The sequence below is a fragment of the Balaenoptera ricei genome, chromosome 4 (assembly GCF_028023285.1).
Source record: "Balaenoptera ricei isolate mBalRic1 chromosome 4, mBalRic1.hap2, whole genome shotgun sequence".
NCBI lineage: Eukaryota > Metazoa > Chordata > Mammalia > Artiodactyla > Balaenopteridae > Balaenoptera > Balaenoptera ricei.
In genome coordinates this window covers 10,123,898-10,195,986 of record NC_082642.1, presented here as the reverse complement: position 1 = coordinate 10,195,986, position 72,089 = coordinate 10,123,898, and positions in this window count along the sequence as shown.

Here is a 72,089-nt window from a genome sequence, read left to right as displayed (position 1 = left end):
CCCGGAGGCTTCTTCTGTCAGAGGAGATGACAGTGACTCTTCCAATGCAGATTAAGCTGGTGTTTACAGATTTGCCCTGGGTGTGCATTTTTATCCCGCTGTGATCAAGTAACACCGCCTGACGAGTGCCAGACAGATCTCTGGATAAAAAAGGCTCAAATGTGCCCTTGCCTTGCACAGGGCACAGCCTGAATCGGTTACCCATGGCAAGGATCCACTGCTTGTTCCCCGGTGCAATGATACTGTTCAATACACTCTACCTTTACTTGTTCCCTTCCCCTTTGAGTGAAGCATTGAGAATGAACCTACAAAGGATTCAACAGTGAATTCTGTGCTGAAACTCAGACTATTAAATGTAGAATGTCAGGAAAAAAAGAGATCAGTACTTGGATTCAGTTTTTGGAGATGTGATAGGAGGCCTGTGAGACATATAGGAGATATCAAAAAAACATTAGAGTCGTTTGCAGTACTTTGAAACATTTTGTTAATTTTCACATGGCAGAATTTTCACAGACAAAACCAATGAGACAAGAAATCTTATTCTGGGCAAAAGCTAATCGGGCTCCAGATGCCATGAGTGTAAAGCCAGGGACAGTGGAGCTGGAGCTGCCTGTGAGGACACATCCCCAAACCCCCAGTGCCTCCCACCTCCTGCCTTTTCATTCTAAACAAGCATTTTTAATATCCATGAAAGAAAACCGGCTGTTGTCATCAATACTGACACGAGCTCTCTACATTTTGATTTCTTACTTCATTTCAATAAGAACAGTCCATAGAGAAATGTGTTAGGTTTTGAAAGGGATTACATTTTCTTTTTTCATAAGTATACTTCAGTACGCTGAGTTGGAAAATTACAAAGTGGCATGCAAAAAGGGAAACCACGTTAGATTGAAGATTCAAGTTCCCAACTCTGCCACTGTTTAGCTTTGAGATCTTGGCAAAGTCATTTACCCTGAGTGTGACTTGCCTTATCTGTAAAACAGGAGCAATAAAACCTTTCTGTCTCCCATGCCCTGCTCAGGACAGCTGTAACTGAGCAGGACACTATGGGGCCTTGCCGGGACAAACCCCTTCCCCATATCCTCTGCTCCTCTCTGAAGTACCTAGATAACAATATCTGATGCACATTTCCTGAGTTGTTTTACAGATGCCAAAACTCTCACCAAATGGAAGAAGTTAACTACCTGATGACCATGAGCACGTAGCCCCCAGACCTACTGGAGCCTGAGGATGGATAATGTGACACTGTCCTGTCACCTCACCATCAACCAGAGAATTGTGCATGAACTGATCACAACCCTGAGACTCCCCTCCCTCACCTGGCCTTTAAAAATGCTTTGTTGAAAAAGCATTGTTCATTGCAGCACTATTTACAATAGCCAGGTCATGGAAGCAACCTAAATGCCCATTGACAGACGAATGGATAAAGAAGTTGTGGTACATGTATACAATGGAATATTACTCAGCCATAAAAAGGAACGAAATTGAGTCATTTGTTGAGACATGGATGAATCTAGAGACTGTCATACAGAGTGAAGTAAGTCAGAAAGAGAAAAACAAATATCGTATATTAACGCATGTATGTGGAACCTAGAAAAATGGTACAGGTGAACCGGTTTGCAGGGCAGAAGTTGAGACACAGATGTAGAGAACAAACGTATGGGCACGAAGGGGGGAAAACTGCGGTGGGGTGGGGATGGTGGTGTGCTGAATTGGGCAATTGGGATTGACATGTATACACTGATGTGTATAAAATTGATGACTGATTTTAAAAAAAAAAGAAAAAGCACTAGTTGCCCTGGATTCCTTGATTAGCGCCTTGCAATAAATGCTGCACTTTCCTTCACCACAGCCCAGTGTCAGTGTAACTGGCTTTACTGTGCATGTGGGCGAGTGGATCCAAGTTTGGTTTTGTAACACAATCTGTAATCTGCAGAGTACAACACTAGAAACATTTCTGTCGTGCTCCATAGCCTTTAGCACACATCTCTCACTCCTAAGATGCAATCAATCAGTATTTGTGGATTTCATAATAATTTTTAAAAGCATGTGATTTTAGTATGGCTACTTCCTTATCCAGACTTTGGAATAGAGGTCTCATTACAACCAGTTACTAGTAGCCAAAAGCTTTTCCTCTCAGCAAATGGTGCTGGAAAAACCATATATTTGATCATCTACTCTTTCAAATTAGTTTTGGGGCTGCATTTTAAAAATTATTAATTTTGACAATAATGAGTATCACATACATAGAAACTATAAGAAAAGTATAGAAAAAATTCTAAGAAACAATGATGCAATCCTAGTCTCTCTGAGAATATCTTGAGTCAGCTGTCATCTCTGAAGGCCTGATGGTCTAGCCAGCTATCCAGTTTTTGTTTTAGACCCATCAACTTCCAAAAAAGGAATCCAGACCAGAACACAAATATAACAAATTAAGCTCAAGGGAAAGAAACTGATGATTATGACTCTCAGCGCTTACCTTTCTTCACAGTGTCCCCACGTAACAAGTAGAGAGGCTTCAGTCCACACAGCTGGTGAAAGAGGCAGGGGTGGGCTTGATTCTAAAACCAGTGCATTTTCTTCAGTATGCTACATCCCCAAGAGACAGAAGGGCCAAAAGAGTACAGTAATTCTCTCCATATGGGTTAGTTTTGAAAGCAGCCTCTATTTTCAAAATGTTGTCCAGAATGTGTGTATGGATAAGACTTAGGTTATTCATTTTGTAGAGCTGAATTTTCTTCTTAAGTGATTAAGTGACTTAATTTATTCTTTAACTAACTTCCTTCCTCCTCCTTTTTTTTTTTTTTTGTACTTTTTCCTTTTTAAAAAATTTATCTTGTACTGGTTTCCTCCAGATGATGACCTTATGACAAGGATTTGAGTGCATTTTAGTTTATTTGGAATGTGATTCCAGAAAACACCTGTGAGGTTGTAGGGGCATAAGACAGATAAAGGAAGGTGGCCCGTACAGGGTGCATTAATGAATGAACACGGAGCTGCCGGCAGTCTCTGGCAAACTCTGGGAAACAGAACAGAACCTGTTGCAGGGTTGTCCCACCAGAATGGTGAAAAGCTGGGCCATTTATCTACCAGCTCCTAAATCTCATCACTGACTGCTGCTCCCAGGGGCTATTAACCCCCAGGAAGCTCTGCCTGTCCTGTACCCAGCTGCGCATGCTTCTGCCACCAAAGACAACCCCTGCGAGGAGAGTTGCAGGTATTCGCAATAAGAAGCCATTGGGATGCGCAGGAAAGGTGACTGGGGGATCTGGGCAGAATAGCTAAAGGGATCACTACAGACACTGTTTAGATTCCTTTGTGTGATGAGAGGAGGCCATTACCCGCTCAATGTTATTTCAACAAATTTAGTTTAACAATGAACATGAACAACAAACATGGCATAGTCAGGGAACATGTGACCCTTTTTTGCAGGAAAAGAAATGCCAGTAGGCAGACAGAGAATAATGGGTCTGGCCTGACCTAGATTGGGAAGAATTTAGAAATCTGTCCTCTGGGAAGGAAGGTCTTTCTTAACAATGCTCAGAGTAGATAGGATGGGCCGAGAAAGCTTTTCACCCCTTTTATTAAAGAACATTATAAAATGGACTATAGACTTTAAAAAACCCCTGTGAGGCCGGAGTTAGCAAGATTGAAAAAAGAGCCAAGTTATGAAACAAATTATTAGCTAACTAGAGTTTGGAACAGTTAAGCAGTGAGGATAGAACTCAGTTTCTGCTTAGAATTTTATTTTAAATTAAGCTCTTGCTCTGTCTAGGGTTTTAAGCTATACAGAAATCAAAACTTAAGCTTATACATATTGGATATTAGAGAGTTATTTCATTGGTAGAACAGTGAAAAAGCACTGCATGTATTTATGTAATTCATCTTTGAAATAAGCCCAAAACCTGGATTCATATTACTCTGATCCTTCCATCTCTTGAAACTTCACCTCATCAGGAACCTGATCTTCAGAGGAAATTAGTTCACGTCCAAAAGTCACACTTCTTGCACCCTTTCTATCAGTCGTGGAAAAGCCACAATCCATCCACACGCATCCAGTTTTGTAGTATTGTAGGTCAATATTGACTCAAAAAAGCAATGCATAATTAATAATAACAAATCTCTGTGGATGCAACAGTAAGTACTTTACACAAGAGTTCAAACCCAATCTCACAAGCAGTTTTCAAGACTTGACTTCAATCATGCCTACTAATATCCCATTGGTCAAACCAAGAAGCATAACCAAACCCACAATCAAAGGATGGGGAAATACTCCATCCATGAAACTGAGGGAAAGAGAGTGAATATTTTGAACAACAGTCAGTCACACAGAGGAAAGGAGAAGAAATACGTAACTCATTTTGTGTTTCCATTTGGAGAAAGAAATTTTGTCTAGTATGGGAATATATACACCTGTCTGTCCTTACTTTCCTTTAAAATTAAATTATACTGCTATAATTCTTATCCTTTTTCTCTCTAGAATCTACTATGAAAAAAAAAGCTTAAGGAGTGGAGCTGGGGTTCTAGTTGACATGCCATTTGTTATCCCTGCCTTCCAAGAGGTTAAAGAGAGTGGAGAAATATAATAATGACACATAATAATTAGAACATAAGAATCTGAAAATTAATATTAAGGGAGATATAATTATGCCCGTGGTGTTTCATCTTTTGTTAGAATAAAGGCATGACAGGTATGGACGGCTCTCTAAACATTGTATCTGCTCCCCAGTATTTCTTGACCTCTTCACAGTTAAGTGGGCTATGACTTACTCTAGCTAATGAAATGATTGCAAAAGTGATGTCTCTCTTCCACCAGGGAAAGAAAGAGTGTCAGAAGAAGAAAGAGTGTGACCTGTGGCTGCTTTAGAGCAATGTCATATACCTGATGAACTCGTAGCTCTGGGAAAAGAGATGAGAGAACAGAACACCAATAACTAGTGTTGTTGTTTCTCGGCTGTGCTTGTTAACAAGAAAGAGACATGCCTGGGGAAGAGTTGGCTGAATTTCAAATAGAAATGAAATGTTCTAGAGGAAGTCTAGAAATCTAAGGCCTTGTGGGTTTGGAAATAGCCATTGTTTCTTGACTTTGGTAAAAATAAAGATTGAATAAACAGTCTAGTGAAAAGGACTGGACTAATATCCAAACTGCATTGAGGTTTTCAGAGAAGCCCAGAGAGCCTCCAGGAAACCCCCTTAGAATAAAGAGAAAGGAAGAGTTAGGCAGGTGAGGTAAGCAAAGACACATGGAACTGTAAATTATCTCAAAAAGACTGCGTGTGGTTATTGCACAGAAAACTTTCTGGAATCAACAGATAAAAGCCTGCTAAGTTTGAAAGAGCTTGTTTGTCAAGAGCCATGACCCTGACAATTTCTAATTATAGACAGTCCTCAGTGCTTAATCTCAGACCCTCTTCTCTTTCTTTCTCCATATCTGATCTCACTCACTTTCATTGTTTTTCAATATTATCTATTGGCCTAGTCCTATTATACTTAGTCTCCAATGCAGATCTCAACTAAGCTCCAAAATATTAACTCCTACTCCTTACGTCATCTCTCCAGTTAGATGTCTCACAAGTACCTTAAATCACTGCCCCTTGCCTGGTCCTCAACAATAATCACCTAACCTACTTGCCCTTTTACTCCTTTCCAATCTCTTCTTCACACAGCAGCCAGATGATCTTTTAGAAATATGGATTGGATCTTGTCTCCACCCCTGCTTAAATTCCTTTGGGGGAATTCCCATTGAACTTTCAGACCACGATGGCAAAATCCCTAACAGGGACTATGGGCTCTGCAGGACCTGGTCTTTACCTTCTTTCCAATCCACTGGCCCTGCTTGTTTTCCCCCAGCCCACTGGCCTTCATGCAATGTCTTGAAGGCCTCGTATGCTTCTGTGTCTCAGAACCTTCGTACTTACTGTTCTCTCTCCACATTCCTCGTAAAAATGACAAAACCTCACAGAGGTTTTTCAAAATCACTCCTTCTTCCGATCTAAATTAGGTCTGCCAGAGCGTACCCTCCCAAGGCACTCTCTCTTTTACCTTTACAGCTCTTAGTATTATTTGTATATTCTATATTTATATATGCATTTGGATTCTTGGGTAAAATGTAACCTCGCAGGACGGGAGCCCCTTGGCTGTGGGCAACTGGCACTCAACATCCGTACCTGCACCTCTAGCTGCCTCCGTGCATTCCAGGGGTGGAAGGTTAACAGACTTCTTTACCTCTAGCCTTTTGCATGGGAATTATGCTCCACCTGTGAAATATACTCCTGTGAAATTTGGACATGAGATGGAGCCCATCTTTCTGCTCCTTGGGGCAGTTTTTTGCTGTCAAGCAGGAGGCTGAAGACATAGGTTTTTCTGCAGCATTGTCCCAGTGTCCAGTCCCCAGCCTAGTGCTTGTTCAGAAGCAGGTGCAGCAGAGCCGGGGCCAGGATGGCAGTCATCATGAAGAAGCAGTTGTGGCAGATTCACCAGTGGCTTGTTGCGTCAAATCCATCGCGGCACTGATGAATTAGATCTCAATGATTCCAAGGTGGCCTCCTCACTCCCTATCGCTCTGACTGTACTCATCCCTGGTGAGACTATTCTATGGTGTTCTGGGAGATCTCGATTAGACTACTCCTCCAGCCTTTCCCATAATTTTGTAAGCATCAAAGCCATCTGTTAAATCCTTTTCTGCTTTCAACAACAGAGGTTCCTCTTCTCTGCACCGATTCCTTACTAACACAACCTGTGACAATGTTTGCATGGCTCATCCCTCTCTACCCACTGCCAAAGACAAGGTCAGTCAAAACGTAGTTGGGTATTGAATAAATAATTGAAGTAGTTAATGATGTTTAGCAACTCCATTTTTGGAAGTGTAACAATCTTTAAATTACAATGAGTTCCTAGACTCCATCCCTCTCCCCCAGTATAATCTATTCCTCCTCAGTCTTGTGGTAGATATTTAACAAGCTTTCATTTTAAAAAGGTTTTGTGTAACATTTTAAATTTAATGACAAGTATTTGCTTATCACTCTTTTAAAAAGAGATTTTTTTTTAAATTCCTTCAAATAAATGCTAAAAATGTGTCAGTATGTGATATATTTATTTTTCTTTTCTTAGGCCTTTCTCTAAACCAGTGGATAGACCATAAAATAAATCAAATCACTGTGCTTTACAACTTGCCAAGGATATGCTATTTTGCTGAGTGTGTGAATCTTTGTAATTTTATAATATATTAGAGTTCAAGGCCAGATATTTATATATTAAAATTTAGATATGACCTTTGCTTATATTGTTTGTCCAGAAAACCCACAGGTAAAAGTTTTTTAATAAGAAATGCAGTATCCACCAACAACATGGCCTGAATTACAGCATCAGGGGTATAGAATTTTAGTTGGAGAAAAGCCCTGGAGGTTGAGGGGAAGGAATTTTGAGGTGGTTGACACATAACAAAGATCACACCCTTAAACACCATTAAACAAACATGTAACTTGTGCAAACTGCTTGTCCAAATCTGTTTTCTTATCTTTAAGAAAGAGATCATTATATTTCTCATTCAACTGCATTGTTGTGGTACATGTAGCATTAAAAAAATATTAACTACTATTATTTGTTATGATTATTACACTATTTATGTAGCAAGTTTTCATTTATAAATGTTTGCATTTTTATTATCCACTAAACCAAAATCGAAATAATACACTAGAAAATCCACAAAGGATTTTTAAGTCCCTTAATCTTAAAATCAGTTTCTCAAAAACAAGAAACATGTTAAAGTTTCTTAAAGAAAGCTATTAGAGAATTTTGAATAATGACTTTTTCCTCTGAGAGGAACTGTGCCTACTCCTCATAAAAACCCAAAGTCAGGTGTTTGAAGAAAACACTGTCAATAGAATTTAGTTAAAACGTAAGCAATAGAAACTTGAAATTTCAAAAAGCAAACTACATGCTATTGAAGAAGTTGTGTCCAATCCCCAAATAGCAGTGTAATACAGTTTTCTGAGTTTGAATTTTTTTGATCATTTTTTCTGATTACAACAATAATATACCAAAGAATACATGGCATGCCAGTTTATTGCTCATTTAAAAGATTTTAGGCTCATTTAGACATCTTGGGTAAAGAAAAATCTTAGTGAAAGTTTTAAAATTAAAAGGAAATTAGAACAAGAGGGAAAGTTGGTTGGCTTGAATTTTTATGTCTGTCCTGATTATTTTTATGAAACGCATAGAACATAAGAGTAGTTTTAAGGAATTCACGTGCAGGTGTAGGTTTGTGTGTGTTCCGATTATAATAGGAATCCTTTCAAATTGTACACAAGTTGTAAAATGCAGAAAAATAATTACAAACAGTATATGATCCAGTCCCTGTTTACCTCTCCCCTGTGATTTTGTGCTACTCTGCTTCTCATCCACAATATTCCAGCCGTACTGGTCTCCACTGATTTCTAAGAGGGTCTTCACGTGCCATTCTTCTGGCTAGAATGTTCTTCCCACTGGTCTTCCTCCCGTGGCTAACTCTTAGGTTCAGATTAAATGCCCTTGTCTCTAGGAGACTTTCCTGAATTCTGCATGTAAGGTAGTTCCACCATCTACCCTCCATTTGCTTCCTTTACGGCTCTTAACACCATTTGTGATTCAATATTGTCTCATATACTTCTTTACTTCTAGAGTAGAAGCTCCATAAGGGCAAAAATCCCATCTGTTTCATTGACCAACCTCTGTGCTAGGTGTGACCCACCAACACTTCCTTGATTAGTATTTCACTCCTCTTCCCCGGAAACAATGATGAGAAAAACATATCCCTGCAGAGGGGCTTGGACTCCCCATAGTACCCTGGTTATGTGGGGTCACTTTAGGACTCACTCTTCTTTTATACCTTTGGTCCCCTCTTTCTCCCAATGAAGAGAAGTGTCACAGGTCACAAGTGCTGGCAAATCTGTTGGTGTTCTTTAACTGTATGTAACAAAACAATCTAAAATTAAACAACACGGACAGTACCTACCATTATAAGATATCGAGCAATAAAGCAGTTTCAAGTTTGATTTGAACAGTGAACAGCTTTTTATCATGACACATATGGCTCTTTACACTGTGGCCCAGCTCCATCTCCCACGCTCATTCATGTACAGCCCAAGGTGCCACAAACATATTTTATGTGGTTATACATTCTGTTTCCTCTCTTGGGAGCAATACTAATTTTAGCTAATATTTGTAGAATATTTACTATTCCACACCAATCACTACACCAATCACTTTCCCTTCATTATTTAATTTAATCCTCACATGATATGATGAGGTAGAGAGTATTCATCTGGTCTTACTGATGGGTTAAATAACACAACCTGTCACACAGCTAGAAAGTAGAAAGCCCGGAGGTAAACTCAGTTCATCTGATTTAAGCACTTTTACTTTGTAAACTCAGTGCCTGACCCACTCCTTCCAAAATCAGCTTAAAAGACATTTCACCAACAGCTTTCTGTTTCTCTCTCTATATCCTCCCCCATTCTAATGTTTCAAAAAATCACTTTATATTAAACAATATTGGTGTTTAGTTCACTATGATGTAATTATTTTTGCATATATGCCTCTGAGATATTCTGTGTAAGGCAGGGACCACAATTTTTTTTCTGTTTTAATCCCAAGAATACATTAAATTGCCCTGTTTATGAAACATGTTCAATAAAGATTTGTTAATTGAATGAGTGAATTATTATTCTGATTTAAACGCTCATCCAAAATACATCAAAAGGATCCCATTAAGATAGATTTTCAAATATGATCGTGAATCTTGGGCAAAAATTTCTGTTCGTGTGATGAACAGCCAGCATCTGATCAAATAAACTATCACTAGATTCCATTTGAAAACAACTTTTTTTTTTTTTATTAGAAAAAGTCACAGCATGTAGCATTGCTCTTAAGTAAAAGTTAAATAGAGTAGTTAGTTCAGCTGGTTAGAAAATGTGCTTCAAGCTTAAAACCACATATCACTGTTTATACAGATGATTATTTGGGACGAACTTCAATAGAATTATACTTCTCTAGAAAAGAAGGCGGCTTTGGCAATAGCACACAGTGATCAACAAGAGTGACTCATATTTTCCAACTGAGATCAATGAATCCTAATCCATTAACACAGACCTAACTATCACCTGATAGGAAAAGATGACAATGGAAATGTGAGTAAGAAAGGTATGGAGTATTCAGATTTAGGAGATTTTTTTTTTTCATGTTTTAATTCCTTTTCATACTCTACAAGAAAGCAGTATAATTTTAGATTTTCAATTAGCTTACCCTAGGTATTAAATGAAAAATATCTTTTTGAGTAACGTAAACTAGTTTCATTCACCTACTTCGAGCTTCCCTTTACAGAATTTGATTTTTAAAAGTGCTTGGCAGTATCATAAGCAATAAGCCAATTTAAAATGTCAACAAATAGTTTCATTTGGGGGTGGATTATAATCTTGCCAATAAATCAGATGCCTCCCAGATATTTAAATTGTTAAAGGGCAAGCCAGTGAATTAATCACAAAGCTATCCACAAAAAACTATATTGAACTAAAAACAATTCAAATACAAAAAAAAAAAAAAAAAAGAATTGGTTCTTCAGTTTATCACAGTATTTTTAAGTATGCACTTGCCAATAGAATTATTTTATTTACATATTTAAATTTATTGTGCAGGCCTTAATAAGTTATATATTACATTGCACTGATGTAGATTGAGAAAGGAATCTGGGAGTTACGTTTGGGCCCATAATATGCAGTCTGTGGTCTCCTTTTCTTTTATCCTCTTTCTTTCCTTCCTTGGGTATCTTTTTCTTATATTTTCTTACTTAATTTTTGGATCTATTGATTTGTTCTTTTCCCCCTTACTCTAAGATTTATAAGCCTCTTGAGGGTAGAGACGACAGTTTATTTTCCTTTACCCCAGAACTCAGTCAAAGTGTGAATTATGTCCCAAATATTTCTTGAATGATTGAATGAATGACAAGACCAATAGTTATAAAGATAACTCCATAGTGTACCTAAGTGAAAAAACTGGATGAACCCTATTTTTCTAATTATTAGTCAAAGTGACGTAGTAAACTAGATTGCCATGTCACACTTCTAACTACTAACAGTTTTTACATCTAATACTTTTCTGGATAGCACAATAATGATATGAAAGCAATTATATAACTTTGCTGAGGACGTTGCAGTGGACACAAACACAAATGTATAATCTTCCTGAATAGAAAGACTCAGTGTTGTAGAAAATGTCAACTCTCCACAAATTAATCTATAAATTTAATGTGTTTTTCAAGTTTTATAACAAGATGCTTAATTTTTGGAACTTGAAGGGCAATTTTAGAGTTGAAAGGGAAAGTGTGATTTCTAAGAATATTGTGAAAGAAAAAAATAGAACACAGAGGAACACTTTACCTCTTGAATAGCATAACATATTGTATAGAATCAGTAAAGGAGTCAAGAGTGGAAGCAGGAAAAGCAGTGGAGGGATTATTACAGTAAGCCCTGTTGGCAAGCCCCTCTCTGAGTCCCCACATCCTTACTAATTTTCTTGATCTACCAGTTTCTGCTAAGTGTGTTACAATAATCCACCATGAGTGTAGATTAGTTCCTTTCTCTTTGTACTTCTGTCAGTTACTGCTTTTATATTTTGAAGCTATGTTATTAAATGCATATAAGTTTGTGATGATTGTTCTTTATTAATATTAAAAAATTTTTGTTTCTCTTAATGTTCTTTTATTCCAATTCTATTTGACTAATATTAATATTGCTATAATACTTTGTGGAATAATTTGCAAGGCATATCTTTTTCTATCACTTTATACTCAGTCTTTACATGTGGTTTTGTTTTAGGAGTATTTTTTATAAGCAGAAGATAGTGGATTTTACTTTCTTTTTTCAAAAAAATTGATAATCTCCATAATATAACAGTTTTACCTATTTAACTTTAATGTGATTACTGACAGATTTAGAGTTATTTCTGCCATTTTATTTTGTCATCTTATCATCCTTTCTTTTTCATATATTAAAGAATATATTATATATAATGCTGTATATTTTATATATTTTTTCTATACTAATTGGGAAACTATAGGTTTTTATTTATGTTCTTTTAGAGGTTACTTTTAGATTTTAAGATACATACTATATATATTCAATAGATTTCTGTCTTTCCAAACACCATAAAATTTTAGCATGTCTTACATTCCCATTTAACAGTCTCTACCCCCATGATATTAATGTTGTTTAGAGCTGTAGTTTTGCCTTCTTATAATCAAATAAAGAACAGTTTAAGGTTAGTTTCAATAGTTAATATTTAATAAGTTACAGACATGTTTTGTCAATGTTAGCACACACTGTCATTTCACATATCTAGTATCTTTTGTCTGTTTTTACTTTTATTTTACCAGAAGCCCATAATAATTATTTGAGTGACAGCCTTTATTTGTTTCTATATGTTTGCAAGTATCATATTTTCCTTACTCTTAAAAGCAAATTTGGCTAGGAATAAAGTTCTGTGTAGACAGATACATTCCCTCTATGACAGAAAATAGAACTCTACTGACTTCTGGCGTGAATTGATGCCAAATAATTCTGATGAAGAAGTGTTGCTGTTAGTTTAAATGTCATTCCTTAGTAAGAAAAATATTTTTCCCCTCAGTGAGATTTTAGATCATCTGTTGGTAATGATGATCTGAGGTATAATTATAAGGTATCTAGGTATAGATTTATTTTTCTTTATTCTGCTTGTATTTGGAGTATAATTTTAATTCTGGAAAGTTGTCAGTAATTACCTCTCCAAATATTGATCTTTCTGCCATGTCTTCCAATCTGTTCTTTTAGAACTCTTGATGTTTCTCCATTGCTCACCACATCTTTTTATCTTTAACTCTTTATGGTACCATAATCTAGGTTACTAATTTTTTTCTGACCATATCCATTCTTAAATTTATCCCAACATTATTTTTAAATTTAATAATTATGTTTTTTATTTTAAAATATTTAAACTTATTCTTTCTTATCTTTTATTATTCTTTTGACTATTTTGTTTCATAAATTGTCATTGATTTTAAAAGAAGCAATGTATAGTTTCATTTCTTTGGAAATCCATAGCATATTTTATTTTAAAGTTTTTGTCAGATTGTTCTATAGCTCTAAACTTGTCTGGAATGAATTCCCCTTCCAGTTGTTTCTTCCATTGTGACACTTTTTTTTTTTTTTTTTTTTTTTTTGTGACACTTTTATCATTAAGTTTTTTTTTTTATTCATGGTTTAGAATTTGCATTTGTGGGTTAATTTTAATTGGAATGGATTCATATATTTGTTTCTCTCCATCGGTTCCCTTCTTTGCCTACCCTTCCCTGCACTTGCAGGTTTTGCACTCGCCTCTATTCAGCTCGCTGGACCCCCAATATAAGACAAAGGTTTTTAAAGGCCTTTCAGAGCACACAGTAACATTATGGGTTTGCAGATCCAGCTTCTGATTCAGCAAGCAGTCTGCCTCATCCCCATAGGCTATGCCTGTTCCCTCTGATCCTTAGGTCTACAGCTCCCCGAAACTAAGACCTCAGAGAGTATAAATTGGTGGGAGACATTTTCAGCCTCTTTTAAAACTAGGAGAGTTGTACTAAGTCCTTGGCCACAAGCAGTGAGCCTGATTCCAGACCCTGCTTATGGTGGGCACTTGTTTCTTTTAACCCATAGGAGCCAATTCCTGAGCACCACTTCCTGCTTCAGGACTCTGAGCCCAACAAGGTCAGCTAGAGTCCCAATTATCATATTGCACCTATGACCCATTTCTGGTCTGAAAACATGTTTGAACCTTTATCTGAGCCAACTATATCTTTTTTATTTATTTTTCCTCTCTCTTTTTTAAGAATTTCATCCATCACTCCTCTTTGGAAAAGAAGATTTTTGACCTAGAATTCGTCACTCTTTCTTTAAAACAAACTTGTTAGGTAAATAAGCAGGGCTGGAAAGTCAGAGATTATTAGGTGCCCTATTTTATTAATTTTACAGGTAAGATATTGTAGAAATATAAGTAATTTTCTAATATTTTAGAGTAAGTTGAATGAAGCACGGCTAGATCTCAGGGCTTTACATTTCCATTCCAAACGCTGTTTTTCTACAGCATCTTTTTTTCCCTTAGTCTTATTCTCTTTTATTTATAAAAAAAAAATTGAGGTAGACCTTTATTTGAAAATAATTCTAATACTTATACTTTGAGAATACTTTGGATATCTACATAACCAAGACAGCCTATACTACTGTCTGATAGCTTAATGATTGCAGATACTTTTTCCCTAGTCCAAAGGTCAGGTATGAAGAGCTGAAACCCATCACCTCATAACTTCTGTCCATTGGATTGTCATAGGAAACAACCCAGAATAACTTCTTCATCTTTGTTCGTGGCATAACTGAGAATAAACCTATGATGGGCATATATTCTTGTTCATATATTCATTCATTTAATGAATAATTAATGAATACCTATTGTGTGACTATCTCCAGTTTGCCAGGGAGGACTCAGTGCTCTGTCCAGTTTAGCATTTGTCTCAGACAAAAGCGACCCAGTTTGGTTGATAAATTGTATGTTTCCCTTAAATAAGTACCAGCCCTGATCTGGGTGCTGTGGCTACTTGAGTGACTCAAACAAACAAAACTTCCTGCCTGTCTTTTCAGTCTCCAGCCACTTTTACTCTACCTTGAAAGCATGCTCACTATAAATGGAGAGGTCAGTGGATTCTTAGATAAGAGATGGTTACTGCTGTCTGAAGTCAAACAGTGTAATGGGCACTCAGAGACTAATAAATTGTGTACACAAGCAGAAACTATATCCCCTCTAAGAAAATAAAGGGATCAAGAGTGTTGAGTGGTGGGGCCCGTTATCATTGGTGATGTTGACTCTTCACCACTCCCTCCAACTCCTTTCCTGCTTCTCCAATTGGTCTTTCACCTCTTGTTATTAGGCTCATTTAGGAGAAAACTTAAAAAACAAACACGGCAGTCATTTCTATAGTGGGTTTGTGAACTCTGGAAGAGATATAATTTCTGAGTCAAAGTGTAGAAAATCAAGCATGCATGCATGTTTAAAATACAATAAATATGCCCATAATTAGAACCTTTCAAAGTTTGGTAAGTACCAAGGCTCAATATATGTTCCAAGGCCCCCATAGGGTAAAATTAAGGAAATGCCTAGATAGGGTTCAAATCGTTACCTATTAAATATAAAAATTACAGGGTGAACATCTCTCCCCAAATTTTCTAGTGTGTGTCTCGAATCCTATATGTTTCTATTTCTTTGAATATTTTGATTATATCAAAAGTCTAAATGCAAGGCCCCTCTGGGGCCTAGGCTTTCTCTACACACACACACACACACACACACACACACACAAGGACTCTGCCTATAATGGCACATTTTAGGGTAGCAGCAATAAAGTAGTTTTTTTTTTTTTTTTTCATTCTCTCCTTTTTTCAGAGCAAATACCTTTTATAGCAATTCTTTATTCAGGCATTCAGACAGACTGAAAGCACAAAAAATATCTATACATAAATACTCATATATAAAGAAAGGTGTGTTGTTTTATATATGAAGTTGCCCATTAACCATTGGATTTTGATATTCAAAGTTCTAACCAAAGAGGGAGAAAAGTGTATATCATTTTGACCAAGGAGGACACGAGTATCTTAGGAAAATGAGAAGCTAGACAAGGCTAGTTGCGAAGGTTCTCTGTCAGGGAACAATGCTCCCTTGGATGGGTACAGACAGAGGCAGAACGGGTTTTCTCCCACTATGCACCCCAACTCTTCATTAAAGGACAAAACAAAGTCACTGGCATGGGAAGTCATATCCAGTTACAAGTGGATCAGTACCATCTCTGCCACTTACTTTCCCAGCACAATCTTTGTGAGAAGGCATTGCCTTAAAAAGGTTTACATATGCGTCTACTGACTTTGTAATCTTAAACAGATTAACAGACATTGGAAATGATTCAGAATTGCCTCTGGTAACAGTCATGACTCATATTGTTAGTTTATTTTCTCTCTTACTTTTTTGTTTATGATCCATACCCAAAATATGGCAGAAAATCTTGACCAGACATGCAACTGTCAAGCTGGTTTAATTTTTCTTTAGATTTTACAAACTACTTGGGTTGATTCTAATGAAATGGATGGAGGAGAAAGAATCCAGGAAATATTGCATCTGTATTTACCTCCTGAGGATAAACTGTTAAACAACTGAAATAACTTAAGATGACATGGCTGTCTTTATTTATGAGGCAACTGAGCCTACACCTGATTTTCATCAAGAACGTCTAGGCATTTAGAGGCTGGGCATTCACTACTTTAAAAGGATATTACCAAGATTCAGTTGCACTTTTTTATTTTAAATCAAGCTTCAAAGCAGTCAGCTGCATTAGTTAATCAAGACCTATAGAATGCAATTATCTTGGGGTAGTATTAAAGGCAAAACATTCATTAAAATGTGGCACCTCCCATGGGGTAATCCTAGGGACCCCTTAAAATACACCTTTCACTATGATTCCACCTGGAAGAGATCTGTTCTTAGGCTTAACCACTGTTACACAGTGTCCCCCACTCAAGGTGCACATATTGTTGGTTATCTTCTCATACATATGCCTCATATCACTAATTAGAGCTGGAGCCTGAGGTCTAAAACGTAAGGTCTCTAACATGAAAATGTCTACGTATGTGTTTAATATTTATTACTATTTTACCTCCAGAATACAAGGCGACTCAGAACCTAGATGATCAACAAGGTTAGATCTTGTTGATACCTCAGACATCATTCAGTCCAGTGTCCTTCAAACTTTTGTTTAAGTATCTGAGCCTGTTCTTATAAAGAAACATAACTCAGAAGTGTAAAGTATAAAAGACCTGTAAGGAGAAGCTGGCTGGGTAGAGCCTAGTGAGCTCTATTTCCTTGAACCTCCCATTGCTCAGGTCTTCCCCATCCTAACCACTTGCTTTCTTTCTTTTTTTATTTAAGCAGATGTCTTTAGTAACAGCTGTATTTACTTACAATTAAAATTTAATTAGAAATTTACAGCATGTAGCATTAGAAAAAAAAAATTGCCCTCAGTTTCTTTTTTTCTTGTGGATTTGTCTTTTTCTTTTTAAAAATTTATTTATATATTTATTTATTGAGGTATAGTTGACTTACAATATCATGTTAGTTTCATTTTTTACAGCACAGTGATTCACATGAGTATATATATCTTCTTCTTCAGACTCACTTCCCTTATAGGTTATTACAAAATATTGAGTATAGCTCCCTCTGCCATACAGTAGTTCCTTGTTGGTTATCTATTTTATACATAGTAGTGTGTATATGTTAATCTTAACCTCCTAATTTATCCCGCCCCCAACCTCTTTACCCCTTTGGTAACTAACCATAAGTTTGTTTTCTATGTCTGTAGGTCTCTTTCTGTTTCAGAAATAAGTTCACTTGTATCTTTTTTTTAGATTCCACATATAAGGGATATCATATGATACCACTTGCAATGAACTTCCAGGACCCCCTGAAGTATACTGTCTAAAAAACACTGATTTCTTCCATTTAAAGATGAAAGAACTATGAGAGTGACTGTCTTCAAAAATTTTAGATCACATATGCTTATCAGTAAAAACATTTTAAACATATGCTGCAAAGTATATTTATATACTACTATGGTATGTTCTTATAAAACATACACACAAAATAAAATATGTACAAAATAAAAATATATAAATAATGACTTGAAAATATGAAAGTTATACTTTCCTCCCATATCCTAATAGATCATCTTGTGTGCCCTGTGTTCCCCATATGGAGAACAGTCTATAGATGTGAGGGCTGGCATTCCCAAACCTCATGACTGATTGCAATAAAACAAGTATGCAATATCTACTTAGTGGTCCAGCATTCTACTTACTTTACAAATGTTCACTCAAGTTCAGGGTATGTTGCTCTAGAAGTGTGTTTTCTAGCAATGCTCAACTTTCTTTATAGCAACAAAGTACAAATTCCTTGCCCTTCTAGTTCTTGTGCAACAATAAAAAGAAAAAAAACCTAGTTTACAAATCAAATATGATCCAAACTACAAAATCAATGAACACCAAAGTTGTCGGCATGAATTGATTGTGATGGATTTTGTTACTTTGATGAAATTAAATTACCAACTGTATCAACTAGTAACGATTTCACGTGACTATGACAGCAAACAAAACTTACAAAGGCTTAAAAAAGGGATCTGTTTCTCACATGGGAGGAAGGCTGTGGACAGGAATTCTGGCTTTGTTTAGGGGTTTAACAATGTCAAGGATTCTGTATCTGGAAGTCTTGTTGGCCTTTCCTTCACAGTTGTAAGATAAATACAGTAGTTACTTTTATTTTTAATAACACATTTCAACACTGGACTGATGAATGAGCTACTCAATATAGTAGTACACAGCAATAGATAAAGCCAAAAAAATTCATTGCTTTCAAAACAAAAAGTTATTTTCTGTGTATTTACAACTACCTCTTCTGCTAATTAATTGACTTAAGCTGATGCATAAGTAGGACAGGCCCCACTGACATTTTCATTATTTCAAATGAATGACCAAATTGTCATTAACTCAAGACTGAGCAGCCTCAGGAATGGGACTATTGAGAGTAAAAGATAAGGAGCATTGAATACGCATTCCTCCTTCTTCACAATATGCTGTTGGGAATATCTCAGCTTAGAACTCATCTTTAAGTGTATTTTTTCAGGGTCTGTGTATATACGATATCTTCCTAGGTTATTTGGAAATTAGACAAATATTTAGAAACCAATGCATGATTGTATAATGGATGGATTAGATAATCACTGGAAAACAGGGGAAGTGGATGAATGTGTGACACCTATACAGGTAGGAAATTGAGAAGGGAAAGGTCACAGAGATGATCAGGGACCAGATCATGAGAAACCCAGGAACAATTTAAAAGACTTTGAATTTTATTCTCTGTGGAATAAGGAGCCTTTGGAGGGTTTTAAGCAGGATAGTGACATGATCAGACATACATCTGGAGAAGTTAAACAAGTTCTGTAAGATCAAACAACCTAGAAGTTGGTGAAGTTGTGATTCAAACTCAGGTCTGTTCTACTCCAAAGCCTGAGCTTTTAACAACCTATACTACAGAGTATTGCCTTACTTTTGATATTATTATCCAAATCAAATCCTAAACTCAAAGCTTGAGTTTGTGTCAAAGTTTGTCTTTGCCTAAAGAGAGTCTATCCGTAATAACATATTTTGACTCTTTGAAATATATTATGAAACATGAAGACACAATAAAGAGATGTTATAGAAAACCCTCTATTGGAAGAAAAGGTAATGAAAACTTCACTACATTGAAAACATGTAAGCAAAATGACATCCAAGAGTAATTCAGACATTAATTTATGTTAGTTGCATTTATATACTATGACTTATAATGTGAATTATTACATCAAAATAATGCTGATTTTTCCTTCAAAATTTTTGTATAGAATAAAAATTGAGCTGAGCATACTATGTACATAAATTCTTTATGAATTTTTCATATATCTTGTCTTCTATATTGCTATCAGGTGTATGATTAGATATGTTGAAATCTATAAGAAAGGCTCATGTTGTATTTTCCTCCTGATTGGAAGAAAACTCATGAGAGAAACTAATCCCTGTTCCTGTACAATTTGCAGTCTCAAGAAGATTGGATAGTTCAAAGCAAAGCCTCATTCTGTTTTGAAATTCTTCCATTATTTATTTATTCTGAAGTCATATTGTTGCGTTCTCCTTTTCCCCTTTCTTCTGAGGGCACTAAGAGAGGAGAATTTTATGGAGGAAATATCTCAGAACAAAATTTCACATTTATTTATTCAAATGATTTCTTGTACTGATGGGTCTTAATTTTCTGTGTTTCTTTATTTTTCTATGAAGCAAAGAAAATGAAACTTCCTAAGTGGATCAAATTGTACCTCAGGGCTGCACAGACTCTTAGTTTGTTTTATGTTGGCCTTAAAAAAAAAAAGCCCCAAATTTGTTTAATATCTGCTGAGTCTATTCTTTCCTCCAATCTAGACCTGCATTTGGCCAATACCTTATATAGGTGATTATATTTTGTCATGAGAACCATACAAGTCTGAGGTAAAATATATATATTTTTATGTGATTTCTATATTTAGTAAATTGAGGACAATTCTTCATGCCAATGAATATATTGATACTGCTACAGTATTACACTGTGAACAACTTCAAAATATTTCATTATGTGAATGTACTAAAGTTCATTGAAATAAACCCTTACTGTTGTATATTTAAGCTTTTTTTATATTTAATTATGATTTAAAGATTGTAAAGAACACAATCATAATTTCATTCATTTAACAATATTCAACAATTTTTCCCCACATAGTTGAAGTAATCTTTTTCCAAAGACAGTTCTGCTTATATCTAAAACTCATTAAAGCTTTGAAGGGAAACCTTAGTTATTTGAGAAAAGGAACAAAGCTCTGAAAAAAAAAAAAGAGAGAGAACTCAGGTGCTTTCTTATCCCCTCCTGCCTCCTTGCATACCGCAGTCCAGCTTCTCTTGCCATTCCAGCCACAGTGGTCTCCTGTCAGCTCCTTGTATTCACCACATCTCCTCCTACCTCCGGACATTTGCACATGCTACTTCTCTGCTTGCAACCTCCTTTCTTCTCTTTTATGGTTGACACATGTTCCTTAATCAGCTTTCAGCTTAAAGGGCCTTCTTGAGAGAAGTCTTCCTTGATCTTTTTGTTTTTTATTTAATTTTTATTTTTGGCTGCATTGGGTCTTTCTTGCTGTGTGCAGGCTTTCTCTAGTTGCAGCAAGCAGGGGCTACTCTTCACTGAGGTGTGCAGGCTTCTCATTGCCGTGGCTTCTCTTGCTGCAGCGCGCCGGCTCTAGGGTGCGTGGGCTTCAGTAGTTGTGGCTCACAGGCTCTAGAGAGCAGGCTCAGTAGTTGTGGTGCCCGGGCTTAGTTGCTCTGTGGCATGTGAGATCTTCCCAGACCAGGGCTCGAACTCGTGTACCCTGCATTGCCAGGCAGATTTTTAACCACTGCACCACCAGGGAAGCCCCTTGCTTGATCTCTTTGACCGTGTTAAACACCTCTCTAAATAGTGCTCATCTCTCCCTTACATAGCACTTGCCACAGCTGCCACGTTTGTCTGATTTTTAATGTGTCTCCACCACTAAACTCTAACTTCGTGAAAACAGGGACTTGTCATCATTGAATACCCGGTGCCTGGCATACTGAGTGACAGAAGTACGTATGTAGTATGTATGCGTGTATGTGTCTGTGTGTGTAAAATATTCATCAAGTATATACTATGTGTCAAGTATTATGCTAATTTATATACACATGTGAATTTTTAAGTATGTTCTTAGGATACATTTCTAGAAGTGTCAAAGGATATGCATGCTTTCACATTTTTAATACACATTGTCAATTTGCTTTCAAGAAATGTTGTACTCAATTAAAATCCCAAGATAAATATATAAGGGTAAGAACACTTTTCCCTGAATCCCCCCAAAATACTTATAATTGTCATGTTCAGTGATTTTCATTTTTTGTTCCTAGTAAGAAATAGTATTTGTTTATGTTTATTGATCATTTGTACTTATTGCATAAATTCTCAGATTTAAATCCCTCAGCAACATTTTACAAATAAAAATATATAGACTCATATGGTTCCACAAATTTCTTCTGGACGATCTTCAATACTTTTCAAATTTTGTGTTTTCATCTGAATAAAATTATAAAAGGAAATTATATAGGTATATTCTGGCCATCGGGAGAACCACCATAAAATCAAGTCCCACTAAATGATTTTAGTACCAATGTTTGCATTATGATAAAAAAGGAACCACGTAGCACAACTTTACTTATCAACAGTGAGAAAAGAACAAAGGCACACTTAGTAATGACATGATGTTTTTATACCAAGGAATGCCAAATGATGCCATTGTATGCTCTATAAGTAATAATGCCATAGTTATTTAGAAAGATGAAATTTCTGGGAGAACTCAAAAAACTTTCATAAGTACTATAGTCATATTCTAAGAGGTGATTTAGCTTCTGTAAAACAACATCATCTTTCATATTAAATCACAATTGTTAGCTTGGATCTTATGGTTTGTATAGGGATTTGGTTGTCATTTAATTTAAAAATATGGCTTTGTTACATAGTATAAGATTTATATATCAAGTTTATATTTACTCTTGTTTGCCAGTATATAATTAATTTCAATTGACATTAGGAGTCCTAAAGAATATTTTCTTTTTAAAATATATCTTTTTATTACTCAACTGTGTGAAACACAATCATAGACCAACATAGTTTGAATTGAAATATACAGCTGACACTTACCTAATGAATTATGAAGAAAAAATATCAACTGTTGTTAAGATGACCATAAAATCTGTGGCTCAAATTTTGAGAGTGAACGGGAGTGCTGTTAATAATTATGCCAGAACTATAGGTGTAAGCCTAAGTCCTGTGCAGACTGTGTTGTTTGGTGACCCAAAGTATATAATTGGCTTTGTTGTAACTTTTTGTCATATAAAAATCAGGGCAGGGAAAAATGCAGACTTAACTAGTTCAGTGGTCTGGTAATTGGGACTGGGCATAATAATTACGGGATTTTGGCCTTTGAGATTTGACTCACTGAATTAAAGAATGACAAGCAATAGGAGTATTTTTTGGAATGATTATATCTGAAAACGGGTAGAAAGCACAAAATGAGTTGCGTATAAAACCAAGTAAGTGGAGAAAAAAGCAGGCAGAACATGATATGAATTTTTTAAATAAATTAGATTCCAAGCACAATTTGCTAGTCCCATCCATTTCCCTATAGAGAGGAACTGCTCCAAGAACCCGCACCTCAAGCAATACACCTTCAGTTTGGCTTTAAATGTCATCTGTAAATGAGGACTTCCAAATTCATATCTCTGGATCCAGCTCTCCCCTGAACTCCAGAATCATATATCCAACTCTCTGCTTGATATATAGAAGACATCTCAGAATTAACATAGCCTGTCTTAGTCTGCTCAAACTGCCATAACAAAATACCATAGACTGAGTGGTTTAAACAACAGAAATTTATCTTCTAGTAGTTCTGGAGGGTGGGAAGTTGTTCAATATCAAATAGGTGGCCAAGGTAGTTTCTGGTGAGGGCTCTCTTGTTGGTTTGCACTTTCTTTCTGCGTCCCTATGTAGTGGAGAGAGAGAGGGAGAGAGAGAATGCATGTGCCTGAGCAAACAAGTTCTGATCCCTTCTTATAAGAGCACAAATCTCATCATGAGGGCCCCACCCTTATGACCTCATCTAATCCTAATTACTTCTGAAAACCCCCACCTCCAAATGCCATCACACTGGGGGCTAACACTTCAAAATGTGAATTTGGGGTGAGACATTCAGTACATAACATATGCCAAACTTTTTATATACCCTTCAACCTAAACTGACTTGTCTTTTAGGCCTCCTCATTTCAGTAAATGACACTTCATTCAAAATTGCTCCAGTCAAACATCTTGACCCTTCTTTTTCTCCCACACCTCCCAATCAAAAAATCCTTTTAGTTCTAAATGCAAAATAATGCTTACCCTGTATTACAATGTCCTGTGAGATCTGGTGTCTGGCTAACTCTCTCATTTTCTCACCATTTCTGGTCACACTTTCTTGGTTAATAATAATTACATTTTATACTATAACCAACATCTCCATAACTGGTTAGCCTTATTTCTGTATTTAAGTGGTTTCAATACTCATTCCAAGTATTTTTCCTTGTTTTCTCTAGTCTTCTATAAGTCAACCAAATTTCATCATCCCAATGGTAGCATTGTGCTGTGAGTTCTTGCATGTTTGAAAATGTATGCTTTTTTGCCTTTATTCTTGAGCAATGACTTGACTTAATATAAAATTCTTGAATCGAGTTTCCATTCCTTGTTATCTGTTTAACACTACCATCTTCTGGTATTAAATGTTGCTAATCAGAGCCAAGAGCAGCTTAATTTTCACCCTGAGTTGGTGACGTTTGTTTTTTTAATGGTATTCTTTTTTTTTTAATCCTTGAAATCTAGTAATTTTATAAATACATAACTTGATGTTGATTATTCTGTCTCAATTATTTCTCAGACATAGTTCAGTGTTCAGTATGCAGATTCTACTGTGTCAAATATTTTCAGTTCCAATTAAGTTGTATTCTTCTTCAGTTACAACATATAAGTGCATATTTCATCCTCAGTATATGTCCTCCATACCTATTCTTTTTTCCAATCCTCTTCAATTTTTATGCATTTTGAAATTCATTTTCTTCATGTCTGTCCTTCATGTCCCCAACTGTGGCTTCAGCAGTGTCTGTTTGAATTATTGGCTTTATTTTAATCATATAGGTAAGTTGAGTCTAGCAGTTTACTTTCATATCTTAATTCTTGTGTACATATCTTTGACTTTTTTTTAATAAGCCATGTTTTCATTAGTTCTTTGAGATCATGAATATGTTCTTGTTTGCCTGGCATAATTATTTTGATAATTCCCCCTCTTGTCTTTATATATTAATTTCCTTTCTCCTGCTTCCTTTTCTTTTCTTCCTTCTTTTCCTCAAACTTTTTATTCATTTTTGCCTAACTCCACGATTGCTTTCTTCTAGTTATTACTCATCTTTTAATGTGGTCAATTCTATCTCAATCAACTTATTGTATAAGAAGAGACAAAGAACAATGAAGAGGTGATTGAGTAGGAGAATCAGGCAAATCCATTCCAGATATGGTGTCTCAGAGCCTTTATGCCAAATATTCTTAGTTTTTTGCCTTAGGGACTTGTCTTTACCCAATCTTTTCAGTTGTCCCTGGGAGAGAGTGGAAGATTTCTGAGGATCACAGCAAAATCTCCAATGTCACTCATTTTTGTGTGACGATTTAACATTTACTTATTTAATTTTAGATGTTTGTGATCAGCAGCTTCAGAGTAAATTGCCTCCATCTGTTTCCCACCCTGAGAAATGGACTACTTTCAACTTAAAGAGATGACACCTGTCTCCTGACTCAACTTTACCTCCACCCTGTGATATATACTTGGCTCAGAGATACTCTCTCAGGCCATCCCTCCCCAAACCTACCTGGACCAAGTATAGAGACACTGATCAGGCCCTTTTACTTTAGAAGAATTCTGAAATTTGAGCTATATCTATAGAGGTGTGTATCCTACTTGGCATTCACCCTCAAATTAATCTAAATTTCAAATTTTTGTCATTGTGGCTGTTTTCTACTTCATTGGAGGTGGAGTTTACAATTATATTGTTCTTTGCAATGGTTGGCTGGTTTCAAAGAGAAGAAATAGAAATGGCTCTATTCTTCCATCTTTAACTGGAAGTTTGATTCAGAAGATTTATAAATAAAAATATGAAGCCAATTGTCAAGACACTCATAGTCTAATATGAGAAAATCATCCTTAACAAACAATTCCTATTTCATATGCTATATGCTGTAATATTCAACAGCTTGCTTATTTTAATGCCTTCTTCAGCTCTTATCATAAAATAACTTCTTAAGCAAAAACATACATGTAGGCAAAATTTATAATTTTAAATTACATAAAGTAGCTGAATTTATGCTTTTATTCACTAGGAATTTTAAAATTCAAATGAAAATAATAACATAATATTGTTAAATACTCATAATATTGACAAAATTTTAAAGTTTGATAATTCTAGGCTTTAATGAGGAGGTAGAACACAGGAAATTCTCATACCACTGGAGGCATCAATGCTACTCCTAGCATTGATCCTTTAAAAGAATTCTTTTTTATATAGAAAAGATAAGAAGATTTTCATTCTAACATTATTGATGATATCAAAATATTGGCAACCAACTAAATGTGCCTTAATTGGAAAATGGGTAAATAAATTGTAGTAAATAAAGCATTGGCATATTATATATCAATTAAAATGAATGAAATAAAGGTACATGTATTAACATGGATTCATCTCAAAAATATAAATAAGAAAAAAGAAAATTGAGGAAGAGTAGGTAGAGTAGGTTGCTATTTGCAGAAAGTTTAAAACAGTATAAAACAATACACTATTTCTATCAGATAGCATTTGATCAGGAAATTAAAACACACATTATATTCCAAGTATTAAGAACTTTGATACAAGAGATTAGAGGTGTACAAAACAATTGAAAGGGCTGGGAGACTATAATAAGGGGATTCACTAGTAACGATTAGTTAGTGGTAACAGCAGAGCTGGTGGTTTTCATGATGTTATTCAGAAAACATTGAAAGTCTCAGGAATCAAGAGAAAGCCCCAACTATCCCAGCAAGCAAACACTGATTCTCAAGAAGCCATTGCTTGATACCTCAATTGTCTACAGCACTAAAGCAGATGAGCTTTCCAGAAAGCTGTTGTGGTCTTCTTGTTTGCAATCTACCCAGTGTCTGTCTGAAAGTACCTCCAGAAAATCCTATCCACCCCTTCTTTCCTACCTTCCAAATGCCACTCAAGTACTTCTTATTGGCAAACTCTAACCCAGAACCATGTGGAAAAAGGAACTCAGTGAAAAGTTGTTCCTGGATTCTCCTCTGCAACACACAGTCCTTTGGAGACCTTGAAAGGGATGGCAGCTATGCCATATTGACAACAATCCAGCCAAATATTCTTGCTGGATAAAAAAATATATATAATAAATGTTTAAAAATAAGCTCCAGAATGATAAGCACAACATACAGGATAGTGGTTACTTCTGAGCAGGGAGGCTTTCAAAGTAAAAGCAATTCAAGGTTAAGTGGAGAAACTATCAGTCTTAAAAAAAAGTTAGATAGCATTGCAGCTTCTAATGAATAGAGTTGTTTACAAACTATGTTTCAAGCCCATGTGTAAACACTGTAAATTTGCAGTTTCACTTATCATCTAAGCTTTGTTTTATGTTTTGAGTTTAGCCAAGTACAAAAAGTTTTCAAATCTTCCAGATTCTTTGATAAAGAAGGTATACAATTGTCTCTAGTCTGAAGGACTTCACATCTGTGACTCTATCCATCATCACAGAGGTTCAAGATGACTTAATTCTGTGTAAGATGAGGGGGACAGTAAATGCATAACTAAATGGGCCAGTGTGGATCACATATAACCTTAGATTGTACTTGAAGAGGAAAGCCTGATGATTTCCTACTTGGAATTGATCAAAGGACTGAGCGGATTCATTTTTCAAGTTTCCAGTGTATATATATTTCCTTATATCATCTCATGGAAAGGCAAAGAAAGAAAGAAAATTTAAGGAGCAATGGGGTACTCTGAGGCTGTGTGAAATTCTGAGGACCCCTTTTCAATCACAGGAAAGTATTTTTTACATTTTTCTATCACACTTTAATTTAATCCAAACTTCTTTCTCCCATCCTGTTCTTGGTCTCCATAATTATTGTCATAGTTCTCTCACAGTGGTTTTTTTTTTTTTTTTTTTTTTTTTTAATGAATGGGTTTTTTGTTTTTTCTTTTAATTTGTATTTATTTATTTATTTATTTATTTATGGCTGTGTTTGGTCTTCATTTCTGTGCGAGGGCTTTCTCTAGTTGTGGCAAGCGGGGGCCACTCTTCATCACGGTGCGTGGTCCTCTCACTATCGCGGCCTCTCTTGTTGTGGAGCACAGGCTCCAGATGCGCAAGCTCAGTAATTGGGGCTCACGGACCTAGTTGCTCCGCGGCATGTTGGATCTTCCCAGACCAGGGCTTGAACCCGTGTCCCCTGCATTGGCAGGCAGATTCTCAACCACTGCGCCACCAGGGAAGCCCTCTCACAGTGTTTTTATCTTGACCTCTGACATTGATTACTTTTTTTCCAAAACGATAATATCCAGTTTCCTATAACTTTAGAAACATTTAGAACTACTTTATATTTTAAACTTTTAAAACATTGATGTGCTTTAACATGCTTAAAAACACACAAGTAAAATATTCATAAGTATGTACTTTCATCTATACGTATACTTCTGTAAGACAGCTAAATGTAAACTTTCTAAGTAGCTTCTAACAATTCTTCTATATGTATCTTCACATTCCTAAGAACTCACTCATTGGTATCTAAGAATGCACAGAAGTAAATTACAACCTGTAGTATTGAGAAGTGAAAATGTAACAATGTTATAACCCTAGCTTTGTACTAATGTGAATGTTCAAATAGACTGTGATGCAAACACTGTTCAAAAGTCAGTCATGTAAAATGGGCTGAAAACCAGTAATCTCTAATAGACGGCGAGGGGAGATAATCTTCAAAATGTCTATAGCTACAGATGCCAACAGAAGAGCAAGTGACTAAAAAACAGCCAGTGAAAGAGGGATTCCTGCTGCTGTCCAATAGTAAACATATGCCAATTTTTCCTTGATCAGACAAAAATAGTCACAGAAACTATGGGGCTGGACAGTTGCCATGTTTTTTCAAAAGAGTTTGTGGTTGTAGTTTGCAGCAAATGAAAAGCAGACAGAAAGAAAATGATCTAGCTACAGATTTTTGCTCAGAATTGACAGTCAACATCTGGAGAAATTAAGAGAAGTAAACCAATTTATCTAATTAAAGCCTTTGATAACTTGCAAAGCTCACTTAGTAATAACTAACCTGGAATTTAGGTTTTGTAAGGTGTTTTCACATTATACAACTTCCAAACCAAGGGCTTGAACATAGACACTCAACTAGAATATCGTATTGAACACTTAAAATTTAGTGTGTTTATTCAAAAGCATGTTCTCTTCACTCCATTAAAACACAGCAAAACAATAACAAATGAAATGACCAACAACAGAAAATCTCACAGTAAAAACTGACTTTTGGTTCTTAATAGAGAAACAGACTCTAGACACAGTTGTCCTAAACAGATTGACATGAGACCAAATTTATTTTAAAGGGATAAGCTTAAACCCAAGAACCTTAAAATTAGACAGCCTCACAAAACTTCTCAGCTGCCTCAGTATCCCCACATATATCCAATATTCCCCAGCAATCAGACAAAAGAACATGGGAAGTAAAGTATTCACTTAATAGCTGTTTTATACATAGGGCACTTAAGCATAAATTTTATATGCCTTTTAATATTCAAACTGGTCTCTCCACCTGCTCTGAAGATATAGAGAACTCAAGAGGTGAGCTCAAGAAATGCATTTAATGTGGCTCTTTGGACCTGTGATCCCAGAGGCAGAGACTTCAGGGGCCATTTTGTCTCCTACCACACTTGATAAAGGAAACTTTTAGATTCCCCAAAATCGATGGCTTCTGTGATTTCTTGGTCTTCAGCTTCCACAGTGCCCATGGTGAAGACCAGCTGAGAGAAGGCTGATTAGCTTCAGTTATGAAGTAAGGACACAACTGACCAGAGCAATTGCAGTTGTTCTGAAATCATTTCTGACCCAGAGAAGATTTCAGTGCAAATCAGACAATATATCTAATTTTTCAGAGATGGGTATTACAGAGTTGAGGAAGCTTAAAGTTCATCTAAGCTAACTGACCTTCCAAGTTATTTTTTCTACTTCTTGTTTTTGAAATTGCAGTGTATGTCTCATAATCTTTCTCACAGTGTATAAGGAAGTTGAATAATATTTATTCATTCAGTTTTCTATTAAATATTTATTGTGTGCCTTTTATATATGAAGCACTGTTTTAGGCATAGAGGTACAGCAGTGAACACAAACAATAAACTCTGTTCTTACGTAGCTTCCATTCTAGTGGGAAAAGAAAAACAGTAAACAAACAATTCACATAATTTCAAATGGAGGTAAATTATATGAAGACAATAATGGAATAGAGAGTACTTGGGGGATGGGCGTGGGTAACATAGTTAAGATATGGTTTTCAGATCAGGCTTCTGAGAGAAGGTAGTATTTGAATTAAATTCTGATCAAGGGAAAGAGGCCGGTCATGCAAGGACATGAGGCAAGAGTATTTCACGCAGAGAACATGGCAGGTGCAAAGGTCTGGAGGGAGGAATAAGATTATTGTCTTGCAAGAAGAGAAAGAGGGTCATTGTTTCTGGAGCAGAGCAAGCTTGAAGGATGTAATTTGAGATAAGATTAAAGATATGGGTAAATCATGTAGGACCTTAAGACTATATTGTAAGAAAATGGAAGCCATTGAAGGATTTTAAGCAGGGAAGCAACAGGATTTCCTACTGGATGTTGTATAAAGAATGGATTGGGCAAGCAAGAATAGAATCAGGGAGACAAACTTGGACTGTTGCAGTAGCTCAGATGAGAGATGTTAGCTTGTCATAAGTGAGCATGAAGATAAAGAGAATGGGACAGATTTGGGATACACATATTTTGAATGTATAATCCCAAGACCATATGTGGGTATTGAATGGGGTGGTGTGAGGTAAAAGAGGAATTAGAATTACATGAAATTCAGATTTCTAGGCTGAGTAACTGAATGAATTACTCATATGGAAAAGACCGAAGGACCAAGACTAGGGACACAAAGGGCTAAGACTGGGGACACAATTCTGTTTTGTGTATGTTAGATTCAATTTTTTTTTTTCATCTGTGGAGTGGGTGTCAGGTGGGTAAATATAAGAATCTGGAGTTCAGGGGAAACATCAAGGTCTGTGGTGATGGGGTTTCATCAGCATGGAGGTGTTATATAAAATTGTAGAACAAAATGAGATCACCTAGATTGGAGACTTAGAAAACAGAATAAGGACTAGAGCTGAAGCTTAAACATATGGACATTTAGAAGTTGAAAAGAATGTAGGCCAGCAAAGGAGACTGAGAAGAAGCCAGTTATGCAAAATGAAAATCAGGACATTTTAGTATTAGCAAATTATGTGCCTTTTTAAAATTGATGCAGACTCTCACCCCTTCTCGATATATCCATTGCTTCCACCTTTGTGGAAGGTGGAATTGCCTGAATTGCTAGAATAGCTTCTTGCTTCCATGCTTTCTCCTCAAAAAGCCAGGTGATCCTGTAAATACATCAGATAGATGTCATTCCTCTGCTCAAAACCTTGCATTGGGTCCTCATCTCATCTGGAGTTAAAGTCAACCTCTTTCCATGGTCTCAAGGCCTTTGACAGTTTGCACCATTATCCTTCTGATCCATTCTCCTTCCTTTACCCACTCTGTGTGTACCACACTGGCCTCATCACCATCCTCCAGGCACATCTGGCCCCCTCCCACTTCAGTGCTTTGCACTGGCCACCACTCTGCCCGGAAAACTCTCCCCCCATAAATTATCATGTTTTCTCACTTCCTTCAGTTTCTTTGCACAGTGTTCACCCTTGTAGTGAGATCTTCCCTGAACATCCTGTTTAAAATGGCACCCCCCAACTCTCCTTAATATCCTTCCCTGCTTCATTTTTCCATAGCATGCAACAGTATCTGATGCGCTATAAATTTTATTCATTTATTTACAATATTGTTACCTGTGTTCCCTATGAGGACAGAACTTTTTTTTGAACCTGGAGCAATTCCCGGCACATAGGCAGTCAATAAATATTAGTTAAGTAGAGCCCAAGGGATGAAAGTTTTACAGAAAGGGAGGATTCAAATCTATTGACTACTGCTGAGAAGTAGTAGTTAAGATGCTATCATTTTATTTGGCAAGATAGAGGCCATCAGTGACCTTGACTGAGCCCTTTTGTGGAGGGGTGGAGATAGAAGCTTGATGAAGCCTGTTAGAGCCTGTTGAAGAGAAACAGGAGGTGAAGAAGAGGATAATCTGAATTTACACAACTCTTTTAAGTAGGTTTGCTTTAAAAGACAATAGAGAATAAAATGGTAGCTAAAGAGGTATTGGACAAGAATATATGTGTTCTGGTAGGAAGATCCAGGAGAGGAGAGCAGTTCATGATACAGAAGAGCAAAATGGCAGACACAAAATCCTTGAGTAGGCAAACAAGGATGAGAGCCAAAGGACAATTTGAAGAGAACATGTGTATATCTTCCATTGTAACGAGCGAGAAAGCATCTATTCAGTTACTGTTAAGCTCTTTCATGTGAAAGTCACTGTAATTGTGTGTATGTATATGTATACGTATGTGTATATGTATATGTATGTGTATGTGTATATGTATGTGTGTGTGTATATGTATGTGTGTGTGTGTGTGTGTGTGTGCATGCGCACCAAATACTTCGAAGGAGGGAGATAAACAATAAATACAGAAACTTAGGGTAGATAATTTTTGGAGTCAGACATTTCAAATCTTATCACCACCACTCACTTTAGGTATATTACCTTAGACAAGTTATTTAACTTTTCTAAGCCTCCATTTCCTCATTGTAAAATGGAGAGGGTAGTATTTGCCTCACAGAATTATGGTCAGATACAACGTAATTTTATTGGGGAGATAAAATATACATAAATGTATATAAATTTTTATATACGAAATAGTAGTGGGGATGCAAGCTGCAAATTATTACGTTGTGTGCTAAAAGAAAATACACTCAGGCAGTGATGAGAGTGACATGAGGATAATCCTTGTTCCTATTCAACATCTCTGTGCTGTCAATACCCTAAATCCATATCTACAACCTGTAGGGTGACCAGCACACCCCAGTTTTCCCAAGGCTTTTCTGATCTTAGTACTGAAAGTCCAGCAAGAAACCCCGTAATTCAGGCAAACAGGAAGAAATTGGTCACGTGTCCAGCCTGTCCTATCTCCTGAGATTTGGCCGGACATCTCCATGTTACAGCCCACAGATGTCTTATTCTCAGGTGGACCCAAACCAAGTTATTCCTTACTTCCTGCAAAACTGCTCTTCTACTTGTGTTTCCTATCTCAGTAAATTCTACCACTATCTACCCTGAAGATCATACCAGACACTAGGTCTTTTTTTTTTTTAACTTTCTTTTTTCTCTCATACCTTATCTCACACTTCTTGTTAATTCCTGCTCCGAAGAACACATGTTCCAAATTCCTTCCAAATTCCTCTTCAGTCTACCTTTAGATCTCTGCATTGACATTAAAGCTGTTAACTGGACTCCTTACCTCATTCTTGTCCCATTTAGTCTTTTCCACACTGAACTCAGAGCAGTTATTTTCTAAATCGCTAATGTCATCATTTCACTTCTTTGATAAACATTTTTCCCAGTTTCCCTTCTTTGCTAATAGAAGCAAATCCACCCTCTTTAACATATAGCATATTGTATCTCCTTACTGCTTTGTTCACACAGTCATTTTGGCACTGGAACATTTTAAGTCAATCAAAAATCAAACATATTAAAAACTAACCAACTAAATAAATTAGCTACCAAGCCATGAAAAGACATGGAGAAAACTTAAATGCATATTACTAAGTGAAAGAAGCCAATCTGAAAAGCCTATATACTGTATGATTCCAACTATATGACGTTCTGGAAAAGGCAAAACGATGGAGACAGTAAAAAGATCAGTGGTGGTCAGTGTATGAGAGGAGAAGGAAGGATAAATAGGCGGAGCACAGAGGCTTTTTAGGGCTGTGAATCTACCCTGTATGATACTATAATGGTGGGCACGTCATGATAAATTTGTCCAAGCCCAAAGAACGTACAACACAAAAAGTGAACCTTAATATGAACTATGGAATTTGTATGATAATGATGTGTCAATGTGGGTTTATCAGTTGTAAGAAATGTACCACTCTGATGGGGGATGTTGATAGTGGAGAGGACTATGCATGTGTGGGAGCAGGGGATAAATGGAAAATCTCTGGACCTTCCACTCAATTTTGCTGTGAACCTAAAACTGCACTAAAAATAAAGTCCATTAAAACAATATCTTTCTTTCTACCAATAAAAAATAAGCTTGCTTTCTTTTAGTAAGTAAAGCATAAGTAATACATAAGTAGAGTAAGAGTCAAACCATATAAAAATTTTCAAAAAATAAAATAAAATGAAAGTCTGCAATAATTTTTGTACACATTACATAAACTTAATCTCAGTTATGTGATTTAATTCTTATTACTGAACTTTAGCATTTTCTGCTTTTGCAATCCCTATATAAAACATAAAAATCCGATCATAGGGGGCTTTCCTGGTGGCAGGGTGGTTGAGAATCCGCCTGCCAATACAGGGGACACGGGTTCAATCCCTAGTCCAGGAAGATCCCACTTGCCGCAGAGCAACTAAGCCCGTGTGCTACAACTACTGAGCCTGTGCTCTAGAGCCCGTGAGCCACAACTACTCAGCCCACGTGCCACAACTACTAGAGCTCCGCAACGAGAGAAGCCACCGCAATGAGAAGCCCACGCACCACAATGAAGAGCAGTCCCCGCTTGCCACAACTAGAGAAAGCCCGCGCACAGCAATGAAGACCCAATGCAGCCAAAAATAAATAAAATAAATAAATAAATTTTTAAAAAATTGAAATAAGATGGTGTAAGCACCTCCTCTCATGTGTAAAGTATCTTCCTACTACAAAACACGTTATGTGAAAAAAAATAAAAACAATCATATCAGAATCCCCTTTGGACTGGGGCTCAGATCTACTATTGCTAGGCCCACATCACACTGATAAACTGAGAAGCTTCCTTATATACTCCAAGAAGAGTATCTTTCAGAAAAGTCTGTGCATATTTCTTTAGTAACTCTAGAAGAGACTGCCAATTTTTCTCCAATATCTCTTATCTCCTTATTTCTCACTAAAAGAATCCCAGGATACAGGACTGCCAAGATAAAGACTGTATTTCTCAGCCTCCTTGCAGCTGCACTTAGCTATTTGACCAGGTTTTGGCCAATGGGAGGTAAGAGGATGTGTAATATTCAACTACTGAGAAGTGTTCCTGGAGATAAGGGTCTTGTTTGCTCTTTTTCTTTTCTCCCTGCTGTGTCGAGCTGTTGCGAGACTGCAGCAGATGGCTTTGACTTGAGGATCGTGAAACAGCTCAGTAAAGACTGACGCTTTAGAGTTAACTGAGCATCATGGCTGAATAAGACTCCTTCCTTTGTATCCCTACTCAACAACAACAAGTTGGCATCCATCCATGGACAAAAGTGCTTTCGTGGGAGCTGTGGGTTTCAGCACCATACACCAATGGATTCAGGTGTCTTGCCCACATGTGCACTGGGTAATAGGTATACAGACTTCAGTTCTGGCCGTAGACCTCACAGTAGCCCACACACCTGCTCCAGCTCCACTCGGCTGTGGTCTGGAAGCTCCTGGAAAACACCATCTTAGAAGTTCACCCTGATGGAAAAGCCTTTGTGAAAGTCCAGTTTTGCAGCAAAGAAGTTCTAGCACATCATTGGGGCAAAAAAATATGAGCTTGGATGCATTGAAGAGGGTTAGAAAAACAATTCAACTTTACTTGTACCACCCCTCCCCCAAGGCAGCACAGCTCAGAGAGAAATCTTCTTGGACCATGATTTCTTCCATGGAGGAAAGTGAGAGTGTATGAACGAGTGCCCAGCTTTCCAGCTGTGCAGAATGCTGCCAAAGAGGTGTATTTCTTTCACATCCTATCCACAGTACTGAATAGGGAGCTTCATGACTGGGGGGCGGGCGGGAAGAAGCTGGGGCAGGGAGAGCGGGATAGAGATTCCCCCAAAGTATTTAAAAGATGCAGTTCCTACTAACTGCATCTCCATCAAGAAGCCTGCCCATGAGCCACTGAGATGGCAATACCTTGGCTTTTCCTAACTGCCCTTGGGTTAGAGCAGTTAGTTCACTAAGAACTAAAACTAAGGAACCTTGATTATGGCTCTGAAATTCACACCAAATAAATGTATTAAGTAGGTTCATTTTTAGTGAGGTGTGATGTCAGGATTTGATTATTACTCAAGAACTAAGTCCATGTGAATCAAGCTAAAACCAGATGGAAAATTTTATTAATACTCTTGGTTAACATATTAAAATAATCCTCACATAAAAGTTTCACAGAGAATAATACAACTGGAGTAGAACACATATCCCCATGAGTTTTATAAAGAATATTCTGTTTCCTAACAGCTTGAAACATTGTGCCAGTTGACAAAAATCTTAAAAACCAGAGAAATTACATTTTACTTTTGTAGGTCCCATGGTAGAGTTTCGAAAATCAACAACCATCTATTTATATTATGAGTCAGTGTAAGCCTATATTACAAACTGGTATACTGAGTAATTTTTGTAAGTCAACCAAAAATTATGAAAATTGATTCCTTCTCAAACAAAAGATGCAGTTGCTCCAATCATCTGCATGTTTCCAACTGACGTTCTGAGGTGAAAAGTTCTTTAAAGTAACCCTGAAAAAAATCGATGGTACATTTGTTAATTTTTTCTGTATAATTATCTTTCCCCAAATTTGGTACCTTAAAACGATCATTTGTTTTACCTCATAATTTTGTGCGCCATTAATTTAGATGGGGCTCATTTGGACAGCTCTTTTGCTGGTCTTGGTATGTCTCAAGCAACTGAGGTCAGTGTTGGGTCAGCTGGTGGTTAAATCTGGTTAGGGTGTTGCTCAGCTGGGACAAACCACTGCTCCCTGTGGTCTCTGATCATCCAGGAGGCAAACCTGGTCTTCTCCACATGGAGTCTCAGGGTTCTAAATAGTGAGTTCTAAACAGTGAGACAGAGCAAATGCCCCAGTGCACCATAACTTTTAAGTCTCTAATTGTGTCTCATTTGCTACATCCCATTGACAAACCAAGTCACAGGGCCAAATACAGATTCAAGAATGGAGAGATAAATTTCACCTACTAAGGAATGGAGTTGAAAAATAGTGCCACTATGTTTTTGTATGTTCGTTTGTTTCTTTTTTGGGGGTGGGTCGTGGTCTACAACATAGAAAGCAGAAAGTTTCATTTAAACAAAATTGGATAAAAGTCTGATATATGTAAAACATTTCTGTACAAAACATAAAATTGAATAAGACATCTTTGTCTTCTGGAAGTCTGCAGACTAGGGGAAGAGATGAGTATGTAAACATCTAATCATACTGCAAGTCTGGGAAAAAAAATTAATGCTGGACTTGAGCACAAGCTATATTTTGTTGGAACCCAAAGCCTCGTTTAGTCTGATAGTGGTAATCAGAGAAATTTTCATGGACGAAGTAACACATGTGCTGGACCTAAGTAGATAACTTTTTAGGTAAAAAGATAAAGACATTTTTGGATGGAGGGTATCCATCACATAAAATCATAGAGATGTGAATGTGCATGTGGTGATTAGTGAAATTAGACGTTTCATAATTTTCCAACCAGGTTGATTTCTTTCCCATCTGTAACAGTTAAAAATAAACTTGGCTGCAAGTAAGACAACCCATATTTACAGTGGCTTAAACAAATAGAGACTTCATTTACTCCCAAATGTCTGGTGATAGGTTGTTTTTAGATTTTTTTTCCATCCTGCTTTACCATTTTTAGCATATTAGCTTTTTTGTTCAAGTTTGTTGTGTCATGGTTGGAGGTGGCTATTATACCTTCAAACACTGTCTGTATTCAAGACAGAAAGGAAATAGATAAAGCTTTGCCAATGTAAAGGAAGAAAAAGTTCTCCTCAACCTTCTTAGTGCCCTTGGGTGGGTCGAAAATTTAAACTGACAAAGACAGTTTAACAGGAGAAAAGCATACAAATTCATTTCATATAAGTTTTATGTGACATAGGAGTCTTCATAAGGAAATGAAGACTTGAAGAAACAATTAAACCTGGGTGTTTGATGAAGAGTGGACAGCCATGTAGAAATGTGGTTGGTCAAAGTGTATGAGGTAAATATAATAAACAGGGAAACTTAGCAAGGTCTATTTGTTCGGATTCTTCTGGCATCCTTTTGTCTTCAGAGATACGGATGCTCCTTTCCTATAGGTATAGGGAGGGCACCTCTCTCGTGAGGATTTATGACCTGTTTCAGGGAAGAAAGGTGGAGGGAAGGTCAGAGTGACCTTTCTGCTTCTGCTGTTTGCTTAAACTCCTTCAGCTTAAAGTATTCAGTGTGTCAAGGTACCATATTTTAGGATAGTGTGTTCTGAGCTCCATCATCAGTTGTATCTGTACCCTTATATCAGAAATGCAATCGTTTTCCCCAACCTTTCCCAGTAGACTTCACTTATACCAGTGGCTAAAGCTGGGTTGCAGCAACTCCCCTACTGCCCAAAAAGCTGGGAAATTAGAGAACAAATTTTTATATTTGGCTTGAAACAATAAATATTCATCTCCTAAACTTGGCAAATGACTGTCCTTAACCATGACAAAAAAGATTCTGTTAGTGCAGAAGGGGAAGTAATATCTGTTATATATCCCATAATATGACTTGGTTCTGACTCTCTGCCTATATCTATGTTATTTTTCTAGAATACAGTGCCTTTCCTTATCTTTATCACTCTTCAAAGATGGGCCAAAGTACCAACTCCTCTGTGAGGTCTTCCTAGGTAGCCCATTCCTAATAGACTGGTCCTCTTTCTGACCCATGTCACATAAAGTTGCCATTAATTACATTCTGTCTTCAATTGCTTGCTAATTGTTGTATGTATAAAATTTCTCTCCTTGGTGAAAATGTAAATATTGTTAAGGGAGCTAGAGACTGTAAATTATACTTTTATATTCCTGTTAATGCCAAGAAGAGTACTGGGCACATACAATATATGTCAATTAATCAAAAATTGTTGATTGTTGTTCCATTGCAGTTTTGCTTCATGAATGTTTAGATTCTTAGGATTGATTAAGCCATCCTTCTTTCACTTCCTTTATGCAATAACAAAGTTCATTGAAAAAAGGAGCTTTAATAAGCATGGTGAATATTTATTGTCCATTTCATGTTCTTAAGCACAGGAAATCTGTCTTTCTTCCAAAGAGGTTTGGATGGTTCTCTCTCCCCCTAGCTGATTCCTGGAAGGAACTTGAATTCAAGGCACGGACAGTCATCTCTTGGCCTCGATTATTAATACAAGAATGGGCATCTGACCCAAACCAGACCAGCAAGGTTCAATTAGGATATTTATGACCAAAATATTAGGACAGAGAAACATTCTCTTCCTTTGGAATAGAAGCTGGTGGGACATAGGCCTAAAACTGTTTCCTCTATGGAAGAATTTATGCCTCTAGGACCTAGGGTTTTTTTCTTTTTTTTTCCCCCAATCTTTCTGCATTACCATTCTTAGCAGACAAAAATAAAGCCAAACCACAGGAATTCAGAGCCAAGGGAGGGAAAGAAAAATAATTGAGTCCCCACAATACCATCTGAATTCCACGATCTAGTCATCCCTGAAGTCTGAAGATTTCAATTAAGCAATAAATTTCCTTTTGACAACTAATTCCCATTTGACGATAAATCCCCTTTTTGGCTTAAGCCACTTTTAGTTGGATTTCTATCACTTGCAACTGACCATGATATTTAGATTGATGCCTTGCCCTCTTCACTGTGAAGTCTCTCATTGTATTGACAACTCAACACAGCCTGACAGGATGGAAGTATCCTTGTTGTCAAAGTCAAAAATTTACTCTAGTTTGCGCTCTGCCTCTTTCTAGCTATGTGGCCTTACACCAATGTGTTGGGTTGTGTGTTGCCAACTTGGCACTACGACGCTCATTTCAGATGGGTATTACATTTTCCAGAACTCCTATGCCTGCATGGTTCTGAGTTAGAGTTGAACAAGAAAGGAATTTTGCATGAGATTTGGAAGATAAAAGTGAAGAAATAAGATGTTACTCTTGGAAGGCCGTGGTGGTCAGATATGGTGAGGAACAGATACAAAGGTCCCCAGTGGGCCCCAGCTCGTCAGAGCTCGCCTTCTTCTGCACGCGCAACTTGTCTTTCTGACTACTGATCCTATGCACACACCATGGCCCCAAACCCACCATTATATTCTTGACTGTGAGATTACAGATGAGCACAGCTTCTCAAATGTTCCTGCAAGCTCTCACTTATCTTCCTGGGCCAGCATTTCATTTGGATCTGATTACTTACTGTATCTCTGACTTCTACTTCCCTCTTCCAGACCTGCACTTAAATAACTCCCCCCACATTCATTAAAAAATGTAATTTCTATACTAATTCCCTATTCCCAAAGTCCTTGTAATGGTTCTGTTTTCTTTATGGACCCTGTCTAATAAGGCCAGTTATTTACTCTCTTAAGCCTTGGTTGCTTTGCCTATAACAAGTGGGTTGTCCTGCCTGACTGTCGCTTCTGTAGGGAGACTCTCGTGATAATGAGCCTGGGGTGGAAACTGTAAATGTATAGCATTACTGCAGCCTGATTGTTGGTCCTTGGAAACAAGGGCCTTGGCTCAAGCATACAGGACTTTACTACCTTTCTTTCTTGTATAAACAAACCCTCAAAAGACAAAAAAGGAGGAAAGCAGTTTCCAACCTCAAAACAAGTGTATGCCTTAGAAGTTAAAAAAAAAAAAAAAAGGCAATTGCAGTTGAAATTCCCACTTAAGAATGTGCCTATTTCTTGATCCTTTAATTTTTTTTCTCCTTTTCATTCTAGAAAGAATATTGAGGTTTCCTTATTGACCACTGATTAATATTAAAATATTCCTTTTCCCCTATTATTCTCATCTAGATCCCACAGCTCCACACGTCCTCCCATTTCAAACCTTGTTGTTTCCATACCTATTCTTTGCATGGAAGATACAAAAGGAATGAATTGTTAAAAACTTCAATCAGATAAATAGCTATTTTAAATGTTTTTAGAGATTATCTAGAGATTCAATCTTGTCCTTTTTATCTATACAAAATCCTCCTATATAGTTAATTGAAGATTACACATTTTATATATACATATATATATATTTTAAGCTATTGTCCTTTTAAATTTCATATATAAATTTAAATATATATAAAAGCTACCATCCAGTTTTATTTCTTAAGCAGGACTCGTTCATTGGTTGAGAAATCTTAAACTGAACAGAAGGGTTATGGAGAAAGATATATTTTCACTTGAACTTTTGCTCAGGATTGAAACCTGATGTTCTGGTGCAAGCCCCTCTTTTTGCTTGTAATAAAGTGTAAAATGGGTGTTCTACAGTGAATGCTGCCTTCCTACACAGAGATTTCCATCAATGTATAATTAAAAGTGGATTTCCTTTTCCTTTTTGGTTGATGGGAGAGAGGGGCAGGTAAACCTGGTTAAAGAAGGGAGAACAAAGAGAACTTTGATGAGTTCCCCTGCAAACAGTCTATCAGTTACAATTCCTAGTGTTCGAATGGCTGCACCATTCTAAAGAAGTTCCGGAATAAAAAAACTCAAGCAGGGGGTCCAAGGAAAATTCAACCCGCATGCCAACTAAGGGAAAGAAAGAAAAAGGCAGGGGGAAAAACCCTATTTTTTGTTGTAAAAAGAACTAATGAAGCTGCTGTTAGAACTGTCCACAGTGACACAACAAGGCTGTACACCCACACACATTGTTCAAGTGCCAGTCATCCCCCGTAATGGGAAAAGGAAATGCTGTGGTTTTAAGGAAGTGGTGGTACACATTGCTTTTGGAGTTTAACTTGGGAAATCTCAGTGAAGTCACACTTTGGCTTGTGTTAGCTCCCAGAAGTTAGTGCAAAAACGCATAAGGTTGTCTACTTCGGTCTTAAAGAAGAGATGGACTGGTGGGGGGTAAAATCCCATTGTCATTATAAATTGCTAATTAAATAATTATCAATTAGTTGGCAGACAGAACTAATTCCAGTGTATTCCTTAGAGAGCCGTTAATAAAGAAAAACAGTAATTTTGGCTTTTGTCCCTATGCAATATTCTTGCCTAGAGGTGCTAAATAGAGATAGCATGTGATATATTCTATGTTGGCTGTTTCACATAGACTATTATACATTATTGCTCAAAGATAAACACCAATTATAGCAAGAAAACATGAATTTCCATTATCCTAGTTACATGGTGTTAATCTTACCGTATTAACTCATTGACTGGGTCATTTTTCAAGGAACAGGCAATATACTATTTATCTGCCAGCAAAGAAAAAAAAAAATCCCAACACTGAATTTTCTAAGCTATCATATAGAAAGTATTGAAACAAAATGTCAACTGATATTAATTTGGAAATCAGAGATTGTCCCTGCATTTTTACTTGCAAAAGTGTTTTATTTAAAACTTCTAGGCATATTCATTCCCTAATTACAAAGATAATTTAAAAATAGTCATTTAAAAATATAACTAGGAGAAAAAAGAAACATTCAGAAGAAATAAATATTAATACATAAAATATATGCACATACATATATATATTGCAAAAAGTAAATATATTTTGTCATTGTTTGGTTTTCAGGAGACAAGATATTTCTGAGGCTCAGATGAGGGCCCTGAGCAGAAATAAAACCCAAAGGCTATAACATCTGGAAAGATGGCAATCAAATTCCGAAGAGATTCAGTTACATTTCGATATAAATAAGCTTGTAGCCGTCCATTACATACATAGAGGTAGAACATTTCTCTCTTTGTAGAGAGATGTGAAGCTCTGAACCTCTCCAGCTATTTCCTCTGTTAACTTTGAATTTGAGAATGGTTGTAAATTTACCAAAAACTTTAGAAAATTCAACAGCATGTTATGGACAACTAATATGTAAAATAAATTTATTTTAGTAGCTATCGGGGAAAACATTTTTCTTTCTACCATGATACTTGGCACTGCAAATCTGCATAAAGTTCCATTTTGTTACGAAAATAGTAGTATTTTAAGGTTTGATTTTAAAACCACTTATGTACAGGTGACAGTGGTCTTGATTATACAGACCCAGCCTTCCTTATTATTTCAGTTAATTACCTCATAACAGATGAAAATAAGGTGTGTCTTGTCACAGCCTGATGCCCCTTCTAGACCATAGTTTCCTTTGGGGGACTTGGAATCAATTGAATTCTCAAAATCTTAAAAGATCTTCATTATGGCAAGGCCCTTAATTTGATTTACCTTAAGGAATAGTTAATGGTTAAAGGTCCGTACTGTGTTGTATTATTGAATTCTTGTTCATGGTTCAGGACTGATCCCCTTCAGCCTTTCAGCAGGGAGCAGTTTTCCAGGGAGGCTCAGCAGGACTCCAAATCAATAAGGTTAATAGATGTGAGGTCACTCAGTCAGAGGTGATAGGGCTGGCAGTTCTGATGCCAATGAAGACAAGTTCTGATGTCACTTTTATGCTGGCAACACTGTCATCCTAATTACCTGGAGCAAACCGTTGTTATGCGTTAACAGGACTGTGAATGGCCCAGTAATCTGAATTATCTTAAGGGAACTAGTTCAAAACAATTTTTCTACTCTTCTTTAAATTACCGGTCTCCATGATTTCTGAGATATCACCTGCTCCCTTGGTGTAGAAAATAGTAGTGTTTAGTTCTTCCTTGGTATTTTAGTACTCTCAACAACAGATTATAGCTCTGTAAAATGTTAGCCCCCCAAATTAGAGGGTATTTTGTCTAAAAAATGTTCATTTTCTAAAAGAAACCTTATCTAAAGAGGGGGTTTGTAAATAGAAAAATCTGAAAGAGACAACTCGATCTAGAAAACCTTATGTTTATCTAGTAGTCTATATCAAGCAGCATGAAATATAAAGTAGTTAAGCAAAGAATGACTAGTCAAGTTTTGTTCTACTGTACTTTTATAGGTCTTCTCTTTAGGAAGCCCATAGAAAGGTAGCAGTCCCTTCCAAAGTCTATCAAAATGTACCTTTTATAGACATCCCACTGGGACTCAAGCAACTGACTCCAGAGCAAATAGATTCATCTCTTCCAAATGCTTCAATAAATATGTTGATAAATACATAAATGTAATAAAGTATTACTAAGCAGCAACTTAGAAAATTTGCCCATCTGCCCTTGAGGAAAAAGCTTGACCGTTCACATTATTTCAAATAACGATGCCGATTTTACTGTACAAAATCATCATCATATCATTCACAGAAGGACCTATCTGACTATTTCCTCTTTTACAAACTTTATTTATTTACTTTTTAAGAAAAACAAGCCAAATCCAATGAACAATCTACAGTCTTTAATACCCCAAGAATTTCCTTGACAAACACCGTGGTGTTCACATATCCATCGTGGATGTATCCAACATTACGTTTCATCTTTGGCTGATTTGCCATATTCTTAAAATAAAGATTTATATTGCTAAACCTGGAAACAAGTAGATAATAATTTATAATAATTATTTTGTTCAGACAAATTCTGCCAGTAGAGACAGAATGGACAGTTAAGCCGCAGATTGAATTACGGTATTCTTTTTTATTGTCTCGCATACTCATTAAACCTGTTAAATAGTAAAACATATTAGGTTAACGTGAAAATGCTTCACGACTGAAGGAAGCTAATTTTTTTTAAATTGCACTGGAGATTCTCTGTTGAGTTGTAATCAGTTAGTATTGATCATTAGCCCTTTGTTTTATGATTAAGATGTTAACAGTGACCATGGTGATGATGATGATGTAATGTGCACATAGAATGACGGAAATGTGTTCTGTTCATCTGAAGAGGGTTTGTTTTTATGCCAAATGTATATCGGTTTACGTGGTGGCCTTGTAGCAACCAAGAAAAAGGCAGGAGCAAACATTCTAGGCATTCAACTAGGCTAAAGGAGGAATTTTCATAATCTTAAATTACCTTTTCCATTCTCATGTTTGAAATGCTCACCCAAACTGTCTTGAAATTGAAATCATTTGTTGAGGATAAATACCATGATTTTTAATTTTTTTTCCAGTATGTATTATACTTATCTTCTAGGAGTAAGGCAGTTCTTTTGCCAGTTGCACAGTTTAAAAAATCACGTCTAATTTGAATAAATTAACATATTTTGCCATCAAAAATTAATTCTAAAACAGGAATGATAACCAGGAAAGCAATTTAATTGTGTATTTTATAGGAAAAGAGGGGAAAAAAAAACTTTGTCATTCACAGGGCTGCTCAGTATAATTTGATGTGCTTTGATATAAATTTGGGTGTTGCTTTAATTTCAAAACATATTTTTTCACTTAATAAGAGAGACAAAAGAAACTTTCAACCAGCATCTCCAGTTTGTTATCTCAGAATGTTTTGGCTTCTCAAATGTGAGAACATGATTGTTTTTATTTCCAGGAGGAGATAATAACACTGAAGCAATAAAAAAGAGTCAAGGCAGCATGCACAGCACAGGAAGTTCACAGCCAAAGACTTAATTTCTCACACAATGTGCTGTGCAATGGGCCCATTAATGTAGATGAATAGGCTCTTTAAAGGTTTTTTTTCTTCTTCTTCTTCTTCCAGATATGCAGCTGCCGCTGAATGGCGATATGTTAATAAGGTACTCACTTGCCTATTCTTCAGGTACTCTGGCATTCTCTACCTAGGTAATCTCTATATAGGAAAAGCTATTAGGGGGTTGTATCTGCTACCACACCTTCAATTATATTAACACCTGCACTGATAATCCACGTAAGGTAAACTAGTAGGGGGCCTATGGCCTTAGTCCACCCCTTTTCTCCCTACAAAGTTACATCTGAAGGGGAAGAAAAGGAAGAAGTAGAAGGAAAAAAAAAAAGGAAAGTCACTTTTATTGCACATCAGTGGGAACCTTCTGAAAAAGCTTTCATGCCTAGGAAATTGTTATTTCTTCAAACAGCTGACAGCCTGCGGAGGAAACTCTTAATGGAAACCCAGCTCCTGCATTGTTATGCATGGCCCTCATGTAGATTGGGGGCTGGGGGTGGATTAAGTTAGTTTCCAAAGGGTCTATTGTGTGTAGCATTAATTTGCAGGGCTCTTGATATTTCAGTTTGAAGGTTTGTAACCTCAGTGTTTACTTAGATGAACTATATCCTAGGTTTGTTTATTTCCATCTGCAGTCTCTTATTTCCTAGTAAATGTTACATTTATATTTGTTAACAGCAAGAATGTTGTTATAAATCTGAAAGAAATAATTACACACGCTCACATTCATTCATTTTAAAGCCTCGATCCTGGTCTTCCCAGGTCACCCTTCACTGTTATGTCTATAGAAGATTATACAGATAAATTCATTTCTCAAGAACATATATGCCATCCAGTTAAACAGCAGTGTGAAGACCATACAGTTAGGAATGAACGCTTAATTAGATCCTCCTCCAACATGATAACTTTCTGTGAAATTAACATTAATGCCCCTTGTTTCTTTTGTATAGCAATATTATAAATACATAGTCCCCCAAATCTGTGCCATTTTCTTCCAGAGGAACAAATCTACTACAGAATTGATCATCACTTTCTTTTGTTACTGTTTGAATGATTACTTGTAAAGGGTAGGTTCCAATTTTGCAATTTTGAATATTTTTTAATGTTTCCAAATCGCGATTTGCAAACAACTCTGTGTGATGTTTTAGATATAGGAACCCTGCAAAAGTCTCATCTTCCAAGATTAAATTGCAAATTTACATTCACAAACTTGTTCAGCACCACTCCTAACCCTACTCCCTCCTCCTTTCCCCCCTAGATTGTATAGGCGGTTGCTAACATGAATTTAAAATTCAATATGAATGGCTAGGGGGAAAAAAAGGCATGCCCATTGGAACTTACTCTGGTCTTAATCTGGATTTAGGGACTCAATTGAATAGAAGTACATTATGCTTGAACAAGTGAAGTTTCTACTATTTTTAAACCTTTTTTATAGAAAACTACACCAACAGCATGTTGAATATTTTATTGCACATTTTCTGCTTTTGGTTAGTATTTTCAACGTCTCACAGATAATTTAAAGTGTCACTATTCATGGAATTATCCATGTTAGCATTTATATTTAACAGGTCTTGTGATATAAGGGTGAGATCATTTATTTTCTTAAATATCAGAGACCAGGATTTTTGTTTTGGCTCCAAGTACCTTGGGCTGGTCTCTGAACTTCTTTGGGGTCTTACTTTTTCATCTGTAAAAATTAGAGTGATAGTCTGATATCTAAGGCAATAAAGTTCTATGATTCTCACCAAAATATACTACTTCTTAGGAACTCCCAATAAAGCTGATATACCTGGACCTCCCTTACTCTCAAAAATTAGATTTGCCAATCTTTACGTATTTCCCAGGAATGTATATTTAATACTGTTGCTTACAGATATCACTATTTTTTCACCTTTTTTTTTTTTAATTTCAAAGGAAAACTTGATTAGGAAACTGTTGTTAGGAAAACTCTGACAGACCCAGTTGAAAACATACTGGCTCATAGTCATGAAACTTTGAAGTAAACTTTTAAGTTCTGATTACACTTAGCCTGGTAAGTAATCGTGAAAGATGGATCTTATTACCATTGGCTTGTTTGTTGTTTCATCATGCAGTTCTGTAGGCTGTTCCTATGTATCCTGAAAGACAATCCATCCAAAAATAGAATTTAGTTGATTCAGCAAATATTTCTCGAACACCTCTCATATGCCACACGTTGTGCTACATATTAAGGATACAGTTATACATAAGAAAGAAATGGCCTGTGTCTTGGGTTGATTATTTTGGGGGCAGTACCTATCATATTGTAGACACATAACAATTGTTTACTGAATGAATGAAGGTATATGTTTGCTTGTATGAACGAATGAATAAAGCTTATCCTTAATGAATTTATGTTTTTCCTAAGGCAGAGAAGATGTATCAGTTCAGTTCAGCTCAGCTCATTTTAACAGTAATTTATTGAACATTTTCTATGTGCCAGACATTAGGTTTAGCCTTGGGAATTTTTATTAGGGAAATTAAATACCAGCAAAAGTTGACATAGCAAGGTGAGAGGCTTTTATGGGCTATACTCAAATATTTGCCAATAGGCATAAATGCCAAGTGCTCTAATGTGTGCTGAAGTGCTGCTTCATGTGTGCTTCATTTAGTCCAGATTTTATCTCTATCTTAAAGTTGTTATAGGAGTTATACAAAAAGTTATTACAGTCTGGGGGAAACAACAACCAGAAAATATTCGGTCCTCAAAGGCCACTCATAAGCTGGACTCAGTGGCTCATACATAGCGCTAAAAGGAGGAAGAAAAGAGAAATAAATTTTTAGTTACTGTGTAGTGATGGTAAAAGTGATAATGATTATGATGCTATCGGCTGTCTTTTATAGTGGACTTACTAAACACCAAATTTTGTCCTGAATGCTCTATATGCATTACCTGATTAAATTTTTCTGATAGCCCTTGGAGGTGTGGGCATTATTATGCCCATTTGACAGATAAAGAAACTGAGGTTTAGAAGAACACGGTAACTTGCCCAAGCCACAAAGGTGGCAAATGGTAGAGCTGAAGTTCAAAGTCAGATTTCCCTTACTTCCCAGTCTCTCCTCTTAATCACTGCATTACTGTTATCCTATCTTTGTGGTCAAATCCCTCTGGTTATTTCAAGTCTGCTAGTTCTAACTTTGTTCTTTCTGCAATTCCTTAGGAGACTGGTAGTTACAAACGTTAATTGCAGCTTAGTACAAGAACAGCTTTCAGGACAGCAGTTCATCAAAGAGAATTCTGTTAATCTCTTGTCCAAAGTCTAGAAATATAACTTTTTTCCATGGCAATAGCTGCAGCAGTTTTATAGACTTCTAATGGAATATCAAATATAAGTGTCTGCTTCTTAAAAGTGTATGTATATATGTATATATATACATATTTAAAGCATCTTTGCAAGAATAAGACGAAGGAGGTAATAATGATTAAATGGTGGGTTTATGGAACTTGCAAACTGAACTGTTTTGAGAATAATAACTACATTCCATCATCATAGCAAAAAGTATGAGAGTTTCTAAATCTGAATGAAGAACATAAAGGAATACATAATTCTTTTATTCTCTCAAAAAGTAAATATAATACAGGGAGGGAAGGACAGAGAAAAGCAGCTGCAAGCAGGCTAGGATTAAGTGTCTGATCCACTACTTTGACAACTGTAAAAACATATTTGATCACTGATGTCATTACTGGATGCAATGGGTTTGCAGACAACACAAATCTCTTCATGCTTCTAGAGTTGCCATTTCTTGTTTATTTTACTAATAGGAACTTGCTCTCACAGTTTGTTTACATTTACAACCATGTATTAGTAAATTGGTTTATGTACAAAGAAAACTTGGATGTAGTTTTAGTTAAAAATTTTGTTAGAGATAGTAACTTGAGTTTAGAGCTTCTTTTTCTGAAATCACAAATAAAACTACAGTTGGTAAGTGTTATCAAAAGGAAGACATACGGAGTAAATTTCTACTTAATCATTTTAGGTATAAGTGCATACAAATAATGAAGTATATATCTGTGGCGTTTATTTTCCCCTATACATAACAGAATTTCAAAACATACTTTTGATTTTTTTTTTTGTCTCAATATGATTTAATTGAAAGAGTGGGTGATTTGGTACCTGATAGTTCTGGGAACAAATACTTGCTATCACAGTTATTGTGTGGCCCTAAGGCAGTACCTTAATCATTGGGCCTCTGTCTTTCCTTCTATCAGATGGAGATAAAAATGCCTACCTTTCAGGGTTGTAGTAAGAATTCCAGGGAATATGTATGAAGCATTGGACACAGTGAATATGTATGAAGCATTGGACACAGTGCTTATACTAAGTGTTGAATAAATGGTGGTCACATTTTAGTGAGACTAGAAGCCTGGGAAATTAAGGCATCAGGGAAAAATGAAACAAGGATATTAGTAATAGAAAAGGCAATGCAGTATATAAAAAGATGATTAAAAATGGCCAATACTGATTGAGGGAATTAAGATATTCGAAGCCAAAATAGGAAAAGGTAAGGACACTCAATAGCAAAGTTTGTCCATATTCTGACTATTCTGACTTTTGGAATTGTTTTCATAAAAAAGCACAATGTCCAAGAAGAGAAAGAAAGGAAAAAGAACAACAATATAAAACTATGGGGAAATTAAACAAAACCAAGAAAATTAGATTCAATATGGAACTTTTGTCAAAGAACAGTTGAACAATGCAAAGAGAACAATATGATAAAACAAAAACCCTGGGAAGTCTAGAAAAGAAAACAAAAGAAAAACAAAGAAACATGAGAAAGACAGAAAAAAAGCAAACACAGAGAAGAAAGGGTTGAAGTGTACATATGCTCAAGCCAGTAGAACACACACAACTCTGCTTTTAATTTTGACAGCAAAAAGATATCTTAATTGGGCAGATTTACTAGAAGAAAAGCACATACATGATGTTAGAAAGCAATGATTTTTTTAAAATTCTCAAGTTGAAACAGAATGCTGTTTAAGCATGATATATGTCTGTGTTTTAAAATGCATATGGAATTCTGGGTTTGGGACAGAGAGACATCACTTGATTTTATTATAAATTTACCCATCTGGATGCTAGAAGTGAGAAATTTGATTGTTTACTCATTCACCCAATCAGAGAAAATAATTTTTTTCAAATTGCAGTTATATCAACAGATACAGAAGAGATCTTATTTAGTTAAAAACCTCCATAAGTGTCATTTAGCTGAATGGATAAAACAACAAGAGAAACAAAACTATTTCCAGCCACACATCAAACCATCTAAAAATTCTTTGGGGAATCTCTTCCTCACCTCTGCGGCAAAATAACACGTGTATCTCGACTACAAATCTAAAGGCAAATAGACTTCTTCCTGTTCACTTATCCTTGCAAGAAAGCAGCTGCTCACTAGTCTTTTGCTGTTGTTATTTTTTTTTTCGGAATGCTCCAATTCAAAAACCTCACCCTACCACATTTTTTAGTTGTTAAATCTCCCTGTCCTTGTGCCTACGTCTCTATGCACCAGAGAAACGACCTCATTAACAAAGTAGTTCTGTGCGTCCTTAACACTGAGGCCCTAGACTTCAGCTGGAGGCACCTCTCTGCTCAGCCCGCAGTGCCGAGTGACACAGGCAGGCGACATCATCTGAGTACTAACTTCTACTACATCCAGACAGACTGCGAGAACCATTTCCGAATCGTGGCAAGACGTAAGAGCAGCAAAGGTAATCCTTCTGTTTCTATATCCAATTTTTGCAAAAATCAAATATTTCCATCTGGAAGGAACAGTTGGGGGCGGGGGCAGGCTCAGTGTCAAAACTGATAAGCCAGGAAATAAATGTATCCATCAGGTAGGAAATAAAGGGCAAACACAGAAAGAGAAGAGCTTCTGATATTTTGGAAAAAATGAAAGTCTCACGCAAGATGAATGAAATGTTTTTAGGATCGATATAAAAAGGGAATGTGCTGGCGAAGGCTTTGTTACATGGGAATTAAACTGCAGGCTAGTATACGGTAATAAGAGGAGGAGTTTTTGTCTTACTGGAATCTCCAAGTTAGAAAAGACTTCAGAGATCATCCAAGTCTATCATGAATGATCACATCTCATACTTTTCTTTTTTTAAAGGGTTAGCTGCAAAGTTTTGGACAAGACCTCTACAGGCAACTGGAAGCACAGTGTACCCAGGTGGTGGGTCTCGTCTGTGGCAATATAATTTTCTGTCTGTCCAATTGAATATGGCTGTAAAGGGAATAAAACCCCATGTAATCTCCAGCAGTGACAATTTAATCAGTTGTGTAAAGGGAAGAAGCAGAGTCCTCTCATTTTCATATTTGCATATTTGATTTTTGCTTTGGGGAATAGAGGTTATGTGTTTCTATTACTTCCCGTTCAATTTTAATATTTAACCCATTTAGGAGCAGATTTTTTTCCCATGGTAGGAAATATTGAGTCAAACTGGTCAAAAAATAAGATTTCATTTCTGAAATAAAGCACTGGATGCAGCATGCTTTGTGTAACATTTTTTCCTACAAAGAATCTGTGTGCCAAACATGGCTTGCGTGCTCCCAGCTTCTGCACGTGATGCGTCCCCTATTAACATTCAGAGATCCACCCAGAAAATGAAGGCAACTGTTTGGAGAACAATGCAAAATGATGAGGGCTATACCATAATATGTCCCCTTTTTTGTTCACATTTTCTTAAAATGGTAAGTCTTAATAACTGCCACTATTTCTGAGAAAATAGGGTTTCTAAAATACCTTATATACACAGGAATCACTTTTTATGAGGCTATAGAGGGGCAATAAATACAGTTAAATTAGTAAAACTCCATTGTTTTTACAATTGATAGAATGATGTTATTGTCCATAATGTGGTAACAGATTAGGGAATAGATTTTAAGATAAATAAGATGCAAGTAATTGGAAGTCATCATCAATTACCCTTGTGTGACTCCCATGAGTATATTAAAAATCCACTCAGAATGGTGTTGAATTTGAATTACTGTAACATAGCTGTTTTTTGTTTGTTTTGTTTGTTTTTTCAATGCATGTAAACCTCCACTTGTGAAAGCCCCAGAAGCATGTTGGGTAATTTAAAAAAAAAAGAAAAGGCTAGTATTCTACTTGCTTAACGATTTAGAATTTCTTTATAAAAAGTGAACTCTGATTTCACTGGAGAGGAAAGATATATTGATTTGAGTCTATGTAATTTTGCAAAAAGAGAAAAAGATTAAACAAAAGTTTAAAAATATTGTGTGCATTAAATTTAATCTATGTATGTATTCACACACACATGTACATGTTGGGGGATGTGTGTGTATGTGTGTGTGTGTGTGTGTGTGTGTGTGTGTGTATAAAAAATGTGGCCTAAATATTGCTAATCAAATTCTATAAGAAATTACTAAAATTGGAATTCTGAAAAGATGTCATTTCATTTTATTAAAAAGCAGAACAGATTGTCTTTTTAATTTATGTCCATGAAGAGTGCACCAGTAGCGATATACAGGCGTGTATAATCATTAGGAGACAGGTATAAGATGCTTCAGGGGTTAGCAGAATTCACATTAAATTCAAGCACATAATACGTCAGGTTTTGAATATATTCTTGTTTATTTAAATCTGCATTCTGATAATCAAAGAGATTATCATTCATATATTTTTATAAATTTATATATTTGTTACCGCTTCAAAGAGGTAACAAATATATGAATATGTGATCCAATGATTACATATTCAAATTAACCCAGTTTCTTTGAATTTGGTCTAATGATTGAATGATCCCTCAAACACTGTAACTCCTCAGGGAAATATGCTGATGCCTCAGCACATTTTCTCAAGGTCTGGAGAGGACTAGATCTGCCAAGGAGTGCCTTGAAGCACAGAAACTCTGCTCTACCTAAACGCAGGTCCTAGGCTTTAATCACAACGGCTAGGTTCACACTAAAGCAATTAACCATATGATTGCTTTCGCAGGAGCCCAACCTCATCAGTAGCTTTCCTTCAGGCAAACTGACAAGGCTGGATGTAGTCAATGACTCAAGTGGATTTGATTACCTAAGAGGTACAAATCTCTGAATACACAAATACAGGGTAGGAATATTCACCCTCAATCTATTTTTTAGAAGTTGATATTTCATAATCAACCCTCTAAATTTAAATGATAACGGTAAAATAACTGCTCCATGAAACAAGAGTTGGCAAGTTTTAGAATGAAGACTGAGACCAAATAATAATGGTCTGTTGTATAGTTTGTTGGTTTTTTGTTTGTTTGTTTTATTCTTTTTGGCAGTAAGTGAGAGTGAGCCATGATAGCTCTCAAAATCTAAAATAATAAGATTTACTTTGAGATTTGAAAGAGGTAAAAATGCCTAAGGAATGTAATCTGTAATTGAGTAGCAACTTTAGATAAGGTTTGAAAGGTGTGTTTGTGCGTGTGTGTGTGTGTGTGTGTACACATAGATACATATATGTGTATATGCCTGTGTCTTTTTTTAGGCTTATTTACCCTTGTGACTTTACTTGTCATTGCTGGACTTGGTGATATATCAAGTGTGAACTTGAAGCTTTCTAGCACCCTCTTCTTGGTATCCTATTGGGAAGTTTCTGCCAGCATGATAACAGGATATTTTGTTACTATCCACTAGAATGGTTTCTTCAAAAGTGAGGCACTAAAGGATTTTAAATGTTTTCCTAGCGTAAAAGCCAAGTATGAATACAAGATCTGAGCAATGTCAGTTTTCCAACAGGTTTGTCATTTCTCAGCACTTTTTTAAGATTATCCTAAATATCCCTTAAATGCAATTAAAATACACTAGACAGCCAGTGACAAACCTCCCAAAGATGCTAAGGAATTCATGCTTCTAGTATGTATCAGTCAGAAATCTGGGAAGTTATGTGGTCTGATGAGCTTCACTGGGGCTGTATCCCATTCTGGAACGCCAGTGTACATATTGCTATGAAAAACTCGTTGAAATCATGAGATTGACCCCCAAAAAAGATTTCCATAATTTGGAATTCAACAGTTAGTTTATTGCACCCAATAAAAAGAAAGTACACCCACGGAATTTTAGTCTTGATGATATTGGGAGCCTCTTAAGTAAAAACACATATCAATAACATGGAAATTTTTTCTTTACGGTCTTAAGATGATTTGTCCTGAATCAAAGAAGATTTTATCAAAATTGGCCCTAATGTCTTTTCTGAATCTCAGTTTTAAGCACCACATCCAATGCTTTCTTATGTTCAAATACTTCGGTGAATGATAAAACTTCATCCAGTGACTTGGCAAATTGTATCCCAACCAAAGTCCCCGATTGTTCTGTCTTCTCACTTTCAAAGCACAATGTTCTGAGAATCTAGATGATTTGCTGAGTGTCTGGGGCCCAGGAGGTAAAGTACCTAGAGACCTGAGGGGAAAAAAGTGCTGAGGGAACCAAATTCTCTCACCATCACTGAGAGAACAAACCTGATGGGGATCAAAACATACTTGCCTTGTATTCCAGAGAACCCATCCATCTATCTCTTTTTTTCCTTTTTTCGGTTCTTAAAGAAAAATAAACATATAAAAAAAATCTAAAGAAAGTAGTTATGAAAAAACTTTGGGCAATATGGAGTATAAATACAGCCTGTTTGAGGGTTGATGAAAAGATGGCTGTGCCTGTAGCCTCCTCGCATTGGCCGCTGGTTGCAGTAAAAGAGGCTGTGTCTCCCCACAGCCCAATGCTTGCAGCTCCTGCTCCTCCTTCAGCCTGTTCTTGGCTGTGGATTCCCCTGTGCTCTTTGTGCACTTTAAGTTTAATTTTGCATTTAAAAACTCAATTGGCTCATCCGTTAAGCATAAAGCAGCTCCCTTTTGAACCACAGAGGGAGCCCTGGGAAAACCCGCAGCTGCTGGAACATGGAAAATGGGTTTAAAAAAACAAAACCATTTTGAAACTTTAAAGCATTTTAGCAGCCGTGGATTTCCCAATTCTTACCCTCCAAATGGTTCATCTGTTTAACTTTTATCCGGTATTGGAACACACAAACCAGAGCATTAAATAGCCCTCAAATGACTTTTTGTTTAACACAAAATGAAAGTAAGAGCTAAGCAAGTCATGTGGGAGGAACGTTCAGTTATGGCCTGGAATACCTGCAAGTATATTCTCCCTGCAGTTATAGAAACAATTCTGATTGCAGTCATGCCTCCTGGAACCACAACCTTTGCTCCACTCACTTAGACATGAGTCTAAGACATAACCCCCACCACCAAGCAAAAGAAAAAGGGGGAGAAAACAAGTCCCAAACAAGTCCAAATCCCAGCTTATAAAATGACAATAAAATTGATGGAAAAGTTAATAGGCTGGGGATATGAATGAAACGCTCAATCAAGATTTTAAGTTCCATAATGATTTGTCATTAACTAAAAATTCATGTTTAATTGCAGTTGGATAGGCTGTAGATAAACATAAATTATCATTTTTGTTCCAGGTTCCCCAAGTATTCCCCTAGCTAAACTTGGGACCCTGTGGTAGATACCCAATAGACATATAAAAAAAAATCTAAAGAAAGTAGTTATGAAAATACTTTGGGCAATATGGAGTATAATTTCACATATAAGTGAAATCATACAATGTTTGTCTTTCTCTGTCTGATTTATTTCACTTAGCATAATACCCTCTAGGTCCATCGAAGTTTTGCAAATGGCCAGATTCATCCTTTTTTATAGCTGAGTAGTATTTCATTGTATATGTATGTGTGTGTGTGTGTATATATATATATATATATATATATATATATATATATATATATCATATCTTCTGTATCCATTCATCTGTTGATGGACACTTAGATTGCTTCCATATCTTGGCAATTGTAAATAATGCTGCTGTGAACATTGGGGTGCATGTATCTTTTCAAATTATTGTTTTTGTTTCTGTTTTTGGATGTATACCCAGGAGTGATATAGCTGGGTCATATGGTAGTTCTATTTTTAGTGTTTTGAGAAACTTCCATACTGTTTTCCACAGTGGCGGCACCAATTTACATTCCCATCAACAGAGTACCAGGGTTCCCTTCTCTCCACATCCTCACCAACACTTGTTATTTGTGTTCTTTTTCATGATAGCCTTTCTGACCAGTGTGAGGTGATATCTCATTGTGGTTTTGATTTGCATTTCCCTGATGATTAGTGATGCTGAGCCTCTTTTCATACGTCTGTTGACTATTTCTATGTCATCTTTGGAGAGATGTCTGCTCAGGTCCTCTGCCCATTTTTTAGTCAGTTTGCTAGTTTTTTTGGCATTAGTTGAATTAGTTTGGAAGTGTTCCTTCCTATTCAATTTTTTGGGAATATTTTGACAAGGTTAGGTATTAACTCTTATTTTGTTAGCATTCCCCTGTGAAACCATCTGGTCCTGCACTTTTGTTTATTGGGAGGTTTTGAATATCAATTACTAGTACTCTGTCTGTTCTGATTTCCTATTTCTTCCTGATTCAGTCTTTGTAGATTATATGTTTCTAGGAATTTATACTCTTCTTCTAGTTGTCCAATTTGTTGGCCTATAATTATTTGTTGTAATCTCTTATGATCTTTGTATTTCTGTGGTGTCAATTATAATTTCTCTTTCATTTCTGATTTTATTTAATTGGATCCTCTATTTTTTCTTGATGAGTCTGGCTAAAGGTTTATCAATTTTGTTTATGTTTTCAAAGAACTAGCTCTTAGTTTCGTTGATCTTTTTTATTTTTTTAGTATCTATTTTATTTATTTCTACTCTGATCTTTTTTGTATCCTTCCTTCTACTATCTTTGGGTTTTGTTTGTTTTTTTTTTATAGTACCATCAAGGGTAAGGTTCAAATGTTTTTTTGAGATTTTAATTTGTTTCCTGAGGTAGGCCTGTATCAATATAAACTTCCCTATTAGAAATTCCTTTGCTACATGCCACAGATTTTGAAATATTGTGTCCATTTCTATTTGTCTCCAGGTATTTTTTATTTCCTCTTTGATTTCTTCAGTGACCCATTGGCTGTTTAGACTCCCATCTGTTTTTGCAGTTTTTTTTTCTTACAGTAAATTTCTAGTCTAATACTATCGTGGTCAAAAAAGATGCTTGATATGATTTCAATCTTACATGTGGTCTGTCCTGGAGAATGTTTTATGTGCACTTGGAAAGAACATTTACTCTCCTGCTTTTGCATGGAATGTCCTTTATATATCCATTAAGTTCTAGTGGTCTAATGTGTCATTTAAGGCCAATGTTTTCCTATAGATTTTCTGTCTGGTTAATCTGCCCATCAATGTTGTTAAAGTCCCCTACCATTACTGTATTACTGTTAATTTCTTCTTTTATGCTAGTTAATGTTTACTTATTTATTTAGTTGTTCCTATGTTGGGTGCATATATATTTACAAGTGTTATATCTTCTTCTTGTATTGATCCTTTTATTATTATGTAATGTGCATATTTGTCTCTTGTTAGAGTCTTTGGTTTAAAGTCTACTTTGTCTGATGTAAGTATTGCTACCCCAGCTATATTTTGTTTCCATTTGCATGGAATATCTTTTCCCATTCCTTCACTTTCAGTCTGTGAAAGTCTTTAAGTCTGAATTGAGTCTTGTAGACAGCATATATGTGGGTTTTGTTTTTTTTTACCCATTCAGCCACCTCGTGTCTTTTGATTGGAGCATTTCATGCATTTACTTCTAAAGTTATTATTGATAGGTATGTACTTAATGGCATTTTGTTGTTTCCTAGTTATTTTTTTTTGTTCCTTTCTTATTCTCTTGCTCTCTTACCTTGTGATTTGATGACTTTCTTTAGTGTTATGCTTGCATTCCTTTCTCTTTATTTTTTATGTATCTATTGTCAGTTTTTAGCTCATGGATACCATGAGGCTCTTATGTAATAACCTATGTATATAGCAGTCTATTTTAAGTTGAAGGTCACTTAAGTTTGAGCACATTCTAAAAGCACTACATTTGTACACCCCCGCCCTCCTGCTATGTTTTTTGTTTTTGACGTCATATTTTATATCTTATTTTGTGTATCCCTTGACTAATTATTGTAGATATATATGATTTTACTAGTTTTGTTTTTAACTTTCATACTAGCTACACAGGTGGTTGATCCACTACTTTTACCATATGTTTGCCTTTATTGGTGAGATTATTTTCTTTCGTAATTTTAATATTTCTAGTTATGATTTTTTTCTTTTCTGTTTAAAGAAGTCCCTTTAACATGTCTTGTAAGGTCTGTTTAGTGGTGGTGAACACCTTTAGTTTTTGCTTGTCTAGGAAACTCTTTAGTTCTCCTTAATTCTGAGTGATACACTTGCTGGATAGAGTATTCTTGGTTGTAAGTTTTTTTTCCTTTTACTACTTTGAATATGTCGTGCCACTCCCTTCTGAACTATAAAGTTTCTGCTCAGAAGTCAGCTGATAGTCTTATGAGGGCTCCCCTATTTGTAACTATGGTTTTTCTCTCTCTACTTTTAAAGTTCTCTCTTTATATTTAACTTTTGACCTTGTAATTATAATGTGTCTTGGTGTGGGTCCCTTCGGGTTCATCTTGTTTGGGACTTTCTGTGCTTCCTGGACTTCAATGTCTATTTCTTTCATCAGGTTGAGGAAGTATTCAGCCATAATCTCTTCAAATAGGTTTTCTGTCTCTTTCTCTCTTCTCCTTCTTGGACCTCTATAATGAGAATGTTAGCGTGCTTGATGTTGTCCCAGAGGTTCCTTAAACTATTCTCATTGTTTTTTTTTCTACTTTTTTTTTTTTGCTGTTCCAGTTTGGTGATTTTTACTAGCCTTTCTTCCACATTACCGGTCTGTTCTTCTGTATCATTTAATCTGCTGGTGGTTCCCTCTAGTATATTTTTCATTTCCGTTATTGTATTCCTTAGCTCTGATTTGTTCTTTTTTATATTTTCTGTCTCTTTGTTGACGTTCTCATTGTGTTCCTCCTTTCCTCTCCTGAGTTCAGGGAGTTTTTTTAATGACTAATATTTTGAACTGTTTATCTGCAAGACTGCTTGTCTCCATTTCATTTAGTTATTTTACTAAGGTTATGTCTTACTCTTTCACTTGGAACATATTCCTTTGTGTCTTCATTTTGCCTAACTCTGTGAGTTTGTTTCAGGTATTAGTTATATCAGCTACATTTCCTGGATTTAAAAGTGTGTCTTTGTGTAGGTGTCCTGGGGCAGCACAGTAGCGCCATTCCCCCAGCTGCTAGATTCACTCCAGGAGTGTCCTTTGTATGAGCTGTGTGTCTGGGCTGCAAATGATGTGGACACACTAATGTGTGGGGTTGAGCCCTGTTATAACTGGCTATATGGCCTGGTCACAACTGCTTGTAGCTACTCTGATATGTGGGCTCAGACCCTGGGAAGGAACCACTTTGGGGGGATGCCAGTACCAGACAAGTGCCTCACCAAGACTGGTGGGGAGGGGGTTGTTTTGTAGGGGGCTACAGTGTTGGGTGAGAGCACCTGCCAGAACTGGCAGGATTGGGGGCTACTTTGGAGGGACTCCAGTCCCAGCTGAGAGTACCCACAGGGTCTGGCCGGGGGTGGAGTTGTTTTGGAGAAGCTCCAGTGCTGGCCAAGGGCACCCACCAGGACTGGTGAGGCAGAGGGGACACTTTGGAGGAGTGTCACTGGGTTGGGCCCACAGGTGACCCTAGGGGGAGCAAGCAGTGCTAGTCAGTTAGATGGGGAGAGTCAGAAATGGTACCTGCTAGCACCAGGTCAGCCAGGTAGAAGGTGAGCCCTCCCCACCAAAAAAAAAAAAAAAAATGCCTGCCAGCTCCTTTGTAGCCAGAGAAAGTTCCAACAGATCCCTTCCCCTTAGCATCTGCCCTAAAATTAGTCAATGAATCTCCTTCAGGTGCTTTTCAGACTGCTGCCTCTGTGCTGGGACTCAGGGTGAGTTTTTGCATGAGACTTTGAAAAGCAGAGTCTCGGTTTCCTATAGACATCTGGCTCTCCTAGACATAAGCCTCCTTAGTTTTCAAAGTCCAATGTTATAGGGGCTCATCTTCCCAGTGCAAGCTCCCCAGGCTGGGGAGCCTGATATAGAGTTTGGAATAGGAGAGTCTAGGATTTCTCAGATTGGGGAGAGGACCATAAGAAAGGAGAGGAAGGACATGGGGGGGGGGAGATCTGCAGGGAATGTATGAAATTAATAATTTTTTGTCCCCTCATGTAGGATTTTGATGCCCAGGTGAGAGTATTTCAGGAAGGAAGGTGGATCCTTTTCAGTTGACTGCTGCTGAGAGGAGCATTGAAAAATGGCTTTTGGATTTGGTGAAAGCTTTAGTAAGGGTTACTGGGGTAGCGTGATGCTGATAGAAACAGACTGGAGTGGGTTAAGGAGGGAGAGGAAGGTGAGAATGAAGCGATGAGAATGGCCACCCACTATAGAATTCTGGCTGTGTAGAAGAGAAGAGAGTTAAGCAGAAGCCATGGGTACTGTGGAGATGGGACAAGGCTGGTTGTTGTTTTGAAATGGAGAAAAGAAAAAGAAAATGCTTAGTGTAGGTTCCCAGATGAAGCAGCAGGGAATGGAATCCAAAGCACAGGCAGAGGCACTGGCCTTAGACTGTTTGATGACACATTCTGGATCAAGCCAGGAGAGAAGGAGAAAAGCTTAGACTTTGATGGTATGCTTGCTGTTTATTTAGAAACTTAAGAATCAGTTCATTTGGATTATTTTGTGTTACTGTTATATTTTTCTCTTATATCTCTTCTTATGTATTTGAAAATCTTGATCTATGATTAAAAAGAAAGGGCTGTCATTCTAATATTTTTACATGGCATGGAAAGTAATAGTTCAACTAACTGTTTGTTATAATAATAAAGACCAGAAGCAAAAACCAAAGGCCAGGATCCTAGAGTCTTTCATGTTGACCTCTGTTCTATTATGAACTTTAAAATCTGTTTTACATCAGACACTGCAGGAAATAGAATAGGAGAACATGGGAAAGGAATATATCCTGCTAAGATTGCCTAGATCCAGGGGGATTGGTGATGTTACCAAAGAGAAACAAACAGCAGTTGATGAGGGTTTTCAATATGAGTAAAAATGCTTTGATGTCAGATGATTTTCAAAAAGAGGAAGAAAGATGCAGACTTTAGCAAGAAAATATCGAAACAAAACTCAGATTGACTGAAGTTTTGTCCAAGAAGGAAAGATGCAAGGAAATGAGTAGGGGTAAATCCACAGAGCATAAAAAGTACTCATAAGTCGTTTGTTAGAATTCATGGTGATCATTTCAATCCATGGTAAAATTTTCTTAGTCATATGAAAATTTTAACTAAACATTCTTTTCAAAAAAGAAAGTGTGCTAAATTTAGAGGAATATGCTCGAAATATGATAAATTGTTCAGAGCCCACTTTGGGGTGGATATTCTGTATTTCATTAAATTTTCAAATAAATATTCTTCTTTTGCTTTGTGAAACATCCTTGTATATTATTACGGCTTTTCTAGTTTCTATCCCCTCTTCCACTCCTGTCATTGCTTTCAAAACTGTTATTAAGGTGATGTTATTTACCCTTTCCTGACAAGGTTAAAAGCACTGAGTTAATTGACCACTAGTTTCAATGGATGTGGTATGGTAATAATTGCTGTAATGAGTAAACAACTGTACAACTACAAATACAATGCCAGCAGAACCTATTTACATGAACCAACATTTAACACACACTAGTGAAAATGATTCCCTCCTGTGATGCTACATTCAACAGAAGGGTTATATCTGGGAGGTCGAAAGACATGCCCAGAGTAATTTACTCCACATAATACATAGTTGTTGTTTCCATAACCCTAATCTTCCTTCTTTAGCTGGAAAGGATGGAGCCGGTGAAAAGGGGCACACATGCACATACTCTTGTTGCCCATCTGGCAAACACCACCAAGCCGTTCAAGATTTATTTCAAGCCTTACACATTCTATGGGGTCTTTCTGAACTTCGTTCCCCTTGGTAGAACTTATTTCTCCCTTCCTTGCGTTTCCAATCTGAGGACAGGAAAAAGAGAATAAATCCAAACCTCTCCTTTTATTATTAATTAATTATTTATTACATTTATCTATAATTCTTAAATATATTTATCTTTTGATTCTTTGGCAGGGTAAGACTCATTTTTCTGCTTTGCATTGTCATAACAATCAATGTTGTATTTGGAGGGAATCCATAACAGTAGTCATCAAAAACTGAACAGAGCGTGACTGCATATTTAAACTTGTGAATAAGACAGAACAAACTGACATAAAATAAACCTAACCCTAAAATTTACCTTAACCTCAACTTTACCTTAACCTCAAAAGGGTATACCTTTTGTTTTGTTTTTTTTTTTGTTTTCTTGAAATCATTCAAAATTTTCTACTAAGAGCAAAAAAGGGAGAAGAAAAGCAACAATATCTTGAGAAATTATTAAATTATCTTATTATTTATTGAATGGATTCAAATCTTGAAAAAAATTCTGATGCTGAGCTGATTTTGAAAAATAATCATCTTTCACATTAGAAAAGTTTAAATTGCCAGTTTAAGCCTGTTCAAATATTTTTATTGCATTCTTAGTGATTTCCCATGGAAGCATTTCTAAAGGCTCAGCAAAACATTTACAATTTTATAAAATCTTTTAAATTAATTTATAACTTAGCTCTGAGCTTCTTTTTGGGAGACTCAAAACAGTGGGTGACCTTATATCCATAATGTGTGTGCTTAAATGTTTTATTACAGCAGAGTGAATTAGGATGGAATTACTTAACTTTCGATACCAGCATTTCATTTAACTGCAGTCTGCTTGGTGCTTTACTTAAACCAATTTAATTCCTTTTCATACAATTGCAAGGTCACTTTGGTATGTTCTAACTGTTCTGTTTTATTTTCAACTGTAGAATGGCTTCAGGTAGATAATATGAGAAAATACTGACCAAATTGAGTAATTCTCTTGGCATTGTATCTCATTTGATGTTTAAGAAGATCGATGTTTTCTCCTAATCTTGATTAGTGAGATATAATGTGTACCCAATCTCACCCCGTCTTAGTCCACCTTTTTTATCTCAGCTGTTACTATGACAACCAACTGTGTGCAGGTATAACCTGACAGCATAGTGCTACAGCCCAGCCATACCTGCCTTTTACTTTCTGTCCCTGAGCGTCTTTATTTACACTTACTTTCAGTTCTATTTGTTTTCTAATAAATGTTTTAAGGGCTATATATTTTCCTCTGTGTAGCATTTCAATCACATTCACGTGATAAACTGGGTAGTGTTCTCATTGTTCATTTCTAATTGGAATTTAATTTTAGCTTTGATCTCCCAAAGTTAACCCAAGGGTTATGTAGAGAAGGCTTCTTAATATCTAAATAAATATTTGCCTTTATTTTTACACTTTACTGCCTGAAAGGTACCCTGAGTGATTTCTGATTTGGGATCCTCACTAGATTTTTCTTTGCGTAAAATATTACGTGTTTTTTTTAAAATGAAATTTCCATGGATACCAAAAATTTTCATGTAACAAAATGTTACATTGGAACTCTATCTACCTCAGGTTTGGCTGAGGTCACACACACACACACACACACACGAAATCAGTGGCAAATACTCTCACATTCTACTGTGAGGGACTGTTCCAAGTTATGTAAGTCCTGCAAAGAAGGTCCTGAAAGTCAGCTTTGCAATCCTTGCCCATCAACCACCTCCACCCCATGTAAACTGAAGACTCAGACTTCATCCAGAGGTAGGTTAATAGAGAGAGAGGGGCTTTTTCTGGAGAAACTTGTTGTTGGATGCTGAGGGCCACCCACCCCTTCACTTTAAGTCTCCTGTGAAAAAAATTTTACTGATACTACTCAGACAGCTTGATATGTGTCCCTGAGAATATCAGACACACTTCTGAGATATTTGAAGTAAGCAAATTGTATGAAGCTCCTTGTGTCTTCAGAGCAGAGAGCTCTGGTGGATGGTAAGAGCACGTCCACTGACAAAGGGCCAAAGATATGCCCGTCTCATTGTCAAAGCTACTTTGGTGGAAAGTGGTCTAAGAGTGATATTGAGCCCGTGGCATTCACTCCACTGACTGTCCTAACACATGAGAACTGATCAAAGTAACCTTTCCAAACTACATTTCCAGGATTATAAACCTAAAAAGAGATTATATGCAATCTAAATAGATTAAATATTCCTATTAATATTTAATAGGACTAAATATTCCTATTAATGCACGTGGTGCACACATACTTTTTCGGGGTGGTGGTAGGAGTTCCTCTAATCTCTAGGGCAGTGTCTTCTCTCCCCTGAGGCAGCCTAGGCCTTCACTGTGGTTGAATCCAGCATGATGACTCTTGTTAGAATGAGATTTGGGTGTCTGGACAGAGTCTTCAAGTGAAGGGAGTACAGAGGAGCAATCAAGAGGAGCAAGCAAGAATTCAAAGGGTAGAGGGAATGTTATTTTTCCTCCCCTACTGCTGTAAATAAAGTTTTATTGGAACACAACCACACCCATTCATTTTTGTATTATTTTTGGCTGCTTTCACATCACAACAGCAGAGTTGAGTGGTGTGACAGAGACTGCATGGTCCTCCAGTCTAAAATGTTTCCTATCTAGCCCTTTGCAGAAAATGTTTGCTACCCTTGATTTTTATCTTTCTCTGCTTTTAGTCACCTAATCACTTGGTTTCTCCCACTATGACTGTGAAATTGTCAGTTTCCCCTGATGTTTGAATCCGTTTTTACACTGAAAATTTCCAAAGCTATATAGCAAAATTTCATGACTTTTGTAACTTTTATTGGCTCATAACTTTATCAGTATCCAATATACCTCTTTTTCCCTTTTAATGAACTTCACCTTAAATTCTCTTTGGTCTAATCTCAATATTAGTATAGCTGCTTTGTTTGAGTTAGCATTTGCCTAGTACTTAACTTCCATCAATTAATTTTCAGTCTTTCTACAACATTACTTTTTAGATACTTATCTTTCTAAAAAGCTTATAACTACATTTTTAAAGCTTTGTTGTAGAGCATTTAATCTATTTTTTTGTGAATTGTAATGCTAAATTTTTCCTTGCCATATCATTTTTTTTATATCACTTATTATACTTATACTCCTCTGCTTTGTTGCTGGGTTTTCCTCAACTCCTTTTGATTTGATCCATCAAGATCACTTGTTGGTTGTTTTTCCCATCTGTGTGTTGAAATCGTAAATCCTCTCTCTCTCCGCCTAGTGTATATCCTTAAAATCTTAATATACATATTTCAACTCATTTTGCTACTGTTATTTAGATGTAGCTGTATCAATCTATTCCTTAACATAAGATGAGAACCTTGTCTATGTCTCTTCATCCTTCACACCTGTCACCACTGAAATGTAATCATTTGGACTACTATGAGTAATATTATAAGAATATTCTTTGAAAGGGTATCATCAATTATTTTTATTCAATTATTCATTTTATGAAATTATTTTTCTCTGTTCTGTCTTTTTCCAACATTTTCTTTTTTTCAGGTCATTATTTGATTTGCTAATGAACATTCTCAATTTTTGTCAGTGTTCATTGTGATAAACTTTATGAATCTCTGCATGTATGAAAAATATTTATTTTGATCTTTCACTTAAATATCTCCCTTTCTCAACCATGTTCCTTTAACCCTGTTAACTCCTCTGTAAATTGCCTATTAAACTTTCATCAATGAAAACTTTAGTGGGCTGTTTTCTGCCAGAATCCTGAATGTGACAAATTTTATATCTTGAAAACCAAAGAGATTATAATGCAAATCATCTTTCATTATCATTTTAGTAAATTGTCTGAACACCAATAAATGTCCAAAAATTATAGATATATAGTACACACACGTGCAAAGAGATTATAATGCAAATCATCTTTCATTATCATTTTAGTAAATTGTCTGAACACCAATAAATGTCCAAAAATTATAGATATATAGTACACACACGTGCACATGTGCACACTCACACACATACGTGTTACACAGAGGCAAAAAAATAAACGCTTGTAGTACTTATGTTGGTTGACAAAACTTCTAACTAACGTAAGGAATAAATTAACTGTAAAGGAAAGGGATATAAATGAAGAAAAGTATAAAATTAAGTAAATAAACAAAGAAACAAATACATTTTATTGATGGACAAGGAACCTGAGTGAAAAAAAAAAAAAAAAACAAAACAGAAAACACTCCTGGATGGTGTATCACTTAGGATGCATTTGGTTGCAAATAAGAGAAAATGAATCTCAAACTGGCTGCAACAGTGCAGGACGCTGCTTCTAAGAATGTGGTCAGTGAACGTGCTGTGTTAGTGTCACCTGGGATCTTGTTGGAAATGCAAATTCTCCGGACTTATCCCAGAACTACTGAATCAGAATCTTGGGAGGTGGGTCCAGGAACCCATGTTTTTAACAAACGTTCATGTCACTCTTACTCACGCTAAAGTTCAAGAAGCATAAGTAAAGGAGATTTATTGGCTTATAAACTGGAAGTTTAGAGTTGGATTCTGTGGCTCAATTGCTTTTCCGTTTGGCCTTCAACTTGGCAGTTTCATCCCATTCTGCTTCCTCTGGGGATCTCTAGGCACTGCCAACAATGTTGGGGCTATTGACTTTCTAACTGACTTGAGGAAGAAAGAAAGAGTAGTTTACACATGGGAGCTCCATTATAGAAATAAGAAAAGTTCTTTCTCAAAAGCCCACAATTGGGCTTCCCTGGTGGCGCAGTGGTTGGGAGTCTGCCTGCCAATGCAGGGGACACGGGTTCGAGCCCTGGTCTGGGAGGATCCCACATGCTGCGGAGCGACTGGGCCCGTGAGCCACAACTACTGAGCCTGCACGTCTGGAGCCTGTGCTCCGCAACAAGAGAGGCCGCGATAGTGAGAGGCCCGCGCACCGCGATGAAGAGTGGCCCCCGCTCGCCGCAACTAGAGAAAGCCCTTGCAGAGAAACGAAGACCCAACACAGCCATAAATAAATAAATAAATAAATAAATAAATAAATAAATAAATAAAATTTAAAAAAAAAAAAAAAAGCCCACAATTACTTTCTCCTTGTGTCTCATTGCCCAGTTTGGGTCACAGGACCGTCCATAAACATGGGCCACGAGATGGGATAATGCTGATTACTGTGTGTCACATGCCCTACCCTAGAGACACAGAGAGATTCAGCATTTTTCCAAGCTGATGGGATGCATGGTGAACAAATGAATAATTGAATTCAGAGTTCAAAACATGAGAAGCAATAAAAAATGATGGGAAACCAAACACAGTGTCAACTCAATTCATTAAAATGTCAATCTTCCAAATGATTATAAAAATTAACTTTAAAAGTCTTTCAGAATCCCTACTAAAATAGGTTAAATCTATATTAAAATTTTAATAGAAAATTGCCCAACATTCTTTAAAATAGATAACTAATGAAGAAGAACCCACCCAACAAGATTTAAAATATACTGCAAAGCTTTAATAATCAATATTGTATACTTAGGAAACCTACTAAAACAGGAATAGACAAATAGATTAATGGAACTGAATGAATTCCAAAATGTACAAATGGGAACTTAACATTTAATAAAGATGGCATTTCAGTCCATTGTTTACTTGATAAATATACTTGGTATAATTAGCTACCCATCTGTATAAAAGCAGTTAGATCATTTTGTTATATACCATTTACAAAAATAAATTCTAGGTAGATTAAAAATATAAATGTAAAAGACACATAACGTTTGCAAAACAATTAGAAGAATATTTGTATAACCATGTTGAGGAGGAGGGGGAGAGAACTTCAGAAGCAATAAAGGAAACATCCCTGGAAAAGATTAAGAGATTTGATTACAAAGAAATTTAAACTCCCTATGTGGAAAAATGTACCATAAACAAGGTCTAAGAACAGATAAGACTGAGAGAAAATATTTGTAATATATATGGCAACAACAAATAAGTTGATAAGAAAGACATAAAAAAATTTGGCAATGATATAAACAAGCAAGTCACACAGGAGATGCCAGTGAAAAATGGGTATTAATATATGAAAAGGTGTTCAACTTCACTAATAATCAGGAAAATGAAAATGGAAATACTAGTAACATATTAGTTTTTCTTAACCCATGAGGTTGGCAAAAATGTGTATATGTGTATATGTGTTTAATATATAATGCCCAGTGCTGATGAGAAGGTGGGGAAATGGGAATTCTTATACATGCTGACTGAAGTATGAAATTCTATGACTCCTTTGGAACAGATTTGATAGTATCTATTAAAATTGAAAAAAATATATATACACACACACATATGTCCTTTCACCAAATAATCTCAGTTTGGAGAATCTATCAAACAGAAATAAAACTGCAGATACATACAGGAAAATGTTTATTGTAGCATTATATGAGTGGCAAAAATAAATCAGCAAACTATATTGTCAGTTAAGAGGAGAAAGGTTGAATAAGTTAAGATACATTCATGCTGTGAAATGCTAGGCAACCATAAAAAAGGAATGAGCTTATTCATTATTCATTCAACAGACATTTAACATATACGTACAGTGTCCACGTCCTGTTTTAAATGTTGGCATTAAAGCAAGTTCTAAAGGAAAGTGTGTCTTTGGTGACTCATATACTAGTGAGGATGAGAAATATATAAAAATAAATAAGATAATTTCAGAGAGCAATTAGATATTAAGAATAAAATAAAACAAGGTGATATGATATAAAATGATAGATAAGGAGGTAAACTGAGAGCTGAAGAAACTGAAAGCCTCATGAAAATAATATTAAAAATTTTTTTAATTAAAAATTAAAAAAAAAATTTTAAGCCAAATGAACATTTTCCTTATAGCCTTATCAGTGGATCCATTTATATTATACTAAAAAAGAAAAAGTACAGAAAAATATGGCATAATGTGATCTCATTTTTGTTTTAAAAAAATTAGGAAAATCACTCTCCTGGCAGGTACGTATATGTTTTTATTTAAGTGAACGTATAGAAAACAGAAGAATATATCATGTTAACACTAGTTAGCATAGGTGATAGTAGTCAGATGATGAGGTATAAAAATAGTTGATTTTTCTTTGTAGATGTTTGGTTTCGGCTCATAACATCAAGCAGATTTTGATATTATAGCTTGGAGTAAAAACTATAATCAAGATTTTCAAATTACTTAAAAAATTTTTTAGTATGTGGATCATTTCAATTTTGAGATTCATTTTTTTGACAATGAAAAATATCCTTATTTCTTTGATTATTTCCTCCCTCCCCACTGCTCTCTCCACCAGTTCTTTATGGAACACATGGCTACTCTGAATTCCAATTAATTCTTTCCAATTAATTATCTGAGACTCCACTAGGGCCGGTTCCTGCTCACTGTTGTGTGGAATATTGGTTGAGTTTTTAAGACCTGAGCCACCTCCACCTCCAAAGCTGTCTTGTGTAGATATTTTTTGTCTATTTTTTTTTTTTTTTTGGCTTTCTATCTTTCAGAATTTTTTCTCAAAGTTTCTTCTAATCACGTGTTTTACCCCCTCAGTATCTTGTATCTACTTTTAAAGAACCTAAATGTCTTGGTCATTTCAGGCTGCTATGACAGGATACCATAGACTGGTATAAACAACAAACATTTATTTCTCACAGTTCTAGAGGCTGGGAAGTCCAAGATCCAGGTGCCAGCAGACTTGGTGTCTGGTGAGAGCCCACTTTCTGGCTCGTAGATGGCTGTCTTCTTGATTCACCCTCACATGACAGAAGGTACAAGGGAGATCTCTGGGGTCTCTTTTTTCAGGACATGAATCCCTTTCATGAGGGCTGTACCCCCATGACCTAATTACATCCCAAAAGCCCTATCTCTACTACCAACATGTTGGGAATTAGGATTTCAACATATGGATTTGGGGGAGGACAAAAACATTCAATCCATTACACTAAATAAATTTTGTTCTGGGGAAAGGTGCACGTTCAATTTATCATCTTATGCAATCTCCTCTGCTATTCTTTCTGTCACCTTAGAATTTACATGTCAGCTTTGCAGGATAATTTAGGCTAAATGTAAGCACTAGCAAAACTACATGTTTTTAGGGCACAAATCACTCCTTACATTTCATGAGTTCAGAATATTTATATCAGTTCCCTGAGTTTCGTCCTATTGCAGTCTTTATCTTTCTCTGAAAACCATTGGTTTTGAATGTAGGCAGCTATGATTGCTGAGGGCACAGCTCCTACAGCTAGATCGTTGGATCTTTCTTCCCCATTTCAACCAGAGCCACTTAGTTTTTTCCATGTTATATTATATGCATCTGTTTAAGTTCCTGTCAAAAAAGGGAGGATGATTATTTTTAAAAGAGTTGGAACAGCATCTTAAGAAGAAAACCAAAAGCAAACCAAAAGCAGTAGGAATTCATGAGTTTATCTTTGGCTCTCTCCCAATATTTTTCTTGATCTTTTCTCATTTCCAATTCTCCTTATGACCTGCCTTCCAGCTGCCTAAAACCACATGTGATCCTCAGATCCTCAAACCCATTCAGACTCAACCTTCCAATAGTTCTGTCCCTAGCAATTCAAAATTTCCTTTCCTTGTTCCCCTAATAAAAATGCAAATTCTACTAGTGCACCAGATCTTATCAAGAGGTTATGAAATGATTAAAAATTCACATGTACCTATCAAAAGTGGATAGGAAGCCCTCAAGAAGCGTGTTACATTTTAAAATTGGATATTGTCTTAACTTATCTCTTGTTGGTAGATGATATGCAGGCTGTCTGTGACTATATGATCTGTTCCCCTCTCACCCCTTGTCTGCCCAGTGCTGTGACATATTCTTCCAGTTGAAAGAATAGGACACGTAACACTGCAAACCCTTTTTATGTGTCAAACTTAGCGATTCTCAAAGTGAAGTTCATGATGAATTTTCCACTGGTCTGTGACAAAATGAGGAAAATAAGGTCACTATAAGAGCAGTTTCACAAAGCCAAATTGACTCAGTATGCAGACCAATAATTTATTCTGTGCATTTTGTCCTGTTTTAATGAAATAATTACTGTAGCAAAAAGTAGTCTTATTTCTAATGTCCTGATCTTAACAAAGCAGGACTTCCTGTTGTAAAACTCCCAATTAAAAAAAAAATCCATAAAATGCCAAAGCCTTGCAATACAATATATTCTGAGCTCTTTGGGGGAAAGGACTTTGTCTTATCTGCTCTATATCCCCTGCACAGCAAAGTGTCTATCATGTTACAGTGCCCACTGTATGGAAAATTGAATTATGAGATATATAGAGCAAGCCAAACCCTTTAACGTTGTCTTTACAGTTTATGCTGTAATCGATCCGTATTAGCAGAAATCCTATCAAAATTCTACTTTATGTAAATACTACTTCATATAACCCCCGCACTGGGGTATAGGGCTGTCAGTACTCTCTATTTTTTTCCAGGTGGAATTTCAAATGGAGTTTATTCACTCAGTCCCAGAGAATCGGTGAGATAGCCAAAGATTTCTGTCTTCCCACTTCTCCATATCTTTGTTTCTAGAAAACCATCCCTTAAGACCTGTTGAAAACGTTTTACCATTTTTCTAAAACAGGTTCCCAGCCATCAAAAGTGTGTCCTCTTACTCTAGCTGATTAGTGTCTTATCTATCTTTAAGTGTAAATTGTGCTAAGTGTAACTAAGAAGACAAGGGGGTCTAATTTAACATTCTTATGGCCCATTAATCACATCCCATAGTGTTAGAAATACTTTTAGGCAATGTTTTCCAGTCCGGGAAAAATTGAAAATGTGCATCGTGTCTTGTTAGCAGTGATTCTTCTCCCCCTGAGAAATGTAGCAAAAGACTTAAAGAAATATCTGTAATACATAGCTTACTCTGTACTTTCTCAGACTTTTGTGTTTTCTTAAATTTAATAATTATATAATTTAACTTTTGCCAATTGAGATTTCTTGACTATCCCCTCTAAAAGAAAATTTTATTCCTTCAAACAGAACCTTGACACCATAACGTACATAGTTTCCCCCTTTGAGATCAT